General features: G+C 57.2%; 4 protein-coding genes across 5 annotated transcripts in view; 2 read left to right on the top strand and 2 right to left on the bottom strand.

The window, feature by feature from the left end:
- Positions 1–1,192, bottom strand: part of SYT3 (synaptotagmin 3) — a 14,288-nt gene extending 13,096 nt beyond the window's left edge. For both annotated transcript variants that reach the window (XR_005835501.1, XM_040632935.1), the window contains exon 1: positions 959–1,192. Coding sequence is in view for 1 of the 2 variants with exons in the window: in XM_040632935.1 (XP_040488869.1) it covers positions 959–1,109 (151 nt within the window). In the remaining variant the exon portion in view is untranslated. The remainder of the gene's footprint in view (positions 1–958) is intronic.
- Positions 1,193–10,087: 8,895 nt separating this feature from the next.
- CUNH19orf81 (chromosome unknown C19orf81 homolog) lies at positions 10,088–18,511 on the top strand. The gene is made up of 5 exons (XM_040634409.1): positions 10,088–10,430; positions 15,668–15,740; positions 15,843–16,062; positions 17,193–17,332; positions 18,150–18,511. The coding sequence occupies exons 1-5, from the start codon at positions 10,211–10,213 to the stop codon at positions 18,343–18,345; spliced, it is 849 nt and encodes a 282-aa protein (XP_040490343.1). The 5' UTR covers positions 10,088–10,210; the 3' UTR covers positions 18,346–18,511.
- A 706-nt stretch (positions 18,512–19,217) lies between these two features.
- SHANK1 (SH3 and multiple ankyrin repeat domains 1) lies at positions 19,218–62,289 on the bottom strand. Its single transcript, XM_040632912.1, has 23 exons — positions 62,035–62,289; positions 61,630–61,833; positions 61,103–61,174; positions 59,897–60,005; positions 59,654–59,805; positions 57,703–57,870; positions 57,128–57,244; positions 52,901–52,978; positions 52,596–52,662; positions 52,031–52,361; positions 50,917–51,110; positions 47,589–47,702; positions 47,356–47,431; positions 46,864–46,890; positions 39,307–39,389; positions 38,972–39,096; positions 38,246–38,381; positions 37,896–37,976; positions 37,065–37,133; positions 36,515–36,633; positions 28,680–28,776; positions 23,917–27,037; positions 19,218–21,866 (listed from the first exon to the last, which is right to left on the bottom strand). Exons 1-23 carry the CDS (start codon positions 62,287–62,289, stop codon positions 21,152–21,154), a joined length of 6,510 nt encoding a protein of 2,169 aa, XP_040488846.1. The 3' UTR covers positions 19,218–21,151.
- A 6,387-nt stretch (positions 62,290–68,676) lies between these two features.
- Positions 68,677–68,795, top strand: part of CLEC11A (C-type lectin domain containing 11A) — a 2,395-nt gene continuing 2,276 nt past the window's right edge. Inside the window, exon 1 of the mRNA XM_040632977.1 lies at positions 68,677–68,795. This exon is cut by the window's right edge and continues 270 nt beyond it. The gene's annotated coding sequence lies outside the window, so the exon portion shown is untranslated.

Here is a 68,795-nt window from a genome sequence, read left to right as displayed (position 1 = left end):
TTGACGTGTGTTATGTCATTTGAGTCTCTCAGCTGCCCCAAGAGGTAGCCACTTTTATTATCCCCATTTTCAGGAGGAAACTGAGGCACAGAAGGTGTTACTTGCCTAAAGTCATCTATTAGTAAGTAGAGGTGGTGGGATTTGAACCCAGACAAGTCAGACAGCCTGACTCAAGAGCCTGAGCTTTGGGGCACCTGGGTGGCTCAGCCGGTTAAGCGTCCGACTCTTTTTTTTTTTTTTTAAGATTTTATTTATTTATTTGACAGAGAGAAACAGTGAGAGAGGGAACACAAGCAAGGGGAGTGTGAGAGGGAAAAGCAGGCTTCCCACCAAGCAGGGAGCCCGGTGCGGGGCTTGATCCCATGACCCTGGGATCATGACCTGAGCCGAAGGCAGACGCCCAATGGCTGAGCCACCCAGGCGCCCCTAAGCGTCTGACTCTTGATTTCAGCTCAGGTCATGATCTCAAGGTCGTGGGATCGAGCCCTGTGTCAGGCTCCATGCTCAGCACGGAGTCTGCTTGAGAGTCTCTCTCTCCCCCTCCCTCTGCCCCTCCCCCTGCTCATGCTCACTTTCTCTCTCTCTCTCTCTCTCAAATAAGTAAAATCTTAAAAAAAAAAAAAAAGAGCCTGAGCTTTTAAGCACTATTCAAGATGCACAAAAGATATGTGAAGGGGCTTCGTATGTGGCTGGGGGGAGGGGCAGTGGGCAGGAGGCTCACAGGACCAAACCCAAAAGGTCAGCGGTCAAATGGCCCACCCAGCTCTTTCTCCTTAGATCAAAGGTTTGGGGGACCAGCAGCAGGCAGGATGGAGGCGAGACTCTAAGAGGGACTGGCCGTGGCCACCTAAGGAACAGAAAGCTGAGCAGGTCTGCTCTGAATCTCTGAATCTCTGCAAATACTGAGTGTAGGGGACACAGGGTGCTGGCTGAAACAGCTGGGGGGGGGGGTGCTGACCTGCATCTGGGCCCCGGGGATAGCCTCGAATTCGCAGGTCGTTGAACTCCTGGCACCTGTCACTGGTATCGGCATCTCGGACCCGCGCACAGAGGTCCGAGACCAGAATGAGTGCCCGCCGGCAGAGGTCATCCTCGTAGTCTCCTGACATGGTAGCCGGTGGGTTCTGTGCTTGGAAGGGGCCAGACAAGGGTGTAGATGGGGAATGGGATTGAGAGAGGGGTGGATAAGGGATAAAAAGAGAAAAAGAGAAAAGGAAAGATAGGCAAGGGGACAGAGATCGGGAGTAGATGGGCAAGGGGATGTAGATTAGGGAGGGGTAGACAAGGAGAAAGAAATTAGGGGCAGATGGACAGGAGGACTGAAATTCGGGGTGCAGGCAAGAAGACAGTAACGGGTTGGACAAACAAGGGGACAGAGATCAGCATGAATGGATGAGAGAACAGAGAATAGGGACAAATGGACAAGGAGAAAGAGATGAGGAAGGCCAGACAAGGGGCAGAGATCAAGGATGCACAATGAAGGGGTAGCTGATAAGGAGACAGAGATTAGGGGTGCACAGACAAAGGACGGGATTTAGGCATGGGCAGATGAGGGGACAGCCGTTCATCATTCATGCATTCGACAAATATTCATTGAGCACCAACTACATGCCAGGCACCGTGCCAGCGGCTGCAGATCCAGCAGAGAACCAACCCCACACATTTCCTGACTTGCTGGTGTTACAATCCAGTGAGAAGAGACATGGAATAAACAAGTCAACAAACACACATACACAAACAAGACATGCTCGCACTGTGAGAAGTGCTCTGAAAGAAATAGTTGGAGGCTCTGTCACAAAGGGACAAGGAGGTGGGGGGGCTCTCTGAGACCTGAAGGACGAAGGACGAGATGGAGCTGGCCACAGCCAGTGGGCGGTGGGGCTGGAGTGGGGAAAAGCAACCAAAGTAGCGGGAACAGCATGAACAAGGGCTTGGTGGGTTCGAGGAACGGGAAGGAGGCCAGATCCAGGTACAGTGAGGACCAAGAGAGAGGGAGGAATGGGGTTAGAGAGGTAAGAGTGTGGTGGTGGCTGGGGTGGGATGGAAGATGCAGGGTGCAGAGATAGGGACCCAGTTGAGAAAAGAGATAAGGGGAGAGGAGACAGAGATACTGGGAAGGGCAAACTGGGGCCCAGAACAGAGGGACAGATGAGCAGACAGACAGAGGGAAAGTCAATGATTGAGATTTGGGATGGACTAAGCTATGAAGAATGGACTAGTGTGTAATTTATGAGAGTGTGAGAGATGGGCGGACAGAGGGACTGTGTAAGTGCCAGGACAGAAATATCTTTGAAAGGGAAACAGTGGTCAGAAGAATGGATGGGGTGCAGAAATAAAGGACAGATGGACAGACAATGGCCAGAGACCACAGATGGGCAAAAGGATACAAAGGAGGGCTGGGCAGACAGACATGGGTGCAGTAGGGAGGCTGGATGGGGGTGGGGGCATAAAAGAGAGAGGACCGGGAGAGGGAGGTGGATGTGAGGAGAAGGGGAATGAGCCACATATGGTTTGGAGCCAGATATCAGAGATGGACTGGAAGGAGAGTGCAGGGAGAAATTAGGGACGGACAGACCAGAGCCCAACAGATGGACAGGTGTCGTGGGGGTACTGCAGAAGGCCAGGACTCCGAGACAGGCATGGTCAGACTCACCTGCGCTTATCCCTGCCGTGTCCTGGGTGGCGGCGGCTGGCGGCAGCCCATGGGGGTTGTAGGGCGGACAAGGGGCTGCGGACCCGTCCCCACGCGCCAGGTGGTGGGAGGAGGAGCCGGATCTGGAGGCCCCGGCCAGGAGAAAAAGCCCAGTCCGAGCCTCACGTCTTGTCCTACTCGGACTGGCAGCTCGACCCCAGGCGACCCCCGGGAGGTCCAGCCACCCCCTCCCACCTCCGGGGCCCCAGCTCCCGCTGAGCTTAGACACTACAATTCCCAGCAGGCCTTGCGCTAGCGCGGCTAAGACTTCACAGACCCGGCGCTGCATGGGCTGCTGGGAGTTGAAGTCCTTAATGCCTCTCCGGGCTGCAGAGAGGGTGGGAATTTTTTTGGAGGTGGGGGGGTTATGAGATACCGGGGTCCCAAGGCGCTGCAGGGGGGAGGAATGATGCCCTGGACCTCGAGAGGTCGCGGAGTCTTAAATCCTCAGGAGCCATGGGGTAGGTAAACGATCCCCATGCCCGGGGGATCGGTGGGCGAGGTTGGGGTACACCTAGGTGTTTCGGGACCCCCCTTTCTAGGGCCACGTGCCCTTCCCCCGGGGCGGCAAGCGAGCGCTACCGCGCCCGCACTCTCGGGCAGGAGATCCGCGTGCCTCTGCACCTACCCCCGCCCCCACGCGCTGGGGCCGCCCCCCAGGATCTGCCTGGGGCGGGGGCTGGGGCAGGGGGAGGGGGGAGGAGCGGACTCACCCGGAGCCGCCGCCGCCGCCGCCGCCGCCGCCGCAGCCCCGCGCGCCCGCAGCGGTGCCCGCTCGGCTCCTCCCCCCGCCCCTGGCGCAGGTCCGCGGCTCCTCCCCTTGCACCCCCTCCTTCCTCCCCTCTGAACCTGCGGCCTGAAAGCCGAAATAGCGCGGCCGCAGCCAGGAAGGAGGGAGATTTCCCGGGACCGAGGCGTCCGAGACCCAGCTCTCTTACACAGTGGAAGATCCAGCTGTCTAGGATCATGACCCTCCGCTCCCCCAGGATCCAGGGGTCCCGGCCCCCAGCCCCTCTTCTCTCAGATGGAAAAGTCTGGGACCCCTGTCACTTCTCCTCCCGGAACCCAGGGTACTGAGCTCCCACCCCCTCAATTCTCACATCTGGGAATCCACACCTCCCGGCCGACTCCTCCCGGGGCCCTTCCTTCACAGGACCCAGGACTTGGAGTCCTCCCATCTGGGGAGCTCTGAGGGCTGGCGGTGGGAGGGGAGGCGGAGCCTCAGAATTAGCGGGTATAGAGAATCTCAGCCCGGTGTGAGGTACGAGCAGGGACCTGGGTTTGGATCCTGCCTGGGCCAGCTTCTCCCTGTGTGACCTCTCGCTCTCTGCTCTTGAGGTCCAATTTCCTCATCCAAAAAATATAGACAATAAACCAGTTTCTGAAGGGATCCAGACTTTTGAAAAAGCAGACAATATAGGTAAAGCATTGGCACCAAGTAGGTGCTTAATGAATCTTTCTCAAAAGCAGCAAGTAAGATTTACTGCCATATTAATAGCGGTTAATGATAATTGCCGCTGACTGTGATCTGGGCACTGAGCTGAGTGCTTTGAAAGCATTTTCTCATTTAATCTCCACTTTGGCCCAATTATGTGATTCCCATTTCACAGAGAAGGAAACCGAGGTCCATAGAGGCTAAATCTCTTGGAGAAGATCCAGAACCACGCAGTCACAGCAGCAACTGGCAGGGGTGGTGGGAGGCCCTCAGTCTTCTTTAGTGCTGCCCCCCCCCAGTGACACGCATATAAATATACTCCCCAAGTAAAAAATTACTTTCTTCTGCCAAGGCAGCTTTAAGACAAGTTCCCTCACTTTAACTAGATTCCACCTCCCTCCCCACATATTGCTACTTATGTATATATACATTTGCAGTCATTGTCACACTGTAGAAACCCCCAGAAATGCCTCCCAGGTTCACCTTGAATCCTATCCTCAGTACTTCTTCATTCTCCTCGATGGATCCTCATTTGCACCCAGAGAAGCCTGCATGGGGGGAGGGGGACACATGCCCAGATGTATGCACATAAGTCCATGCAGCTCAGAGCCCACTCACAAGACCTTCTCACCCAGCTGGCCTGCCCAGAGTCCACAGGCAGCCCCGTTCCCCAAGAGAAATACACAGAAGCAAGTATGCAGCAATGCATACTTTCAGAGACGTATACACTGGTGGGCTTGCCAGAGTTCCATGACACATCCCCAAAGAGACATCTCCGCATTGGCTGGCAGCTGTAGGGTCCTGGTTGCACCTGTGGTTTGGGAAATGGCAGAGCCAGGTTCCAATCCCAGGTCTCTTCTCAGTATTGTGTGTGAATGGTTTATATTCTCAAAGCCTCAGTTTCCCTGTCTGTAAATGAGGATACTTTTTTATTTTTTTAATTAATTTTTTTAAAAGATTTTATTTATTTATTTGACACAGAGAGAGAGAGAGCACAAGCAGGGGAAACAGAAGGCAGAGTGAGAGAGAGAGAAGCGGGCTCCCAGCCGAGCAGAGAGCCCAACGCAGGTCTCCATCCCAGGGCCCCGGGATCATGACCAGAGCCGAAGGCAGATGCTTAACAGACTGAGCCACCCAGGCGCCCTGAGGATAGTTTTTTAAAAATCCAGATTCCGGGCGCCTGGGTGGCTCAGTCGGTTAAGCCTCTACCTTCGACTCAGGTCATGATCCCAGGGTCCTGGGATCAAGCTAAAAAAAAATAAAAACCCAGATTCCACTTCATTAAGTTATTTTGAGGATTAAATTCATATGAGGTGCTTAGAAAAAACGTTTAGTGTTTAGTATTGTCATAATTAATAACTATATGCATTTGCTCATGTGCTTTTTCTTTCTTTCAAAGTAAACTCTGCACCCAGCATGGGGCTTGAACTCATGCCCTGGAGATCAAGAGGCGTATGCTCTACTGACTGAGCCAGCCAAACGCCTGCTCACATACTTTTTTTTTTTTAAGATTTTATTATTTATTTGAGAGAGAGAGAATGAGAGCGCGAGAGCATGAGAGGGGGGAGAGTCAGAGGGAGAAGTAGACTCCCTGCTGAGTAGGGACCCCGATGTGGGACTCGATCCTGGGACTCCAGGACCATGACCCGAGCTGAAGGCAGTCGTTTAACCAACTGAACCACCCAGGCACCCTGCTCATATACTTTTTAACTGCATTTGACAATGAGGAAATTGAGGCTCAGAGAAAGGAAATGCCCTGCCTGGGGTCAGACGGCTGGGAAGTGTCAGAGTTGAGGTTCAAAACCATCTGGGTCTGAATCTACACCCTTGCTTTCAGCCACTACATTATTTTCATCCAGGAAGGTTGAGGACCTTGCCTGTTAAAGCTTCTGGTAGTGTAGAACAGGGTAGAGTACTGGACAGGGAGGGAACCAGGAGACAGAGTCCTCGATATTCATTTAATTCCATCCGTGCCGTCATTTGTTACATACTTACTGGGCATAGGGACGCCTGGGTGGCACATTCGGTTAAGCGTCAGACTCTTGGTTTTGACCTCGGTCTGTGATCTCAGGGTCGTGAGATCGTGCTGGCTCAGTCATAAGAGCATGCGACTCTTGATCTTGGGGTCATGAGTTCGAGCCCCGCATTGGTTAAGTAGCAATTACTTGAATAAATACAACTTAAAAAAAAAAAAACTGTAGGGGCGCCTGGGTGGCACAGTGGTTAAGCATCTGCCTTCGGCTCAGGGCGTGATCCCGGTGTTATGGGATCGAGCCCCACATCAGGCTCCTCCGCTATGAGCCTGCTTCTTCCTCTCCCACTCCCCCTGCTTGTGTTCCCTCTCTCGCTGGCTATCTCTATCTCTGTCGAATAAATAAATAAAATCTTTAAAAAAAAACCTGTATGTATTAGAATCAATGCTGTGTGTGCCTGAGGAGGTCATGGAAGGCTTCCCTAAGGAAGCGACCAAATGATGTTTGAACTGAACTCAGAAGGGTGAATAGGCATAAACCAGGTGAAGATGGGGGAGGGGAAGGGAAGTGTTCCAGCAAGAAGTAATAGCCTGTGAGAGGCCTGGGGCAGCAGGGAGTTTGGCTCATTGAGGACTGCCACACACATAAGTTCCATGGGGGTAGCACCTTGTTTTGTGTATTGCTGCATCCCTGCTGCCTGACACATTGCCTGCACACAGTAGGCACCCAATAAATGTGGATTGATTGAATGAAGGAGTGAACAAATGCATGAATAAATAGAGGAATATATGGATGGATGGATGGATGGATGGATGGATGGATGGATGGATGGATGAGTGGATGGATGGATGGATGGATGGATGGATGGATGGATGGATGAGTGAATGGATGAGTGGACAGCTGGAGGATTGGATGCAGGTATGGGTGGGTGGATGAAGTGATAGTTGGGTGGGTGAATAGTTGAGTGAATGGATGGGTAGGTGGATGGATGAGTGAATGGATAAATTTGCATAAATAGCTACAGATTCACACACCAGTGTCGCTGGAAATAGATGCAGCTACACACCCAGAGACATGCACACATACGTGTAAATGAAGATTCACCTCTTCTCCTGGTGCTGCTCCTGGAGAGGACAAACACTAAGAAGTTGGCCAAGCTGGCTAGGGCCTGTGTGAATGAGGATGCAGGGAGGCAAGCCCTCTGACCGGGGCTAGAACCAGCCCCGCCCCCACTGCGGCACTGACATAATTTCTGGAATAGGAGGAAAATGCTGATTCAGGGATTTGTGTCCCAGGCTGTGAGCCAGGCCAGGGAGTGGGACAGGAATGGCCCAAGAGAGATGAGGTGAATGGTGGAGGGAGGCATGCGGGGCTAAGACAGACAGAGAAAGAGACAGACAGATAGAGAGACACAGAGAAACAGAGATGGAGAAATAGAGCAGTGGAGACAGAGACACGCAGAAAGCTATACAGACAGACAATAAGAGATGAACAAAGAAAGGCAGAGACACACGACATAGAAATTCAAATTTAGACACAGAGCGAGATGAGGCTGGATTCTAGAGATGAGAGAGGAAGAAAAATAAAGACACAGAGAGAAATGGACACACAGGGAGATGGAAACATAGAGACCCAGACTCTAGAGGGAAGAAGAGAGAGACAGAGATGGAAAGAGAGAGAGAGAAGGACACCCAAAGAGGGAAGAAAGAGAGCTCCAGAAGAGGTGGCTAAAACTAGGCTCAGAGAGGGGAAGACATTTGTCCATGTTTGCACAGTCTGGACATAGCATTTGATGCTGGTCTGTTTGAGTCCAGAGTCCATTCCATGTTCTCTTTGTCACCCTATGTTGCGTCCTGAGACCCAAGAGGGACAGGGAAAATGGGGTTGGGGCTGCTGAGCATGGGCCACAGCGATAGAGAGAAACAGTCATTCATTGTTCCGAGTGGGGTGATACTGGAGAGCCAGAGACAAGTTAGGAGCTGCTGATCTACCAGGGCAAGCAGACACAGGCCCAAATCCCTGAGCAAGACAGAGTGGACCATGTTCAGTGGTCTGGGAAAGGAGGAGACAAAAAACACTGCTAGTAGGAGAAGAAGTCAAAGAAGTGTTCTGGAGGAGGGGGCATTTGAGCTTCTTATTAAAGGATGAGGGCATTTGGGTTTGGAGAGATGGGGAAGAACATTCCAGGCAGAAGGCATAGGATGTGAAGAGTGAAAACGGGAGTGGGGTGGGAGGGACTGGAGAATGTTTGAAGGGTGAGATGGGAGAGGACGGTGGGACCAGACTGCAGATCTCAAATGCCTGGAAGAGAAACTGCAAGTCCAGGAGCGCTGGGAAGCCATGGGAAGGCTGCAAGCTGGGGAGGGTCAGGGTCAGCTCTGGGTGCAGAAAGATGCCTCTGGAACCCTGCAGGAAAAGGAACGAGGAGGGGAGGGCAGGAGGAAGGCTGGGGTGAGGGTTCAGGCAGGAGAAGATGAAGTCTGAGTGTCACGACTGTGGGAATGAAGAGGAGAGGAGGCAGTAGTGACAGGCAGGAGGGATGGAGCTTGGGGACTGAGGGACCGTGGGGGCTAGGTGTGCCTGTGGTCATGGGAAGGAAAGATGTCCCCTGTCCTATAGGGATGGAGTTGGCCACTGGAAATGGAGGAGAGCCTGATGGGAAAGAAAGACATGAGGGTGCCGAAAGGGAGTCAGGGCCACAGAGGAACTGAGGATGAAACTGAGTCTATTTAAGTGAGGACTGTTTTAATACCAATGACAGAGACTCAAATGACCTAAGCATAAGAGGAAATTAATTGGGTAGATAAGGCTTCAGGCATGGCTGGATCCAGGTATCTCAATCATCATCAGGAATCTGTCTGCATCTTTGGTGTCTGCTTTCCTCATGTTGTCTTTGCTTTCAGGCACGTTCTCTTCCCATATGGTGATCTGAGAACCCCCAGCAGCTCCAACCTAGACTTCAACCAGCCCAGCAAACTTAGCAGAAAAAGAAAGATCCTCTTTTGTAACAGATCCAGCAAAAGTCCAAGGGTGGACTCCATATCCTCGATTGATTTTTAAGCTCGCCCCTGAAGAAATCACTCAGAAAATCAAGGTGCTACTACCTAGAAAGCAGAGAGCCTGTGCTTATCAAGTCAAGTCAGAGACCATTTGGAAGAGGAGAGGAGAGTACTAGAGATATAGGTAACAGGGACAGAGAGGGGAGGGCAGACAGAATAACTAAGAAAGTCCAGCCTCTTCTCCCACACTTCCTGCTGAGAGCTCTGCAGACACAAAGAAAGACACGCCTAAGGAAAACCTGTGTGACACAACCCCTTCACTCCTGCACTTGGGCCCAGGAGCCCCCAGATCGTCCACATCCACCTCTGGACCCAGGAATCCAGTCTCCCACTCCCTCCTCCCTTAGACCCCGAGGTCCAGAATCCCAGCTCCTTCTTCCCTCAGGCCCAGGAGTTGGATTCCTCCAGCCCCTTCCCCCCCGGTACCATGGCAACCAGGCCCCCTGCCCACCTTTCCCTCCCCCATACAGAATTCAGTTTCTGTTTAAATCTGGCCTGTGTCTAACCAGTTCCTGCGTTAGACAGGGATGAGCGGAGGGCAAGTGGGACCAGAAAGGGGATGACAGAGGGCAGGGGAGCCAGTTATGAGAGAAGAGAGGAGGAGAGAGATGGAAAAAGGAGACTGGGGAAAGATGGGGAGAGAAGTAGGGAGACAGAGAGAGGGTGGTAGGCTTGGAGAGAGGCAGAACGCTATGAAGAGAGAGAGGGACAGAGGGCTGGGGAAATGTTGGGGAAACTAGGGGAGAAGGAGACTGTGGGGATGGAGGGAGGGAGGGGGAGAGCAATGGGGAGGAAGAGGGCAGAGAAATCAAGGGAAAGAGTGGAGGAGAGATGGGGAGAGGTCAGGGGGAAAAGATCAGGAGAGAGGGGGAGGAGGGCTGAGAGATGGGGAGAGAAGGGGGATGAGAGAGGGACAGAGGCAGGGAGAGTCAGAGAGTTGAGGAGACAGGGAGAGACGGAGGTAGAAGCAGGAAAGTGGCAAAGAAGGAATTGGGGCACACAGGAATCGGAACTCATTGGGTTCCCAGAGGTTAGGGGAACCCGGATTCCTATGTGGTCTCAGCCTTCCAGTTCTTCCTTTTTTTACCCCCGGGGCTTCAAAGAGGAGGAGGAGATAGCAGCAGGGAGAAGGAGCTGGGGTGGGTGGCCCAGTCACGGCTCTTCTCCCCATCCTCCTGAGACATCCCCCACCCACCTTCCCAGGGTGCAGCAAGAGGTGGAGACCCTGTGCTCCTCCACCGTGGGCAACTCCAGCATGCACAGGGAGGCAGGTACTGAGCAGCGTCTGTGTGCGTGTGTGTACTAGGGGGAGGGGAGGGCCCTTCATCCATATCCCCTGTGGTAACCCTGACTCGCAGTGTGGCCTTAAGCGAGTCACTGGCCTACCAGAAAGCCACCCCAAACTCTGACGTTCACCAGATTCCTGGGCAGCATCCTTTGGACCTCAAACTACATTTCTCATGAGCCTTTGCAGTTCCCTGGCCAGTGGTCTGGACCCAGAACTACATTTCCCATGAGCCTCTGGGGCCTTCGCAACTCTTCCGAGGCTATTGTCTCCCTAGGTGCTCTGCCCTGGTCCCTCACACTCTCCTTTTCTCCCACACCGAGCTCAGCAGCTTCCCCCCAAGCCACTCCTCCTCCCTACTTCCCATCTTCAGCGGTCCCACTACCAACCTGGTCACTGGGCTGGACCCCAGGTACTGGCCCTCCCCTCCCACTTCCTCCCACAGCCATCAGTCCACAGCCCCACCTTCCTGCCCACTCCCTTTGTCCTCTGCCTATCTCTCCCTCCCACAGCCCCAGCTCAGGTCTTGTCCTCTGCCACAAGGATGCTTTCTCTACCTCACCTCCGGTCGTTTTTCCCCTCAAGCCCATTCCCCACTTGGCTCCTGAGGGGTCTTCTGACCACCATCACTGACCCTGTCTCTCCTCTGCTCACACCTCCCCTTCCTTCTCCATCACCTCCAGGATAGAGTCCCAAACCCTCAGCCTCAGACCCCGTGTGGTCTGCCAGCCGACTACTCCAGCCTCATGATCCGGGGCTCCCTACCTGCACTCTACTTTAGTAGGGTCCTTCCTTCCTTCATTCATTCGCTCAGTCAACATTTGTCAAGTAACATCTTGGTAAGGATGCATTTGGCTAGCATGTGATAGAAATTGGACTTAGTGTAGTATAAAGAATAGGGGAACCATTATCACCCAAAAAGAAGCCCGGAAGTGGGGCGTGGTTTGTGTTTGGTTGAGTCAGTGGCTCAATGATGTCATTGAGGACCCAGCTTTTATTTCGCTGCCTTTAGGCCTGGGATGTGTCTCCTTTGCATACCAGCTTGCTTACCAGAGAATGGCTGCCACAGTCCCAGGCATCATTTGCAGAGGTCTTCATCTCAAGAACCCCCAAATGATCTCTCCTCACATCTTACTGGCCAGCACTCAGTCACCCACTCACTCTTGTCTCAACCCCTGGCAAAAAGATTATCATAATTATTTTAGTCAGCGGTCCTCAATCCTGGCTACACACCAAGTGAAAGGATTAAAAAAAAATCTATACCAAACCTCACTTCAGATTCAATTTAACCAGCATCTCTAGGATTTGGGTCCTTGCATCTATATTTTGTGAATGCTTGCCAGGTGACTGCAAGGAATAGTAAGGGTTGGAAGTCACTGGTTTAAACTGGATGGGATACCTCCGAGGAAACCAGATTGGTGAGCCTCCCCTGAGTTGCATGGGCGAGGAATGGACCCTTCTCAAATGGGGGAAGAAGAATGGGAATGCCTGAGTGGGTATCCTTTCTTGGTGTCTGCTACAAACACCTACTCTGTTCCAGGAGCTATGCCAGGCATAGCAAATGACCTCGTGGCAAAACAGACACTGTTTCTGTCCTCAGATCTCTTTTATTTTTTTATTTATTTTTTAAAGATTTTATTTTTATTTATTTATTTGAGGGAGAGAGACAGAGATAGCCACAGAGATAGCGAGAGGGAGCAGGAGCAGGGAGAGGGAGAAACAGGGAGGAGAGGGAGAAGCAGGCTCCCCACGGAGCAGGGAGGGTCAGTCCCAGGACCCCAGGATCACAACCCTAGCCAAAGGCAGATGCTTAACCAACTGAGCCACCCAGGCGCTCCTATCCTCAGGTCTCTTTTAGAGTCTTTGAAGACCTCTTCCTTTTGCAGATCTCTGCCCCACATCATCTCTAAGCTAGACTGAGGCACCCATGTGATACATATAATTTATGTAGAGATCCAGAAAAGTTGAATGGGACTGAGTTGGCCAGTTTCGTAGACCCACTGATCTACAGTTTTGTGGCTGGCTTTGTGGTACTTTGGAACCAGTAACATTTTTAACTTACCAGGGTGCAGACTTTGGCGCCAGCCATCAGAAAGCCCATGGATCCCCAGTGTTTTGCCTGTGCTGCCCAATGAGTGAAATGACCCAGTCTGTTCCCATGCAGGGAGGGCGGACATGAAACACACTATCTCACAAATCATTAATAACCTACAGATGCAGTAACCGTGCCTTAGCCTTGGGGCTGAAGGGAATTCTGAGAAGTTGCTGCAGATGACCGTATTCTCTTTTGCTTAAAACCATAGTCCCCGGTGGTCCCTCTGCCAAAGGACTCTAAACATCCTTTTCCCTGCCATTTCTTTTCCTTCCTTTCTTTTTTCTTTCTTTTTTTTTTTAAGTAGGTTCCATGCCCAGTGTGGAGCCCAATGCAGGGCTAGAACTCACGACCCTGAGATCAAGACCTGAGCTGAGATCAAGAGTTGGATGCTCAACCGACTGAGCCACCCAGGCGCCCCCCTGCCATTTATCTGGCAAGCTCCTTCTTATTCCCTGGGTCTCACTGTAGATATTACCTCCTCCAAGGAGCCTTCCCTGATTGCTCCTAGACTAGGCTTCACCTTCACCTCATGACACCTCCACTGTAGCTTCTATTGCCCTTTACAGTGACTGCTTCCCCCACTGGACTGGGGGCTCTTGGAGGGCATGGCACTTGGTCTAGACAAGAGTGGGATGAGAGGCAGCAGACTAGGGAGACTGAGAACACAGAATCTGGATCCAGATGCCTCAATTTTCATCCTGATTCTATCCCTTAAGGCTGCGTGACCTTGAGCAAGTCCCATCATCTCTCTCTCCTTCCATTTCATCATTTGTTAAACTGCACTATTTCAGAAAGCTTTGAAAAGTGATCGGCTTTTTATTTTATTTTATTTTATTTTTAAAGTAAGCTCTATGCCCACTGTGAGGCTTGAACTCAAAACCCCGAGATCAAGAATTGCATGCTCTACCAACTGAGCCAGCCAGGTGCCCCAGGGCTGGGCTTTTTAAAAGGGATTGTAAACATATAGTTATTATTATTGTTATGTGGACAGATTTGAGGAGGTTATTGCGTTGGAGGGATGTAGGGGAAGCCAGTATAGCTGGAAGAAAGTGATCAGAGAAGTCAACAGGGGCGACCACACGCAGGGCAGGTGCTTCTCAAAGGAGATCTTGTTAAAATGCAGATTCTGATCCCGTGGGTCTGGGGTGGACCCCGAAATGCTGTGTTTCTTTCTTTCTTTCTTTCTTTTTTTTTTTTGTTCCAATTTATTTTCCAAGTTGCATGCATACAACGAAGAGATCTTAAATATATTTCAATCGGTTTTGACAAATGCCTAGGTTCATCTCACCCAAACCACTGTGAAGCATAGGCTATTCCTACCACACCAGTTCCCTCACACTGAAATGCTGTATTGCAAATAGGGTACTGCTCCCCAGATCACACACTGAGGAGCGAGTCCCCACCTCAGGGAGGACTGTATCCTGACAGCAAGAGGAAGCCACTGGTGGTTTGCAAACATGGGTCACTATGACAGAATGATCACCCCACCTGCCCTGTGGAAACAGATGGGAGGTGGGATGACGGGGACCAGAGCAGGAGACTTACGATGGTATAAGCCGAGTCAGAGACTGCCGGGAGCATAGCTGTGACATGGCTGTGTGCTGGAGACAGCCTGTATCTGCTCACAAGAGCCAATTGTTAAATTTTGCAAGCTGGTTGTTAAAACTGTGGGGAGCATTGAATTGGTCATGGTGGGAGTACTGACAGTATGAACACTGGCAAATGCTACGATCCGTGTGCGTGCGTGTGTGCATGTGTAAGAGAGACACAGAGACAGAATATTAATTAAACATTTACCAGCACACCCCTGAGTTTAGGGACTTGTACTGAGGGAGTCCGTAACACATGGAATGTCTTAGTAGGAGGGTGTTAGGGAGGACTTATTATTATGGGAGCTGCTGGGTTGGGTGACTTTGGGAGGATTCAGGGAAGCAGGCTTTCCTCTGGATCAGATCTTGGCAGGAAGTGGAGGCAAGTCTATGACGCAGGAGGGATGAATGGAACGAACATTGTGGGTGGGGAAGAAGCAGCATCAGCTCTGAACCAAGAGGAGGATGTTTGGTCACTTTGTGGTTTGGACAGTGTTCATGTTGTGTGGTGATGAGACGTGACTCCGCTCTTATTTTTATCTTGGTCCGTCATGGTCACAGAGTGGCCTTGGCTGATGTGGGTGTTCTGTGAGATTGTTTATGTCCGACATAAACAGCCCTGGCTGTCAAGGGCTGCTTTCCTCTTTGTTCATCTGCTGAAACAAAGAGACACCCCCAAACACAATGGCATGAAGAAGAGAGTGTATTTCTCTCATGTGACACAAGGCAGGTGGCCTGGATTGGTGGGACATCTCAGCCCCATGAGATGACTCAGGGACCCAGATTCCCTCCATATTGTTGCTCGAGCCTGGCTGAAGCTGGCTTATTGCTACATCTACATTCCAGTACAGGGGAAGGGGCAACAAGTCAGAGACAAGCAACCTTCTTTTAAATGACTCCAAAACTGCCCGCCTCACTCCGCTAACACTGTTGGTGAGAACTCGTTCACATGGCCACACAGAGCTGCAAGGGATGCTGGGAACTGTTCTCTCTAGCCCGGTGGCCGTGTGCCAAGTCAAACTCTAAGACCATAGAGGAGGGGGAACATGGATTATGTGGGACAACTAGCAGTTGGCCATAAGAGAGACCCGTCAGTGGATGGAGGAGTTGCATACAATGGCTCAGGTTTGGCAGCTGTTATCAGCCTAGTTGGAGCCAGGAGGCCGGTTCTGAGAGTGTTGGGAAAACCACATACTGGATTCAAAGGCTGCTGCCGGGCTGGGGTGACTGGAATAGGAAGCAAAACGCGGCAAGTCCGGTCCACTTCCTCCTGCCTTGCAATCTCTCTGTAGCGCCCCCCTTTCAGGCAGAGCCTACCAGGAACCTAGCTGTTGGAGCAGAACCCGGGTTGGTAGTGTCCCCGCCCTGGGATCACAGAGTGGGTGCAGAAGGGAGTTGTTGGAGCTGAGAGGCAACAGCTTAGTAACTGGCATCAGAGCTATTTGGGAGTGGCATGGACAATGCTTCGTGATGCCCATTTAGGCCGAATAATGTCTGAGGAGTGCTCAGGGCAGCTGACACTGAGTTCTTCATCCCCAGGAGCCCTCCTTGTGGACCTAGAGACCCCAGAGGAAACACAAGCCCGGAGCCTGGGCAGGCCTGTCAAATCCTCGTGAGTGGTCCCTGGCCCCATGACTTCTGATCTCAGCTCCCCCGAGGGTGATGACGGTGACCCCTGACCTCAGAGGTCCCTGCCCACTTGCTCTCTCCCCAGGAAGCAGTACTTGCGCCACGTCATTGCAGAATACGAGGCGCTGGACCGAGAGCTCCCGTGCATCCGGAAGTTCCCTCCCCCCCGTGCCTGTCCCTGGGACCCAGGCCCTGAGCTTCTGCACAGCTTGGGTGGGAGGATAAAAAGGGAACCGGCTCAGAAAGGAGGTGGACAGGGCTTAAATCTAGGCTCTGCTGCTTACCAGCTGTGGGCTTGGCTCCAGGTTTTAGGTTGCTAAAGATTATGAATTTGTCAAAAGATCAATAGTCACATTTATCACTGCTGATCCCAGAAAGGCAGAAAGAGGGGGAGAAGGAGGGGCAGAGAAGGACAGAGATTGAAAGGCAGAGAGCAGGGAGACTGGGGACACAGGGAGTCCTGTGAATCCGTCTACCATGAAATTCTGTAAAGTTTGCAAATATTGCAGACTCAAGATAAAGCCCCTGTTTTTGGCGGATTGCGAGAACTGGTCATTCAGTGTACAAATCTGTTGGCAATCCCTGCCATCCGTCAGAAGAGGTATCTACTAGGTTCTCGCTGGTAAATTAAAAGCACCTTAATGGGATGCTTCCATGTGCCGGCCACAGGACCCAGGGCAGTCTCGCAGCTGATGTGTGTGACTTTAGCCCAACACAGAGATTATTGTCTTTGTTAGGGGACCCAATTCCCAGCCCATCCCTCCTCTTCTTTGTGGCTCTGAACAGGGGACCCCGCCTCCTCCACACATACACCCACAGCTTGCCTTCCAGGAGGTGACCAATTTCATGATTTCATCCTAGTTCATCAGCAGTTTTACATGTTATGACTGCGGCATATCACCTTGAACATGGTAATCTCATGTGGAAAATGTGGTTAGTGGTCAATGTTTCTGAATAACAAGAAGTCACAACCCCTATGATCCTTATTATTATTTTTTTTACAACTGAACGTTCCTTAAAATGCTAATATCATAAAAGGAAAAGTGTGCAACTTTAATCCTTGTGGGATCTTCAAGAGCTAATAAAAGCCTGCCATCCAGTGCAGGTTTCCAGAAAAGTTTCTGGTAGCTTGGTAAAGTTGGCCAAATTGGTGAATCATGTAAGCCAACTGTTCCCTGGCAGATCGGCTCGGTGAGAAGTGATTTTTTGGAGAATGACCTCTTAGAATGACAGGTAGATGCTTTTGTACCTCAGAGATACCTGCGCTCCCTGCTTTGACTAGAGGGATAGGATCCAGAGATCGAGTGTGAACCTTGCCTCTCAAATGCTACCTGAGATTCTGGCAGGTTCTGCAAGTGGGTCTAAGGTGGGGACTTCGTAACCTGGACTGAACCTGAGTGTCACATGGCGAGGCTCTCTCTCTTGACTCCTCCAGCCGGAGGAGGACCTTACCCACCTGGAGGTGCTGGAGGCTCTGGAGGCCGAGTTACCCGGCGCCATGGAGAGCGGGCGCGTGAGCAGCATCCGCTTTGAAAATATGAATGTCATCTGTGGGACTGCGGGGCGCCGGGACAGGTGAGACTGCCCCTGGGTCGAGGCCAGGGCCCGGAGGGCACGAGAGAGGCGGGGCCAAGAGTGGGGGAGGTGAAGGGTGTGGCCTAGTGAGCGCGGTGGGGAGGGGCGGGGCCAGAGCCGAGGCGCTGAGTGGGCGGGGCCGGGAAAGGAAGGCAGTGTGGTCTGGAGAGGGGCCTTGTTGGTGCGCGGGAGGGACGACGCGGCTGAGTGAGAAGCGGGAAGCGGCTCGANCCGAGAGTGAGCGCAGTGAGGGGGCACGGCCAGGTGAGATCAGAGAGGAGGAGGAATCTGGAGTGAGGAAATGGACTTTGAGTGACCTGGAGAGATAAAACTGAAGTGTGGGGTCGGAACCTGGGAAGGCAGCTCTGAGGGGGCGGATCCTGGACCCAGCACATTGAGGGGGTGGGACCAGGAGAGATCTGGAGGGCCCGCGGCCTGGAGTGTCAAGTTGGGGGTGAGGTCGGGAGAAACCTCGTCTCAGGGAACATGCCTGAGAGACACACTGAAGGGCCCGGCCCTGGAGCGGCGGTTTGAAGAGATGGAGCCTCGACAGACCACAATTAGGGGACAGGACCAGGCTGAGAGAAGATGGGACCTAGAATGACCCGCGTTAAGGATCGAAGTACGGGTTGACTTCGGCGACAGGGCAGGGCTGCAGAGGGGTTTAGGGACAGAGCGACGAGATGAGCAACCGGAGTGTGTAAACGAACAGCGACCAGGCAGGGACCCTCCGACAATCAAAGGCGGGGCTGGGACCACCAGCGATTCCTTTCGGTCTCCGCCCCGTCCCTGTCCTCTTGGCCCCGCCCCCTTGCAGGTGGCTCATCACGGTCACGGACTTCCAGACTCGCTCTCGGCTGCTGCGCTCCGGCATCCGCCTCCGCGGGAACGCACACCCGCTGGTGCGCCACGACGAACTGCTGCTGGCCGATTACCGCCTGCACCTGCGGCGCTCCCTTGTCCGGCGGCGCATGCTCGAGGCCCTGGGGGCGGAGCCGACCGAGGAAGACTAAAGCTTACGGGGCGGCCCCAGCTGCGCTTGCACACCGCCCAGCTGGCTCGGGCTACCCACCCGGAACCCCCGAGGGAAAGGGGCGTTGCCTCCCCAGGAAGGAGGCGGGGCCGGCTCGAGGGGGTGGATACTGTGAGTTTAATTATAAAGAATGACCTGGTACAAAAGCCATTTCTCTCTGCAAAATCTTGGTGGGGAGTCAGGGGGAGGGAGGTGATAGGGGGTAGGGACGAACCCCCATAATATAATCCCGCCTCCCTCATCTTCCCCAAGTCCCTGCAAATGGACACCTGGGTCCCAATCCCTTGAAGGATGAACTGAGGCTCGCGAGAGGGCAGACCCGGGCGCCGGGGCTTTCAACCCATGCCGATCCCTGTCTTAGAGAGAACCAGACGTCCTCATCCGCCCCCCTCCTCTTTTCTCCTCCCACCCCCCTTGGAAGACAATTCTCGGGCTTTTATTTCAGGTTTTTTTTTTTTTCTGGATTTTTTTTGTTTGTGTTCTAGGGTTTTTTTTTTTTTTTGTATTTTCTTTAGTTATTGTTCCTCTTTTTGCTTTATCCTCTCCGCCCCGCGCTGCCCCCATCCAGTCCCTTCCCCCTCCCACCCCGACCTCTCCTCCCCCCCCTCCCCACCCCCTACACCCTCCCCAACCCCGCGGCACCCATCCAGAATGAACAAGCCCTTGATAGACGGGCGCCGCGCAGGCCCCCTGCGGACGGGGGGCATCCGACAAGGGAGAGGGGGCGGGTAGGGGCCCAGCGCGACCTCTGCCCTCCTCCTTGACCCCTCCCCCCTCCCACGACCCTCCCACAAGGTTCCCCGCAGATCCCTGACGTGGTGAGGGGAGAGGGCTGCAAGCGCCCTCCCCCCCCATGGACGGAGCGCCCCCCCCTCGGGGGTAGGGGGCAGCAGAGGGGGAATGGGCTTGGGGAAAGGAGGGGGAGCTCCCTTCTTTGGCAGCTGAACATGGGGGGGACCTGAGGGCAATGCCCTCCCCCCTTTACCCACAGTAGGAGAGGGGGCTTCCCAGGGGAAGGGGTGGCTTAAAATTCCCAAGCCCCAGGAATAAAGGGAGCGGGGAAGCGTGCAGGAAGGAACAGCCATGCTGGAGGGAGAAGGAGTTTCTTGGAGAGAAGGAAAGGTGTGTGTGGGGGATCTTCGTGCAAAATGGATGAGAGATGGTCCAGGAAGAACTAGGAAGAATGAGAGGAGTGGGGATGTGCAAGAGGTCACAGATTGGAGCAGGGAGAAGAGGAAGCATGGAAGCATGGTGAGCAAGAGGGGAGAGTGCATAGGGTCTTCTCTCACCAGGAGAAAGGAGCGTCCAAGAGGTGAGAAAATAGGCAGGGTAAGAGCTGTTCCTCCACAGGCACAAAAAATAAGGATGCTAGGAAAAGAAACGACAGTACAGCCCAAGAGTGTGCAGAAGAAGACAAGTGTGCAAAAGGAGAGAGATGGTTGAGTTCCCCCCGGGCAGATGGAAAAAGTCACCGAGGAGCCAACAAGAGCAAGGAGAAATTCAAGAATGAGTGTGCAGCAAAGCCACAGTCTGCAGGAATGTTGTTAGAGAAGGAACATGGCTTCAAGAGAGCAGCGGAGGTGCTGGGGAGGGCATGTGTGCAAGAGTTGAGTGTGTGAGAAAGTTCACAGAAGAGTGGAGAATGAAGCAGGACACAGATTTGGAAAAGAAGGGTGCACGGGAGTGGGAGCCTGGCAAAGAGGAAGGGAATGAGCATTTGAGAGAGAAGCAGTTCCTGGGAGGCAGGTGTACCAGATGCTGGATAAGTGATGGTGTGAGGAGGGGAGGAGCAGGGAAGGGCGTGGGAGTGTCACTGTGAGAGGGAGAGGTGGGGAGAGTCAGAAAACGTGGGGGTTCGAGAACAAGAAGGAGAAATGCTTAAAGACGATGGGTCGGGAGCGGTGCATGGGATAGCAAGTGTGCAAGAGCTGAATAAAGGCAGGTGTGTTCACAGAATAAATGTGTGCGCACAGAGTTTGTGAGTGGGTAGGGAAAAGGGTGTCCCAAGTGTGTCTGCAGCAAGGGTTTAGAGATTTTCAGAAGTGAGGTGTGTAAGGGAGGGTACCAAGGAAAGAGTACGCAGGCAAGAGTTTGAGACAGTAAGGGTATGGAACGTGGGAGAAGAAATGCAGTGTGTGCCGGGGAACAGGGTGTGTTTGAGCGCTGAGGGCCTCGCGAGCCAGAAGCGAAGGCGGAGTGTGCAAGACAGCGAGAGGGCAAATTTGTGCAAAATTGTAGCCCAGGGAGAGGAGAGGCAAGCAGGCGTGCAAAGGAGCGTGCAAGAGGCCAGGGAGGGGAGGGGGGGCGGCGGCTGCTGTGTGTGCTAGGGAGAGGGGAAGGTGGGCAGAGCCCAGGGGCCTGGAGAGGGGGGAAGGGTTGTTAGAGGGGCGGCAGGTGGTGGAATCTGAGGGCACCCCCTTCCCCTGCGGCCGGGGACAACCCCCATCCAATCAGGCTCAGGGCTGACCCTCTATGGCTCTGTCTGTTCCCCCCTCCCCAGAACCGACCCTTCCCTCCTCCTCCATCCCCCTCCATGATTTCCTCCATCACCCCCCCTCTGCTCCCTGCTTCACACAGTCTTGTGTCAGCTGCCCCCTCCTGTGAGGTGCAAATGTCTGGCCGGGATCAGGCCACCTGGTGACCTCCGGCCTTGGGAGAGGAGGGCAGGGCGCAGTTCTAGCAGAGTCCCTGGCCCAGGGGGAAGAGAATGATGGTCAGGGGTCAGAGGTCAAGAGGCCAGTAGGCTCAAGGGTTCTGTGGACGGGCTGGTCCGTCCAGGCCAGCCATCACCTCTCCAGGAAGAATTTGAGAGCCCGGTCGATGTTCATGCGGTGGCCCACCCTGGTCACGCCCAGATCGACGTAATCCTCCTTGGTCAAGGCGGGCAGATGGGAGCCATCGATCTCGTGGTCCAGGAACTGTGCTCGGTGCTCAGCCAAGCCTAGCCACTCGAGCCAATCAGCCACGTCGAACTTGGTCCAGAACCCCAGAGGTTTAGCGCCGAAGGGCTTGTCCGGGGGCAGCGAAAGCAGGCGGGTTGGTGAGAGGGAACGGGAGGCCCCTGACAAGGCTCCACCAAGCCCCCCGGATATCCCGGGGTGTGGTGGCACGAAGACAGGGGCAAAAGGGTCAGCTGAGCCTCCTGCCCCCCCTGTTGGGGAGCCGCGGATGTCAAAGAGGCCCGGATACAGGGGTCCGGAAGGCAGGATGGGCAGGGACGAGGGCCTGGGCGCAGGGCTGACCTTGTGCTCCGAGGCGGGCAGCAGTGAGGGGCTGGGGGCCCGGCGGAGCAGGGGTGGCCGCATCTCGAACTCCACGCCCTGGAGGTGGCGGGTGGACGTGGAGGAGGAGGCTGAGGGTGAGGTGGCCCCCGGAGCTGCAGCGGCTGAAGGGGGGACCCCACTTCCTGTGGGGAGTGGCGGCAGAGGTGGTTTGGGCCAGTTCTGAAACAGGCTGCTGACGGGTTTGGAGAGGATCGAGGACTGGGAGTCTTCAGAGAGTCTGGAAGGTGACAAAGGGGCAGGGGTGGAGGAAGGGGTTTGGAGGGCAATGGCAGGGTGAGAAAGAGGCAGAGGTCGGGATGTAGGGAGAGAAGAGAGACAGGAGAGGGGGGGTAGAGAGGTGGAGAAGAGATGGGAAGAGATAGAAAGAGCGAGGGGATAAGACAGATGTCAGGACAGAAATGAAGGGAGAGAAGAACGAGAGGACAGGGAGAGGGTGACAGTCAAGAGAGATGAAAGAAAAAGAGACATTAAGTGATAATAATAATAATCGCCACCACTTACTGATGCTCACGTGTGCCAGGCATTGTTCTAAGTGCTTTACATATCGCATCTCAGTGTATTCCCCATGACAGCCCTGATGCAGGTTACTATTATTATCAGCAGCACAGAGAGGTTAAATAACTTGCCTAAGGACACACAGCCAGGAAGTGGCAGAGCCCAGTTACATGGCACCAAAGTCTGAGCTCTTAACCACTACTCTATACTGCCTATCAGGTTATGGCCAGTCACAGCAGAGTGGAAGACAGGGAGACGGTGAGAGAGGAACAAAAAGAGGGTGAGCGTTCAAGGGAGAGAGATGGAAGGGGATAGGGACAGAGAGAGAGAGAGAGGGAGAGAGATGAGGAGAGGGAGATGAAAGAGAGAAGAAACAAGGGGAGAAAAAGGTTCCCCTCATCCCTTTAGCTCCCTTCAGAACAGTCCTGCCTCAGGGCCTTTGAACTGGCTGTTCCCAGCAGCCATGGGATCTGCTCCCTCCCTTCCTCCAGTTTCTGCTTGTCTTGCTGGTTATTTGAGAGGCCTTCTCTAACCATCCCCCATCCCTGCCTCATTAGACTATGAGCTCCTTGAGAGCAGGGCTTTGCCTGTCCTTCCCCCTGTGGGCAACCCGTCACCCAGAAGGGCACCCAGCGTACAGTAGGTCATAAACCAATAGCATCTGTCGCCTACGTTAAGCATTCTCTCCTCCACCCAGAATACTTAAACCTAATCAGCCAGTTGCCTTAAGATCTCAAAGGCCTGAAAATACCACGTTCAAATATCACCATAAGTTCATCAGACCCTCAGAGTTATAGTGAGCTCAGCAGATGGACAAGGGGGTTAAGAAAGCTCTCCTCACTTTCTCCGTGTGCCTGAATCAGGAATGTGACTCTACTTTCCCTAAGATTAAAAGGTCTTGAATGAGCTTGAACTTTGTAGTGATTCTGGCTAAGCTAGCTGCTTGAGGAAACTTCTTCACTATCCCGTATTTTTCCCTCTACACTTGCTGGGCTTTGGCAAGAGGCCCCTCCCCTCCCCCAACTCGTGTCAACATTTAACCCTCTCATAAACCCTTTAGGTGGGTCCAGTGCTGTCCCCCTTCTACAGAGAGGTGGATTCCTTTGCCTAAGGTCACCCAGTTAGAAGTCCAGGGCTGGGGTGCCTGGGTGGCACAGCGGTTAAGCGTCTGCCTTCGGCTCAGGGCGTGATCCCAGCGTTGTGGGATCGAGCCCCACATCAGGCTCCTCCGCTATGAGCCTGCTTCTTCCTCTCCCACTCACCCTGCTTGTGTTCCCTCTCTCGCTGGCTGTCTCTATCTCTGTCAAATAAATAAATAAAATCTTAAAAAAAAAAAAAAAAAGAAGTCCAGGGCTGAGACCAAGGCCCAAGAAGCCCAGCTCCAGACGCACATCCGAAGCCCTGCGCCCTAAAGCATCTGAATCTTGAGACGCACGGGGTTCAAGGGACTCGCAGATTTCAGGGACTGTCAGAAATGACAACCCGCCGAGCAAACAGACTTTGGCAAATTGTGCTCCAATCTCTTGTTAATAACTTTGTTGTTCATCAGGGGATGTGTGTTGTCATGGTGATGGAAGAGACCACAAAAGCTACTGAGGTAAAGTATCTGTGAACGCGTGCTTCTCAGAGGACGGACTTCTGCAAGCCAGCCTCGTTTGTTTTCTTTCTGCTACCTGGGACCCTCAAAGGACGCGGCTATGGCGAAGGTAGACTCTAGTACCCACAGCATTGGCCCCTGTGGCCTCCGTCACCAACCACCAGCCCCGGCTCACCTCTGCCTCTGCAGGGAAGAGGTCCTCTCCGGGACGTAGCCGGCTCCCCCGTGGTGGCTGTCCCCGCTTCCCCCGCTGCCTCCCCGGGCCCAGGGCAGAGCGCCACCAGCTGCCGAGGAGCCCCCAAATTGCTGAAGCTTGGAGCTGAGTTCACTGATGATGCTGGCTTTTACTGTGGCCAAGGCTGAGGCCTGAGGCTGGGCCAGGGGCCCGGGCAGGGGTGGTGGCGGTGGGCCCGGGCCCTCCTCCCAGGGCAGCAGCTTCCGAGGCAGAGAGGAGGCCGATGGCAAGGGCACCGGCGGGCCTTCCGGCTCTATAGGCACCGGACCCCCAGCCATACCCGCCGTTGAAGGTCCTGTGCAACCGCTCAGGGCCAGCAGCCCATCCGTTCCAGCCCCTGTCACGGAGACGGTGGGGCTGGTGGGAGTGACAGGGTCCCGCAGTCCCCCACTAGGGCCGGGCCTCAGGCCTCCACTGGTCCCCAGAGCCCGGCCCCGGAGCTTAGAAGGAGTCATGAGCTGCGGGGGATACGGTGGGCCAGGAGTACCACTCCCCCCGAAGGCCTGGCCGTCCAGGTAGGCCACGTATGTGTCCAGAAGCTCTGGCCCACTGGCCACACTGGCCCCCCCGCCACCACCACCGCCGCCTCCGGCGCTGCCACCGCCTTCGGCAGAAAGGCTGCTCAGTGTGGACGCGCTGCTGATGGTCTCCAGAGGGTGGTCACTGCTGCTCCGACTGTCCACCTCCTCGATACCCGAATCGGTGCCAGGCGGTGGGTCTGGGCCAGGCTGCAGGGCCGGCGGAGCAGGGGCAGCCGGGGCCGGTGGGCCTGGCGGAGGGGGGTCCCCTGGAGCCACGGGGGCCCCCTGGGTCAGTGTGGCCACCTCACTGTCATAGGAAGTCAGGCTGGATGCCGTGGAGTCCAGGGTGGGAGGTGCGGCGGCAACAGGAGGTGGTGGCACAGGGGGCAGTGGGGTGGTTGGGGTGGGTGGGTCCGGCAGCGGATGCGGAGGCCCAGGTGTGAGGGGCGACTCTGGCTTCTCGAAGCTGTTGGAGAACTCCAGAGGCGGGGGCAGCGGTTCCACAAAGAGGAATTCGCCATCTTCCACATCCACCGAGGGAGCAGGGGGCGGCAGGACTAGCAGGGGAAGCCCATTCTCTTCACTGCCCCGCGGGGAGGTCGGCGAAGGCGGGACGGACCGGCGTGGGCTGGGCGGCGGAACCCCCGGCCCGTCTTCCGAAGGGGGTCCCCTTCCCCCCGCCCCACTGGCTCTGGGCTGGCAGTTCTCAAGGAACCGCACGTGTAGGGGCAGCCGTTCTGGCTCCTCGGGGGCTCCCGACCTCCACGCCTTGCTCACCCCGGGGTGTGGGGGCGGGGGCTCCGGCCCCAGCTGGAGGAGGAGGGGCCCGACCCCGGGAGCTGTAGGGGGCAAGCGGTGCAGCAAGGAGCGTCGGGCAGCTGGAGGGCTGGCCGGAAGGGACTTCTCCTGGCTGCCCAGGCCTGCCCGGTACCCCAGCTCCCGGCGGGCGGGGTCCGGTGGTGAGGCCCCCCAGAGACGCAGCACTGGCTCATGGTGGGCGTGGGGCGAGTGGTGGTGTGGGGTGGGCGGCGGGGCCTCGTAGCGGGGCGATGGGGGCCTTGGAGGGGGCTGGGGGGGCCCACCACCCTCCGAGGACTCCTTCAGCGCCCGCTCTCGGGCTGCCAGGGCCAGCCCGAGCGGGGAGGCGGGGTCCAGGGCCTTGCCGGTCAGCGGGTGGACCAGAGGTCGGGGCGGCAGGAAGCTGGTGAAGGCGCTGCTGCCCCCGCTGCCCCCGTAGGCGCGGCTGCCGGCCCCGTAAGCCCCGTAGCCGCCGCCACTCCCCGCGCCTGCAGACTCCAGCCGGAGGTAGGGCTCGGCAGAGAACATGCCTTCATCGATGGATTTCGAGTGGCGCAGCCGGGGACCCGGGGGCGCCCCTGGGCCCAGCCCGCCGTCGCCGCCATCCTCGTCCCCCGCGTCGGTGGAGAGGAAGAGCGTGGATCGCCGGCGGGCTTCGTTCTGCCAGCCCCCTTCCCTCCGGGCCGCCCCCACCAGGGCCGCTCCGAACTGGCTGGTGAAATCCAGGGTGGCGGGGCCGCTGGGCGAGGTAGGGGTGGGCACGGGCGAGGGGGACGGCGGCACCGGCGACATGGCCGGGGCGGGGCTCGGCGCCGAGGAGCCGCCGCCGCCGCCGCCACCGCCGCCACCGCCGCCGCCGGCAGCCTCGGGCTGGGTGGGGGGTTCCGCCTCGGTGCTGCTGCCCTGGCTGCTGCGGCCGCTGCTACTGGTGGACGGAGCCTTGATGATGATGGTAGGGATGGGGATGGAGTTCTTCTCCGAGGGGGCGGCCGCGGTCGGCTGCGGCTGCGGGGACGCCGGAGACGTGGGCGAGGGGGCGGGAGGGAGGCCGCCGCCCTTCTGAGGCTCGCCTTCGACTTTGGTCTGCTTGACCAGGGGCCCCTTGCGCCCGCGGCCCGAGCGGGCCGGCACGTACATGGCCGCGCTGGCCGCCCGGGGGGGCAGCTGGAAGTAGCGCAGGGCCGGGGCCTGGGAGGAGCTGATGCCGCCCCCGCCATGGTGCGACGGGGACGGGGCCCCCGGGGTGGGGCTAGGCCCGCCGCCCCGCCAGCCGCGCAGGCTGGGCTGGGGCCCCAGAGCCAGTCGGGGTGGGGGGTCGTCGGGAGAGCCACCCGTCTCCATCTCCGGGGGATGAGGGGGGTGGGCGTGGTGGTGGTGAGGCTGGGGGGGCGGGGCGTGATGGTGGTGGTGGTGGGGCGGGTGGTGGTGGGCGGGGGGCAGGGGCCCGCTGTGGTACAGGCTCTTCTCACGGCCCCCTACACGTGTGTCGGGAAGGGAGGGTCCATCAAAGGATGCGGGGGAAGAGGAGGGGAGGGGGCCACCCGAGCTGGGGTTAAAGGGCCCGCCTCTGGGGGATGGGGTGAGGCGGCCAGAGGAGGAGGGGGCTGGAGGTGTGCTGTAGGGGGGCTCCGGTGGGGACGTGGTGGGCGGCGGGGGGATGTCCTCCGAGCCAGGCACAGACAGGCTGCGACTGAACTTCATGGCTGGGGGAGCTAGGTAGGGTCTATCATCTTCTGCAGCCCCTGGGGAAGACACAATGGATCCAGGAGTGGGGGGAGGGGGTCTCCCTCCTCCCCTATCCCATAGTACTACAATATTAATGAAATAACAACAACAACAACAGCAACAGCAACAACAACAACACCACGACGCCACTGAGTATATGCTAAGACCCTCACACGAATCAGTCTAGAGCTCCCCAGCTGTGGTAAATCGACTTGGTGACACAGGCTGTGCGTTGCACATCAGCAACCGGCAGAGGGAGCAAGGGGAGATGGGGCGACATTCAGCTGAACTTCCTCCCCGTGCCAGGAGGGGGCGCCGTTTTCTAATGCCCACAAAGACACAGCCTATGCTAGTGGTAGCTTGGGGTGAGCAAAAGTCCCTGGAGCCAGGGAGAGATGCCATGTTTAGGTGTATAGTTATAGATTTCTTTTCATGTATACGCAGAAATAAAATGTAATTAGCACATCAAACCTGTGCTTTCACAGACGGAACTGCTTAGGGTGAGGCTAAAGTTTACGAGAGAGAGCCGATTTATAGGGAAGCAATGTTGGGTGGCTTTACAGGTAGTTGAGATGAAGTAAATGAGGAGATACAGGCAGAGGACACAGATGCAAGACTCACACTGGCAGACTGTGGACGCTGGAAGTGGGAGAAAAGCTAGACCCAATCAGCAAAAGGACTCGGAGTGGATTGGAAAGAGTGAAGTCTCTTGCCTAATTATCACTGTCAGGGCTCAGTCTTTGACCCTCTTCTCCCCTCTGACTACTCTCTCCCCCTTGGCACTCTTAAGCGACATGCTGCTTCATTCACTGGCTCCCTGCTGAAGACGCCCACATCTTTCCTGGGGCTCAGTCCTCTCCCCTGAGCTCCAGACTCCTATATCCAAATGCCATATCCACTTACTCGGATGTCTCACCAGCATCTGAAACTCTGCAGGCCCCTAGCTGTGCTCCTGATCTCCTCCCACCCCACAGTCTCCCCCATCTGAGCACAAGTGGCTCAATCCTACCTCAGGACCTTTGTCTTGGCTGTTCTCACTACCTGGAATACCTTATGGCCATATATCCACATGGCTCTCCCTCTTCATTTTCACGTTTTAGCTCAAATCTGCCTCCCAGCACTCCTGATCTCTCTTATTCTCCTCTGCTTTCCCCCCCACAGAACTTACCACTGTCAACCTTCTATATAATTGTCTTGTTTCTTATCCTTATAATCTGTTGTCTGTCTTCCCCTGCTAGAAGGCAAGCTCCATGAGGACAGGACCCTTCCCTCTGTTTTGCTCACTGACATATCCCCAGCAGTCTAGGACTTATGGTGGGTGCTCAGTAAACATTTGTAGCATGCATGCATGCATCAGTGAAGTCAGGTATAAGAGAGAAGAAACTAGGTGGTGGGGGCTTCGACTCACTCCATCCAGGCAGGAACAATAACATGCCCATTTTCTAGATGCAGAACCCAAGGCCCAGAGAGCCAGAATTCAAAGCCAGTTTTGCCCAACAACAAAGCCTGAGCTCTTTGCCCAGAGCGATGGAACTGCGGTCATATACGAAAGTAGAAAAGAACATTTCAAAGCCCCTCCGTTCCTCCTGTAAACTGTCACCCTCCCAGCCTGCCCCTCCCCTGCTGGTGACATTATACCCACCCTTCCAGGTGACATACCAATAGATTTTTGCCGGAGCATAAGCCCAGGTCCCGGAGGCAGGTAAGAAGGACGTTCATAACTTGGCTGTGAGCGGTGGTGCGGATCGAAGCTTGACTTTGGGGTGGCAGTCAGAGAAAAAAGACAATAGAGAAAGATCAGTCTGGGCGTGAAGATTCATGACTTTACCACACAGCCAGCCCCCAAGCCTTCTCCAAGCCTCTGCAGGAAGGGTGAGAGGCCTGGAGGAGGCAAAAGGGAACTCTGGGGGAGGGAAATGTGTCTGAGTTTGGGCAGTGGGGAGAAAGAAAGAAAAGAAAGCAGATTCTCAGGCAGCCCTGTTTGCTCTGCTTCCCATACCCATTACTAACCTGGGTCTTTTCTCCGTTCTCACTGTCAACCCCCCAGGCCCAAGTCACCAGCATGGCCTGGCCCGCTGGCTGCCCTAGCCTCTTCCCCTGTCTCCCTGCTGCCCCCCTGTCCCACCACCCCTTTCCAGTCTGCTTGCCACATAAGAGTCAGAGGGATCTTTCAGAAAGAAATCCAGGTCGTGCGATTGCCCTGCTTACAATCCTACCAGAGCATCTCACATCACCAGTTAGGAGGGGATCGGAATTCCCAACTCTGGTGTTGAGTTGTGGTCTGTGGTAGACACTGCACACCCAGATCCCCTCAGCTGGGGCGCCGTGACCATCCCCAGCTGCTGAGAGTGTCACCTGCTGGGCTCTCGGCTGCCCCTGGCTCTAAAGAATCCCCCTCCTCCAAAGGAGCTGATGGGCCCCAGTAGTTCCATCCCGTACTTCTGGGAGCAGCCTGAAGCCAAGGACTGACTGACATGGAGATCCAAGACAGGATTCACTCCGTGGTGCAATTCGAACTCTCCCAGGGATCAGGCTGCAAGAGACTCCAGCGGGGACCACGTTTGCTGACCTCCCACAGCCCACCCTGCCCCCCTCACTCCCTTATAATTCTCCCGTTAGGATACTGTTGGTGCAGGAATCCCATCTCAGGCTCTGGCTATAGGAAACCCAGGCGCCCAGTACAATCGAGCCCCGTCTACATCTCCTACCTGCTCACTCTGGTCCCACCGTGTCCACCAGTCCTGCTCCTCCAATGCCCAGGTCCGACCCCGCTCTAGAACACTTGCAAGTCCTGCATTTGCTCTCTGCAACATTTTCACCTCCTCGTCACACATTCCTTTCTGTCTTTCCATCCTCCACTCAAATGTCCCTGCCAGTCACTGTCTACTGTACTTCCCTGTCCTGTTTTCCTTAGGGCACACATCTCCCTCTGAGATGACTTGTTTACTGGCTTACTTCCTGACTCCCTGCCTAGAATGCCGGCTCCCTGAAGGCAATACAGGTAGAGGATTTATGGCCCATGACACCTGCAGGGAAAATATTTTCATTTCCTTTAACATCGGAGGGGGGGGGAATGAATAGAATCCAGCTTGGATGATAATATTCATCTTTGCACCAATACAGCCATTAAAGACAGATTTTTAAACTTCTTTTTTTGAGGGAGGGGCTTATAAAGACGAAAGTGCCAAAAGCCCATGGAATCCTAACAGCCTGTCTGACGGTAGCAATGCTGTTGGTCTCTTGCACTGCTAGGACCCCAGTCCTCAACCAGGACCTGATGTTCCACAAGCTTGTGTCAAATGAAGTGTAACTAAAGGAGAATGAGCCAACATCAGGCACTGACTCCCCTGCTTCTGCCAGGTGACCTTGTATGTCTCTCTTCTCTTTGAGGCCAGAAGTGCAGAGAAAGGAAACCCTATTCGGATGAAGTCCCCACCTTACCGCCCTCACCTCCCATCACGCTCCCTGCTCCCTCCAGCCCCCTTGCTCTAAGTACTCCCCTGCTCTCTAGATTTCCTGTGGTGTTTCTCACCTCAGGGCCTCCGGATTCTCTGTTCCCTCTGCCTGAACATCCTTTCCCCCTGCTCTGCTTGGGAAGACTTGTCATCCTAGCCCCCACTCTGGCCTGGCCTCTCCCTTCCTCTAAACCTACACTGCCCAATACAATAGCCCCTACCCTTTCGGATGTCAATTTCAACGAATTAAAATACGTTAATGAAAAATTCCTCCCGCTGTGTTTGCTGGTCACATTTCAAGGGTTCAGTCACCACACGTCGCTAGTGGCTGCCCTATGGGGCAGCATGGACATAAAGCAGTTCTTTCAACACAGGACCTCTGCTGGACAAGACGGTGCTGCTTTAGACTGTCACAGGATGCGCCTGTCCTAACCGCTCCCTGCACTCACTTCCCTGGATTGAAACTGTCTCATTCGTTCATTCATTCCACAGATATTTACTGAGCACCCGCTCCATGCCAGGGACTGTTCCAGATGCTGCAGATGGAGCCGTCAACAAAACAGACAAAAGCCCCTGCCTACTTGGAGGGTAGACAAAATAAATTAGCAACACAACGGGGTCGGATGGAGGCAAGAGAGGGAGGAGAGGAGGACTATAATTTAAAACAGGGCCGTCAAGGAAGGCCCTTCTGTGAAGATATAATTTGAGCAATCTCCCAAAAAAGGGAGCCATGCATACATCTGGGGGCACAGTATGGGAACAGGAAGCGGAAAAGTCCTGAGGTGGGAGTGAGTCTGGTATGCTTAAGGAACAGTCAGGAGGCTGATGTGTCTTGAGCGGGGGAGCGGGGTGCTGAGGGGTGGGAGATGAGGTCAGACAGGTGGTAGAAAGGTGGTAACGGGTGGAATCTGTTAGTTTCAGATGTCTCCTCCCTGGAGAGGCTTCCATCTGTTACTCTGCATCATAACTCCTTCCACTTAACCCAGTGTAGAGTTATTATAATTATTTGCTTCCTTGTTCATTGTCTGTCTCCCTGGGCATGGAGCCTACCCAGTTCCCATTCTACTCTCCTTCCTTGGTAAGAAAACCCCAATCCCGTTTGGCACCTATTGGGACTACATTTCCCAGGCTCCCTTGCAGCTGCATGTGCCCACGGAACTAAGGTCAGCTGGGATGCATACGTGGCGTGGAAGGGTTGTGTGTTACTCTGGGAAAGTCTCCTCAGAGGTAATCCAAGAAGCAGCAATGTGCCCTCCTTTGCCTTTCTGCCTTTCCACTCTTCCTTGTCCCTGCTACCTGGAATGCTGGAAGCTAGAGCTCCAGCCATCTTGGACTACGAGGTGACCTTATGGTTGGAAAGAAGGCTTAGGATGGTGGAGCAGAAAGTGAGAAGGACCCTGGGTCTTCAGGACCATGGCGGCTGCCATACCTGCCTGGGAATCCCTACTCCAGACTTCATTAACATGACACAGATAGAAGACTCTTCTGGTTCAAGCCACTGTTATTTGGAGGTTTCTCTTACATAGAGCAGAACCCAATTCTGCAAAATCCAACCCCCGCCCCCAAATGTAAATTCTCTAATGGGATTGCCTTTGACTGGTTCACTCCTCCACCCCCAGAGCCAACCAGCAGGTCCAGTGCATAATTAGGTGCTCAGTAAATATGTGCAGAATGAAGGACACCCTGACAAGATGGGGGGAACAACCAGTCCGAACGGATGCGGGGACCCCATTAAGGCAGAAGCAGGCTGGAGAGGACACTGAATGCGGAGTCTAGGAGGGCGAGCAAAAGGGGATAATGGGGCAGTGGGAAGGGGCACCTGGGTGACTCAGTTGGTTAACCGTCTGCCTTTGGCTTGGGTCATGATCCCGGCGTCTTGGGATCTAGCCCCACATCAGGCTCTCTGCTCAGCAGGGAGCCTGCTTCTCCCTCTGCCTGCTTCTGCTCTCTCTCTCTCTTTCTCCGTCAAATAAATAAATAAATAAAATCTTTAAAAAAATTTAAAAAAAAATGGGGCGGTGGGAAGGAAGGTGAGGGAAGCATCTGATAGAGGCATGGGAGTGGGGATGGGTGGGGGGCAGAGTGATGGGGGAGGGGGACAGGGTGATGGGGGAGGGGGACAGGGTGATGGGGGAGGGGGACAGAGTGATGGGGGAGGGTTCGAATGACAGGGGAGGGGTCGAGGGGCAGGGGAGGGGTGCCTCTGACTGAAGAGAGTGCAGAGCGAAGGGAGAGGCATCAAATTGGCACACTGGCAGAAAACACTTCTAAGTGGAAGAGGAGGGATTAAATGTTGGGTTAACTTGACATAAAAGGGGTCAGAGTGGCAGAGGAGACGTCAGACTGATGGAGAAGCCATACAAGCGTCTGAAGAGGCGTTGGACTGCCTGCCTGAGGGGCACACTGACTCAAGGTGGGACAGGCTGACCTCCATCCACGAGCGGGGAGCGTCCTCTCCCGCGCAGAGGGGGCAGCCAATCAGAGTGCCTGGGTGCGCGTGACGTCACTGGCTGTGGGCAGACTCCTCCCCAGCGAGTCAGCCAGAGGTCCAGCCCTCCTCCCGTGCCACCTCGTGGGCCTGTTGTGGGTTTGATGCCTCAAGGGCAGAGTGTGTGCCCTGGTGCTGTGCACAGGCTGGAGGCTGAAAACGGACTAAGAAATGCGCACCAGGGAGACAGTCCCTGAAAGGGGTGAGGGGGGAGAGAGCAGAGGGGGAGACAGACGGAGAGGCAGAGATAAATAAAGACAGAGAGATGAGGAGAAAAAGACAGAGATGGGGGTGCAGAGGGGGGAGACAGGAGGGGAGATGAGACAGCGACGGGAAGAAAGACGGCCCCAACAAAGCAGGAAAAGAGGCAGTCTTGTGAGGCCCTGGAATGAAGCGGGGTGGGGGGGGGGGTGGACACGGACGACAGAGCTGCTCCAGGAGGGTCAGGCATGCAACCAAGAGGGAAAGAGATAGACAATACGATCAAGAAGGTATGGTCAAAATAATCAGAGGGAAAAACTGAGTCCAGAGAAAAGTTGAGACTGGCACCCAGACAAAGATGGGAAGAAGGGAGGACAGTGCAGGAGTGCGGGGGAGGTAGGGTACCCTTGGGGTCAGTGACTAGGCGACAGAGACAGTAGCTGAGGGAGCCAAAGCCACACAGAGGCGAGGACAGATGGATAGACAGCAGAACCCTAGGAGGAGACAGCCCAAGAGGCATCTTGTCCTACAGTGAATCTGTCCGGGGTCTGCACCCCCTCTGTCGGCATGGGCAGGCCCCTCAGTACCGTGCCCCCTCGCTAGGTTTTGTGCAGTGGGGTGTCTTTCAGGGAGGTTGGAATCTCCCAATTCTTAAGTTTCCAAGCAGTGGCATCTTGTACTCTGATTCACTGTTGCTCAGGCCTGACAAAAGAGGCCTCAGGGGCAATACTGGGCCCCCCACACCCCCTCTGGCCTAGTGCACAGGGCTCCAAGCGAGACAGTGAGGAGGGGAGAGAAGCTGAAGCAGATGGGAGATGAGAAACAGAAGAGAACAAGACCACACAGAGAGACCCAGAAGCAGCAGGAAGGGGCCCCTCTGTTGACTTAGTGTGTGAAAAGTCAGGACGGCTGATGGGAAGGTGGGGACAGAGATGGGGGTGAAGAGAGCCCCCAGTACAAGAGGCGGGGCTTTGGGAAGGCCCAGGGCCAGACCCTGGGAGAATAAAAAGGGAGACCCAAAGGGAAAATGACCACTGGCCTCCACAGCCCGGAGGGAAGGGAGATACCATTCGAGAACTCAGGTGAATGCCTACAAGTCCCATTTCTATGAGGGAGGGGCATGTGGGCAGCTGGTGTTATTATTGGCCCGTGTCTGCGCCCGCCTAGGGGTGTCTTTGGACCTCAGATGGTGAATTCTGTGAGGGCTGGGATCCTGTCTGTCCTGTTGCCACGGTTCACACAGGGAGGGGCTGGTATGCTGGCTGCCATTTGCTGAATAAATGAAAACAGGATTTGCCCTATCTACTCATGGGGACTCTGCACGCGATAAGCTGTTGGAGGGTCTCTGGGGCACATGCAAGCCTCACTGGCAAGTCATTGTGGGGTCTCCAGTTTGTTTTGTGGTCTAAGAGGGCTCACCATCTGTTGAGGACCTGCTGTGCTAGGAGCTGGTCTTGTTCAATCCTCATAAGGACCAGCAAGATGGACTTTAGCCCCATTGTACAGAGCAGGAAACTGAGACGCAGAGAAATTAGGTAGTATGGAGCAGATAACTCAGGAAGTCAGAGGAAGTCAGAATTTGGAGGCAGGTCTGCCTGGCTTGACTGCCCATGCACTTCTGAGTCTACACTGACCTTCGGGGGAGGTGGGCACAGAAGATGATCCTGACAGCCTCAGAGATTTCAGATTCCTCGAGAAATTCAGGACAGGTGAGACGTGAGGGGCTGCTGCAAGCAGGGCACTCTGCCAAACCCTGAGAAGTGGCCAAGGACCCTCCACATTGAAACCTGAAAGCAGTTCTCTGAGTCCAAGTACAAAATCTGCCACCTTCCTTTGGTTCTTGTCAAAGTACGGGGCATTCTAAAGTAGGTAGTCAAACCCTTAGCAGGTCTGTGGACAGACTTCGAGGGGGCCGTGCACTTGGACTAGAAAAAAAAAAAAATCTGTATTGTCATTATCTTCCAATGAAAACACACCATTTCCTCAATTGAGGATGTAGGCAGCAAACCAAGCCGGCCTTAGCAAGACCTGTGCCTGTAACGCTAAGAGAAGTCACAGATATTTCTATAGCTCTGCACAGCGGTTGCAGATCTCTTGAATAGTGTTTATGTGCCTCACGACTAGTTAAGAGTAGTTAAGAGCCATCACGAAGTCTTGCTGGCTAATGTGTTGACAAAAAGCACCGATATTACTATAGCACAAATTTTATTTTTACTTTGTGTGTGTTTAACTGAGCTCTAGGCCCAACACGGGGCTCGAACTCATGACCCCAAGATCAAGAGTCACGTGCTCCACCAACTGAGCCAGCCAGGTGCCCCACGAATTTTGCTTTTAAAAACATTTTGATGACTGTATTATCAGTGTAATTGGCTTCTTTTGTTTTCCTAGGTAGTTTATTTTATGCTTATAAGCATTATTCGGAGGGCTATGCCAGCCTGCCAAGGGGGTCCATGGTCCCTCAGAAGCCAAAGAATCCAGTTTTAGAGTAAATAGCCTGTTGGCCACTGGGTGGTGGGTGTGTCCCGTGGGAAGAAGGGTTCAGAGGGCAGGGTCAGAGGGCAGGGCTTGAGCAGAGAAGAAGCAAGGGCTAAGAGAGAAGTAGGGTGCTGTGTGACCTCTGGAGGAGAGACTGGAGGGTGGGAGGAGGCTGGTGGTGGCTGTGTTCCCATGAAGGGGCACAGCCCAATGACAGGCCAGCTAGGGAGGGACCAACAGGCCCACCAGAAGAGCCAGGGCGGTGGATCCGACTGCCTGACTTGCCTGGATTGAAATACTGCCTCCCTCTCTGAGCCTCAGTTTCCCCTCTGTAAATGGGCTAACAACCATGTGGACCTCAGAGGGTGATCCTAGGAATGAATGAGAAAATCCATGTAAAATGTAGTGTCCAAAATAGGACACCACCCATTACAGGTCGGCCTCCGTCCTAGGGAAAAGCAGGCAGAGTGGAGACAGCGATAATAAATAATATTTTAGTAACTCCCACTTGTTGAGCACCTATTATCATGTGCTGGGCCGATGCCAGAGATCACCAGCCATGACATCATTCTGCCTTCCCTGAGACTCTTGAGGTGGGACGGAGATGGACAAGAGGTGGGAGCAGGAGTGAGGAAACAAGGGATAAGACTTAGGAGAAGAATAAGGAAGAGGATGGGCAGAGAGGAAAGGAGGCCCCAGACTGGGAAGAAAGGAGGGGGGACAGGAAGTGTGGTGCCCCTCAGGGCTGACATTCAACACAGCGGGGTCAGGAAGGGTTTGCAAAGAGAAGCACAGAGGTTCCAGGATGGTGTGTGTACCCCCCCAAGCCTCCTCTCCATTATGCTCCCATCCCCCTCCTGGTCCAGGCTGCCTACCTCCGTGGCAAAGAAGCCTTTGGGCCGGTGTTTGCCCAGCGACGCAAGGCCACCAGGTCCGGGACTCTCGCTTGCACTGATGGTCTGCTGGGCTGCCGCCAAAATTTCATCCAGTTTGTCTAAGGGGAGGTGGGAAGAGGCAGTGAAATGAAGCTTGCTTTGGCCTCGGGAAGAAACAGAGCTGCCAGGAGCCCATACAATATGCTGTACGAACCAGGAAAGGGCACCCCTGCCTCCATGCCCGAGGACCGACGGCCCTGATGGAGACAGAATCTCCAGGTCCAGGACCCAGCGGTGGGAAGGGGTGAGGGCAGCAAATCGTCACAGGAGGGAAGGTGGAGGGGAGGCAGAAGGAACAGGGAGGTTGAGGCTGAGGACAGAGGTGGGAGCTCATACTTGATGGCCACGGCAAGGATGGGATATGAGGTGATGAGGTCGGAGGTGGCCAAAGGGCGCGCAGGCAGGAAGAGGGTTGGAGAGGCTGCGGCGCCCCAGGGGGCCTGGGTCAGGGGTCCTGGGCAGCCCGGGGAGCAGGGCTGGGCCATCTTACTGAGAGCCATCTGATACACGGTCCGCTTTTTCTCCATGCTGGGCACCGGCGCAGGCTGCTGCTCGTACTCTGTGGGCAAAGGATGCGGATGAAGTCCAGGGGCGCCCCTGGGGGGCGGGGCGGAGCGGGCTCGGCCAGTGGGCGTGGCCAGCGGGCGTGCGCAAGCGCGAGTGGGGCAGTGAAGGGCCCGGGTCGGGGAGGGGCAAGTCCGCCGGCGGGATGGGGACGGGGGGGCCCCCCCGCCAGTCCTGTGCCCACTCACCACTCTTCTTCTTCCAGGGGGAGACTAGCCCGGGGGAGAGGCAGTAGAGGAGCCAAGAGTTAGGACTTCAGGGGGAGGCGAGGGGCCCCCTCTCTGGAACACCCTCCTCCCTCAGGGTAGGGGCGGTCAGCTGCCCGATCTGCCCCCTGTCAGGGGAAACGGGACCCCCCAGGTCCACTCGGCCCTGTCTGGGGAGGGGCTGGCCTTCCTTTCTGTTAGTGGGGGTGGGGAAGCTGGTGGAGGAAGAGATAGAGAACGGGGGTGGGGTGAGGTGGGGCAGAGGGAGAGAAGCCAGAAAGGAAACAGGGACCCGTAAGAAGGGACGTGCACACCCAGAGAGAGACTCGACAGAGAAACAGATGTAAGAGGACAGAGCAAAGTCGACTCTCAGACGCCCCTTCCCAGAGACACACACGGAGGCCAGACAGAGTCTGACCCATGGACTAGGGGACAGGATGAGGACAGGACCCCTGGTCACTAACAACACTAACAAACTCAAGGTCTGGTTCAGCCCCCTTTTGCCCCTCGCCCTCCCCAGCGCCTGGGCCCCAGCAGCTCCACAGGCTCACCCATCTCCTCCAGCTCTGAAGTCATAGACTTGGAACGCAGAGAGATGGCTGGGGGCGGGAGCCGCTTAGCCTGCTGGGGTGCTGAAAAGGTGATGGTGGGGGTCAGGCATCAGTACCATGGAGAGAACCCACCACCACCACTGCAGTGCTCCCAGATATCAGAGACCAGTGGCCACCACCATGCTGAGCCCTGCCTCCTTCAGTTACTCCCTCAGAAGGGTCATGAACAAGTAGCCTTGGGGAAGGGAAGGCCAGTGGTGGGGACCATGAGGCCATTAGGGCTTCTGAGGATCTTAGTCTTGTGGCAATGGGGTGTCCAGGTCTGGCCACGCAAATGAGTGGAGAAGCACCTTTTTTATGGACAGCCTCATCCATGTCCGGGTGCCTGGTGACCATCACCACCTTGACCATCAGCGTGTTGCCCCCTTGGCGGATCATGTTCACCACCTGCCGGTGGCCAACCTTCACCACGTTCTGCCCGTTCACCTGCAGCACAGATAGCCCCACACCACACAGAGTAAGTGAGGGGAGAGATGCTTTCAGCTTTAGAGTCCCCAACAGAGCGGTCTCCTATCTAGACCTGTGTGTAGCACTGTTGGCTCCTTCCTCCCACTGACCCTCCCCACCACCCCCCTCCTTGCAAGGCCCCACTTCTCCTTCTGGTAACTTTCCTGGCCCCAGGGTTGGGGAAGGGGCTGGGCTCAGCCATTCACCTCTCTCTCCCCTCCTTGTCCCCTGCCCCTGCATTGTGTGTGTGTGTGTGTGTGTGCGTGTGTGTGTGTGTGTGTGTGTGTGTGTGTGTGTACGCGCGCTGGGGAACAGCTCTGTTTTCTTTTGATGCTTCAGAGAAGCCTTCAGAAGGAATCACTGAAGAAAGCATTGGCTAGGGGGTGGGCTGGGGGCTGGGAGGCCTGGTGCTGAAAGAGAATCTGGATTTGGGCAGCCAGATTTCGTGTGGAATAGGAGGAGGCCAGGGATTTTTGTCACCAGGGTCCCAGGGAGAGAATGGTATCTGTGGAAGGTGTGCTGGAGGCTGGCCCTTGGAAAGGCCCCTGGGGCTGGGGGCCAGGACTCACCTCGATGAGGAAGTCTCCCATCCTCAGTCCAGCTCGCCATGCCACGCCACCCTCGTCCACAGACTCCAGATACTGCAGCGCCGGGAAGGCCGGGGTGGGGGTGAACTCCTCGATGGGGGTCTGCGCTGCAGATGGGGAGGAGCCGGCGGGGTCGGAGGGGAGGGGGTGGAGAGGCCGAGCAGGGGATGGGGCTCAGACCCAAGTCACAGAGGCCTCACCGTAGCTGAGGGACCAGCACGCTGGGGTGGGGTGGTGGGTGGGCTGGGGTCCCTTCCCCTGTCCATCCCCCTGGGTCAGAGAGCCCTTCTCCCATCTCCTCCCCGGCTGGCACTCACCCTTGGCCCCCCGAAGCACGAACCCAAACCCCTCACTGTCCTTCTTCTGCAGCAAGACCGTCTTCTCTTTAATGATGTAATCGCTGGCGAGGGGGCGGGGTGGGGGGATGGGGGTGGAGAAGGGATTATGAGACACCGAGTCCCAGCTCCACCAGCAACCCGGTGGGTGACCTGAGCCCCTGCTCCAGAACCATTCATCCCACGTCCTAGGATCTTCCTCGCCCATTCTGTGTGTGTTTGCTCGCAGCAGCCCTTACAGGCCTCCCCCTCAGAGCCCGGAGTGCTTGCTCTCCCACTCAATCTTTCCTCATTCATCCTTCATGCATCCATCCACCCATCCATTCAGCAAGCAGTTTCCAAGCCCACTGTGTGCCGGCAGAGCGCAAGGGGTGGGGAGATAAGCCGCCAGTTCACCAGACAGCCTGGTTTGAGCCCCTGCTAGCCACTTCCTTATCTGTGACCTTGAGCCCAAGGCTTTAACCTTTCGGGCCTCAATTTCCTCGTCTATAATGTGAGACAATAACAGGCCCCACCAGACGGGGTCGCTGTGGGAGTTCAGTACGTACAGTATTCAGCACGGTGCTGGGCACACAGGAGTACGTGCTCAGTAGGACTCCTTCAATGTCTTCGGTCAAGTTACTAAGCTGACAGGACACGCGTACTTCGATGATAGCCCTCCCAGCTCCTTGACTATTTATATACTATAGTCACTCCTCCCCGGGTACCCAAGCAGATTGCAGCATGGCTTACTCAGCACTGTGCAATATGGTGGCCACTAGATGCATGTGACTATTTATATGCAAATTAATTACAAATTAAATTGAAAAATTCAGTTCTTCAGTCTCACTAGTCACGTTTCAAAGTGCCCAGTAGACACACGTGGCTAGTGGTTACCATGGTGGACAGTGCAGATAGAGAACATTTCCATCACTGCAGAAAGTTCTAGTGAGCAGCTGTGACTTATCTGTTCCCTGGTATACCTCAAATGTATCTCCTTCATGCAGTGGCTAGGTTCTAGTAAAATGCAAACTACCCACGAATATGCAGATAGTCGCCCCCATCAGACCACCAAAGCCTGTCAGCACATTTAGGGGATGTTCGCACACCCAGGAAAGTTCAATTAAACTCAAATCTATTCCATGTATCTCAACGCCTGCCTGGGCTCACTCAGATAACAGCCGCAAACCCTTGACATCACCGCTGTGTACCTCGAGATTATATATCCATGCCATTCCAGGAACCCCAGTATACAACAGGAATACCCATACGCCCTGACTCCAACCCCACTCACCTCGGGGGCCCCAAGAATACCCTCCATCCACCAGAATGCACACACTGCTGCACCCCAAGCATCCCGTGGTCACATCTGAGACCCGACCAGCGCACGTGCAGACCCCTTAGCAGATCCCAATAATATGCACCAGCCCCAACACATTCCAATAATAGCCAAGCGTGCTCCCAGCGCGCTTCAATTACCTACCCCCACAGATTCGGCAAAACAGCCCTCCACGAATACTCCAGTAGATTTCAGTAACGCCCCCGCACATCCCAGTATGCTCCAATAATAACTCCCCCTCACTTGGATCTCAGTATATTCCCATAACACGCCCCCTGAACACATCCCAGCACACGCCAATAATACCCACACTGCTCCTACTGTATTTCGGTACCATTCCCCCTACACGCAAGCACCCCTGTGTACTCCCATGACCCCCACGACTTCCACTGTCACTGTCACATCCATACATTTGTACCACAGCGACAGCATTCTGCACATGCGCGTGTATGCCAGCCCTGCCCCCGTCCCACCTTATTGTAACTGGGCGTGCTCAACAGTGCGTGTGCGCACGCAGGCAGACCTGGCAACTGCTCTCGCTCAAGGTTCACCACAGTCCCGTCAACATGCCACACCATACCCACCATGTCTTCTCGATCTTATATTCAAACCAGGGAAAGGCCACCTTTGTAGCTGGGTGGAAGGGGTGTAGGAAGAGAGGAGGAAAGGAGTTTCAAAGGGGTGAGGGAACATAGGGGAAGAGAGGAGGAAAGGGCCAAGGACAAGGCCAACAGAAATTGGTTCAGAGGTCAGAGCTGCCTGCTCCTGACCATGCACTCTGCGATGCCCACCTCTGTCCCCGCCATACAACTTCCACTGAGCCCTTATGCCCTTGCTACCCCCCATACCCTCCCTTCAGATCTCCAGGTCCCCAGCAGGCAGCGTGTCCTTGGGACTTCCTTTATCCTTCATTTGCAACTGTTTCTTTTTCTTCTGTTCATGCCACAAGCCCCTATGTTTCCCATGTCTTTCCCCTACCCCTGGAATCTCTTTTTTACCCCCACATTATCCTCACACTCCAGACACAAGCCTTCTCCAAATACCCCATCCCCCAATATAATTCAATAGAACTCCCATACCCATTGCATGCCAGGAAGAAGCACTTGCTATGGGCGAGGCAGTATTTGAAACCCTTCACAAGTAAGTAACTCAGTTGTCTTTCCTAGCCAGCCTCTGAGGTAGGCATAAGTACTGTTTCCACTTTATAGGTGAGGAAACAGAAGCCCAGAAAGGTTAAGCAACTTGCCTAAGGTCACACAGTGAGTAATCTTCAGAAACACAGAAGAAATACTTGGGTGGCTGCAGTTATAATACCGTCCACTCCACTGCACCCAAATACTCCAAGAGCATATACACCTGCCCCAAATTGGCCATAATCACCCACCCCTTTGGTGCCTGAAATTTATCCCAGGTTATGCCAACAGCACAACGAGTGACGTTTACTGACCCGTCACTGAATGCCAGATGCCGCTCCACACATTTAACATTTATCTATCCACAAATTCTCACAACACCCCTGGGAGGGGTAACTGAGGCACAGAGAAGTAACATGCTCAAGATCCCACCAGCTAGAAAAGTGCCAAAGCCAAGGTTTAAATTCCTCACAGGCAACCCATACACCCCAATAACGTCCAAACACTCGCAAATCATCACAATACCACCTCTGTCCCTCCCTCTCAAGCATCCCCATCCCATACGGGCTCCTTCCTCTCCCCACTCCCATGACTTTCTTGCCCACTCCCTGGCCATGGGATGCTTCCCTCAACCCACCATGTTCTCCCCCAACTTCCCACCTGCCCTGTTGCCCCAGCAGTTTCCCTAAACTCTGTGCTCCCCATCCTCTGGTCCTGTGTGTGCCCCTTCACCTCTGTGTCCCTTGCTCCCTCCTCCTCCCTGCCATCTGAAAGCTCCACTTTGACCCAACCCACCCTCTTTAGCTTTCACTTCCACTAACCCTCCTCACACACCCATGGGGCCATCCCTCCACCTCCTGCACACCTTGCATCCCCTTCTCCAAAGTGTCCTCCACAGACCTCCGTGACCTCTCATCCCTCTCATGGCCTCTCTCTCCCCTTCCTTAGCTTCACCCCCCCAAATCCTCTCACACCTCTGTAAGCAACCTCACTGTGTCCCCTAGAGCACCCTAGGTTCCTTTCATACTCCCCAGTCCCCCGCATTCTCATCCGCGGAAGCCTCTTTCTACTTCTGCATCCTCAACTCACTTCCTCACACACGCTTCCGCCTCCTGGTACTTGCAGCTGCATTTCATTTCTATTCCCTGCATCCTCTCTGTGCTCTCCCTGTGTTGCCCGAATCCCCACCCCCAAATCCTCCTCACAGTTCCTGCATTCCCTCCTCACCCCATTTCGCCAGACACCCCACGCACCCTCTATGCTCCAGCACCCCCGTTTCCCCCACTTCAGTGTTCTCCACTCTCCTCTGTTCCATTCTCATCAGCCACCCTCCTCCTGAGACCCTCTAACCCCACCCCGCCCCAGCATTCGCTACCCACGCGATACCCCATTCACGCTGGTATTGCTGACTACCTGCCCTGAAGAAGCACACACAATGCTCTCCCCCAGGCCATCCCTCGGCGACCCCAGAGTGGCCTCCGGAGCTCAGCGGCCAGCTCTTGTTCACTGGATCCCACACACGGAGACTGCAGCAGCGTCCACTCCCCCCACCCCCACCCCAAAGGTGCCTCTCACACACCCAGGATCTCACAGCCCAGAGCTTGCTGCTGTACAAGGCACCCTCTTTGGTACTCAGCCCCTCCTCATGTACCCATCTCCATGGGTCTCTCCATGGTCTGCACAGAGGCCCCCTCGCAGGGAAGCCAGCCCCCTCCCATGCCGAGAAGTGGCACACACAGGCAGAGGCAGCTCCCCGTGCAGAAGCTCAGCCGTGGCTCAGCACACATGCCCCACATCGGCACAGACCCCCTGGAGGCAGGGAGAGGGGCACATGGGGACAGAGACACATGGGGGGACTAGAAAAGGAGGGGTTGTGGGGGAGGGGACGGGCCTGGCATGAGAGGATAGGTAATGGGAAACACAGCCGCAGTCCCTGGGACAGACCCACTCCATCACACACACATACACACAGTCCTCAGACAGCCTCTCTATCGCTCCAAGTCACACACAGAGATAGACACCGTCAAACAGGGACACACAGATGGACACAGCTGGGGGAGGGGGGCTGGGAGCCCACCATCTCTCCATCTCTGTCTCTCTCTCTGTCTCTCTCTCACATACACATGCACACACACGCGCGTGCGCACACGGCTGCAGGCAGTCACACACGCACGCACATCGACACAGCCACACTGACACATGCACAGTCGCACAGTGACACGCAGCGGAAAAAGAGGAGGGGAGGGGAGGCCGGGGGTGGGATGTGTGTGTGATGGGGGGATGACTGTGAATGGGAGAGAGGGGTATGAATGAGGGGACTTGCCAACTCTGTAAAGGGGTGTGGGGAGATGGGGATCAGAGGAACAGGGGCCTGGAATGTCGGTGCCTGAGGGGGAGCCACTGTGGCTCCCCACGGGGAGGGCTCCACAGAGTGGGGGCGGTGAGGGGGGCAGAAAGGGGTAATGGGTTCCAAACCCCGGAGTGGGGTCCGTTTGGAGGGTCTGACTGGGGGCAAGATTTCGGAGGAAGAGATGAGGGGAGTCTGAAAGGGCCTGGAAGGGAACTGAGGAGTGTATGTGGTGGTGGGGGGGGGGTCGGGGAGAGAGGCCCAGGGACGGGGATGAGAGAAGGATTGAGAAGAGGGGTCCAAAAGGGTTTATCACTGAGGGAAGGTAAGGGGGGGGGCGGCTTGAGGGGGGAGGAGTCCCAAGGCTGGGGGATTAGCGGCGAGGGGAGGGTCGTCACAGCGGGCCGGGGCCTCCCAGCCTGCCGCGGAGAAAAGGGGCGGCGCGCTCCGTTACCTGTAGATGTACCAGACGCTGCGCCGCCGGGGCCCCAGGGCCGGCCAGCTGGAGGAGAGCGCGGGGGGCGGCTGCGGCAGGGAGCCCCCACCGGGGCCGCCTCCGAGACCCCCGCCGCCGCCGACCGCAGACAAAGCCATCGCCGCCGCGGCCCCGGCCCCGGTCCCGGTGCCGGCCGCCCCCGCCGCCGCCGCCGCCGCCGCGTCCCCGTCCCCGCTCGGCCGAACCCCCGTGTCCGGGCCCCCAGGCCCCGCCTCATGCTGACCCGCGCCGGGAGGGGGGAGGGGGAGGGGGCGCGCACCCTCCCGCGGGAGGGAGGGCAGGGCCGGGGGCTCACATGCCGGGGGGCGCGGGGGCGCGGGGCGCGGGGTCGGGCCGCGGCGGGAGCGCAAGGACCGCGGACGGCGCCGGCTTCAGCACCGCGGACAGCTCCGGAGGCGGGCGGCGGGCGCGAGGCTTTAACCCCTTGGCGTCCTGCGCCGGGTGGCGGAGGGGGCCGGGCAGGGGGGAGGGGGCCGGGAGGGGAACGCGGGGCCCCCTTGGCGGGAGAAGGGGGAGGGGCGAGGCGCGGGCGGGGGGAGAAGAAGGGGGAGGCACTTCCGGTCTGGGGCCCCCCCTTAACCCCCTCCCCCCTCCAGAGCCCTCCCGCGCAGGTGCAGAGCGAGGGAGAGCGGAGAGAGACGCACAACACCGTACAAGATGCCTGGCGACCGCGTGCGGGGACGCGCGAACCGAGCCCCACTTCCCAGGCAGGGATACCACGGTGAGAGAGGCCCCAGGAGGGGACGCACAGCCCCCCATCGCAGACCGACACATAATGCACCCCAACACAGTCTGGAAGGGCCAGGAAGGGAAGGCTAGAAACATTGAGACTGGGCCCCAGAGCAGTGAGAGACACCCCTCCCCACGCCCCAAAGAAGCCCAGAAGAGGGACAGACACACACTGCAGTTCACTCGAGAGAGGAGAGAGCACAGACCCCCAGGGAGAGGAGAGAGGGTGGCAACAGGCCAGGCCCTCACAGCTCCAGCAGGGATGCAGGGCACACAACACAGGCCAGGCCACCTCAGACAGGGGCAGGGAGAGCCGGGGGGGGGGGGGGGGGGGAGGCAAGAGGGGAAAAGGCTCAGACACCACACAGAGCAGCACATGCCAGCAGGCACAAGGAGGAAGGGAGAAGGGGAGGGAATGAAGTTGACAGAGCTAGGGGAGGAGAAGGAAGAAGCTGAGGGCAAGAGGGACCGCCCCTATCCAGCTGGTGGAGCAAGTGATTCCCAGACCAAGGCCAAGGAGAGACCCAGAGAGACACTGTCAGAGACAAGAGGCAGAGGCTGATAGGGAGATTTGGGGTGGGGGGACCTTGATACTCACCCAGTGCCCAGAGCCAGAGACGTGCCAGGTGAACACGCACAATGGTCAAGCGCCTCAGACACTCCGGGCGCAGGGTGGCACCCCAGCCCCACCCTCTCTCCCCATCTTGTTATTTTTCTCTCCCCGCAACCCTCCCACCCATCCCCACTGGCCAGAACACAGACACATAGGTTTGGACACATTTAATGGAAGGATGCTACAAACAAGGAGACCCTTCCCTGGAGGGGGGGGGGGGAGCGGTGGGGGAGGGTGTCATCTTTCAGATACCCAGTTATGACCATCCCTCCCCCACAGTCTTGCCCTTCTGGAAGCCCAAGCCCTGGAATCCTCCCCTCTTCTGCCCTCCCCTCCCCCAGTGCCCCAGGTCCTGAATTCCAGATCAATGGGACAGATGCAAATGCATGCACACGATTTTCTGGGCTAACACGCACTCACCGTGACATGCATAGAAAGAGACAGACGTGTGCAGAAACCCACCTGTCCGTACAAGGTAAGCAGACACACTGACATCCCTGGAAACACTTGCCCTCATTCTCAGACACACAGATTCAGGGAAACACAAATGTGCAGTGCCAGCTGCACGATTAGCCTCAGTCGTGCACCCATAAATGACAGCCACAAATGCACCCATCTATACAGAGGAGGACAGACCCTCTCGCTGTCATGGGCATATATAGGCACAGGACTATACGTCTAGGGGCGTCTAGCCACTCATGCACACAGACACATGTCATGCGCATCTACAGAGACACAGGGGCAAGGACACACTCAGAGAATCCGTACAAGGACGCTCGCCTGTGTAAGATGTTCACGCACAGGGAAACCAGCTCTGGTCGTGCACACACAAGTCCATACATCCCCAGGCACCCCTTTCTTCCCATTCCTGACCCCGTACCCTCCCTTCCCCTCCCCTCTCACCTCCCTGGGCCAATCCCATCCATCAAGCTTCTGAAGCAAGTCAGCCAGCAGCCAGGGAGGGGAAAGGTGTCAGTGTGCCCGTCTCTCCAGCCCCACCCCTCCTGGCCCAGCTATGCCTGCCCCTCTCCCCACGTCCCTGCGAGGCATGGGATGCATACACTTCTGCTGCACATGACCCCGCACAGAGATGGGGCACATGAAGGAGACAAAGGCCTCCAGCCAGCCACACACACGAGCTCCCTGGGCCCCCAGACATCCCCATCCTTATTTGTCCACCCCACTATTCTCAAGCTACCCCAAAACTGGGCAGTCTCAGGCTGCCAAGGATGGTTTGGGACTAGGCTTGTGGTCTGAAGCTAACTCTGCCTTCCCCCACCTCTGAATCAAACTTTAGAGGGAGCAGAAAGGAGGCTTGGAGGTGGTGGAAATATTTAAAGGTGGAATATGAAGGGAGGTTGGGTGAGGGGCACCCGAGGGTGTAAGGACATTTACCTTGGGGCATCAAAGCTGTCGTAGGAGCCCACGGTATAATGCCGGAAGAGTCTCTTTGCCTTGTCACTGCGGCTTTCTGCAGGGGGACAAGCGACGACCTTGGACCCTCACTCTGAAAACCATGGGCCAACCCCTGGGGGTCCCGGCCCAGCTCGTCCCATCTACCTCCCAGCACCCCATCCCCGTCAGGAGAACCCTAGGATGATCGGGGACAACTGGGGAGTCCTCATTACCTTGCTTGCCCTCCTGGGAGCGGTTCGCCACCTCTTCTAGGCAGTCAGAGGGGAACCAGCCAACGCGACCTTTGACCTGGCCTTCCCAGAAGCCTCCTTCCCCGATGCTAAGCACTGGGTGGGGAGCAGGGACATAAAAACATTTCTAGGTTTCTGTGTCGCCTCCCGCCCCCAACATACTCGATGCACAGCCTTGCCACAATTCCCCAGTACCTTGCACAGGGCCTGGCCCCAAGGGCATCCTTAATAAGCGTCCAGGGAAGGGATGAGGGGGAGGGGGTAGAACCAAATCGTATCACTACTGCATTCTCGCTTTCCAAATCCAATGGGGACATCCAGAGGCACTGGGAGAAAGGGCTGTGTCTGGTGACATGGTCCTCACAGGTTAGGGACATATTCAGGACTGGCCCTCACCTCCCCTGGTAACCAACCAGTCACAGCTCGGGGCGGGGCGGGGGGGGGGGGTCTGTAATTTCCCTAACCTGTCGCTGGGGGCCCCACACGACACACATTTGCTGACTGCGTACTGTCCGCGCGTGTGGCAACCGCCCAAACACAAAGACGGACATCAGGGAACTGCTAACGTCTATCCAGTTCTCACTGGTGACCAGAACCCTATGAAGGGACACTTTCATTAAACCCTTTACTGATAGGTAAACTGAGGCTCAGAGAGCCGGAGTCATGTGCTCTGGAATATACGGCTTGTAATCCAAAGAGCCTCGATTTGAACCCCACTCTGTCTCCAGAGTGAAGGCTTTGAGTCATAATGTTTTGCTACCTCTCTGTTCAAGCAGGGTTGCTGCTGCTTCTGACGTTGGCGATCATGGCAAGAGTAACAAACGCGCACCGTCCTCCCTCTTTTCAGCGTTTCTCCTGGCTCTGGTGCTCGGCCCTTCGCACACTTCCCTTGGGCCTACCTGGGTAGGCAACACCTGATTTCCCATTTTCTAGATGAAGAAGCTGAAGCTAGAGCAGGAAAGTCCCTTGCCCAGAGATGGCTCAAGCCACACTGGGATTTGAGTTGGGGTCCCCTTGTGCTTTTCTCTGCTTCAACTGCCACCCTTGGGAGGATCTGGGGAGACCAAATCGAGGAGACGCTCAAGGGCATGGAAGGGAACAGGCGAGGGGGTCACAAGCGGTCTGGGTTCTTGGCTAGCCCTCCAGTGACCAGCTGGGTGGTCATGGAATCAATCGTCCGTTCACTGAACGAAGATTTATTTAGTGCTGGTCACGAATCAAGCACCAGGCTAGACACTGGGTTGAGGGCCATTGGACACAACCAATGTGGTTCTTGTCCTCGTGGCGCTTCCCCGCCGGCACCCACTGGAGGCGTAACTCTGTAAGTGACCGTACAACTGAAAATGATGGTCAGTGCTCCAGGAGAAAGGGACAGGGTGTCCGAAGAAAGGCCAGATGGGGGTGTATAAATCGGACAGCAAAGAGGTGCCAGGACAGTGTCCCAGAGGACATGACATCTAGACTGAGACTGGAAGGATCCTAGGAGTTGAAGAGGCAAAGAGAGGGAGGAAAGGCTGTCCTGGCAGAAAAACAGCGCGTGCAAAGAGCCTAGTGTGGAAAAGGGCTTGGGCCATGTGAGGAATGGGGAGAAGGAGGTCCCTGGCACCCTGTGGGGGAAGGGAAGAATGCCATGAGTTGAGGTTGGTGGGTGGGTGGGGAGGGGAGGGGCGAGCAGGCCAGGCTCAGGCACCGGGCTTTGGCCTGAGAGCAGAAGGAGCCTGCTGCCTCAACGGGGTGCGGTGAACCTCGGTGGCATCGTGGATGGAGGCACGCTTTGAAGCGATTAAATGTCTTAATGAAAGGGAAGGATACAAAGACCGAGCAATGTACAAAAGTATTGGGCTTGAATTTCAGAAAGAAACTTGGAAGATACTGCACACGGAAGGTCCCTCCCCTCGGACCTTAGCTTCCCTTTCTTCTTTCAAACTCTTGTCTCAGAGCACAGACCTGACCCTCCACATGTGGGTGCCTGTGTGTTCACCCACACATAGGCACGCACACACACTTCCCAGGCACCCTGCCTCGGGAGGCACTGCCACTGGCCCCCACAGTTTGCTCCTGCCTCTGGCCATTCATTCATTCACTCATTCAGCAGATGGGCACTGAGGCTTCCTGGGTCCTGGGTCATTACACTGGGCCCCAGCAACCCAGAGATCAATGACACGTGACCTTGCCTTCAGGAACTCAGGCTACGGGAAGAGATAGAACAAAACAGATGCCGATCCACGACCCACCTGATGCTCCAATCCCTGCACATCCTTCAAGGCCCCACACAACCTCTGTCTCCTATGGGAAGAACCCCCAGCTTTCCCGGGCAGCCGGGGTCTCTCTCCTCTCTAAGCTCCTGTCGTGGGGACCCCCTGAGGATCACAATCGTTGGCGCTTGCTATGTGCTCAGCATTATCCTGGCTGCTTTAAGGGAACTGACTTTTTAAAACCTCACCAGGGTCCCATTGTACAGATGGAAACTGAGGCCCAGAGAAAAGTCCCTTGTGTGAGGGCGCCCAGCCAGGAGCGGTCGAACCGGGATTTGAACCCTGGCAGCCCGGCCCTCCAGCGCGACACTACTCAGCTCCTCCGCAGCCTAGAGTCGGCAAAGAATTGCTCCCCCGCCTCGCATTAACTGCCACGTCTGCTTGCTTCCCGTTTCCAAGCTTCATTCTATCCAAGAACACACGTCAACAGCCCTGCGAAGTCTGCACGTGAGGGCTACTGGCACCATTTTCCAGAAGAAGACAGAAAAACCAAAGAGAGGAAAACTCCAGGAACAGCAGCCGCCGCAGCTCAGGGAGCCCTTGGCATGGCCCTGGCTTCCAACACCTGTCTCATCAGATCCCTGGGAAGCGGGCCCCACCCTGTTTCTCAGAGGAAGACACCTGGCAGGGGCAGGAGGTGAAGTCAAAGTGGCTTGGCCTCACGCTCCACACCAGGGGGCAGGAAAGACCGTGGGCTCAGACGGAGGACCGGGGGAAGTCACTTGACCTGTGGGACTGTTCCTTCAACTGTCTGATGGGCTCCTGACACCCTCCTGAAAGGCTGATCCTGCGGGGGTACCACTCCCACGGGGCCCAGCATGGTGTCGGGCCCCCCCAAATGCTCATTTCCCTTCTTTGGCCTCAACACCTCCTCCCAATGGGCGTTTCATGCTCCTCCGGGGCCAAAGGGCATCCAGGGGCTCTCTGGGGTCCCCAGAGTCCACTGGAAAGTCTGGGCCCCAGAGCACTGTTTGTCCTTGACTGCCTCGTCCTAGAGCGGTGCGCTCCCCTGCCCGACCCTCGCCCCCCAGCCTGGCCCGGCCCTGCCCTGTTACCTTTGATCTTCTCCCCCTTGCTTAGGGAGATCTCCCCCTCCGCTTGGGCCTGGTAGGACTTCACGGCCATGAAGGAGCGTCCGGGTACCGCTGAGTAGAGCTTCCTGCGCCTCCCGCGGCTGCCCAGGGAGCCCCCAGGGCCCCCCGAGCCCCCCGTGCCCCCTGCCGGCCCTTCCCTGGGCGTCCCGCTGGAGCTGCATACACAGAGGGTGTGAGAGGCAGGGGAGAGTGGAGGGAAGGGGCACCTCTGGGAGAACAGGGGTCCGTGGGGTGGGGGGGGATGGAGCATCAGAGGGGGGGAGGGGGTTTGAGTGGGTTTCCCAGCTCTGGTGTCCTTGGGGGAAGAGGGCATTTGGGGGCTCCCTCTGCCTGCCCACTGCTGCCCCCCCCCCGGCCCCCTCCTCTGCCTCTTGGCTTCCGGCTCTGCCCCTCCCACGGCCCTGCATGCTGTGCCTGATTCAGCTTCCTGAAGCAGAGCTCTGACTGTGTCATCTCTTAGCTCCCTCACGAGCCTTCAGCGACTCCCAGCTTCCTCCTGAGGCAGGTCCAACTCCTCTGTCTGCCATGCCCAGCCCGGCGTGATTTTTCACTCTCCCGTGTCCTCAGGACATACTGGCCAGCCACAGTCCCCCTTCTCACCCTCCTCTAGCCAGCCTGGCCTCTTTACCCCCAGAATGCCCCCTGCTCGTCCTCCCCCCTACGCTGAGTGGCTCCTCCGCTCCCGCACCCCTCCTCTGGCCTCATCTCCAAGCTCAGACACCCTTCCCCAAGTCCCTCGCCCGTTCCCACCCCATTTGGCTTTTTCTCACCTTGCCCTGTCTGTCTGTCTGTCTGGCTTCAGGGGCTGGAACCAACATTTCTTTTGGGCACCCCACCCCTGGCCCCTGGCATTGAGCAGGTGCTCAGCTAAACTGGCACATTTGGGGATGGGTGCAAGACTGGGGCTTACAATGCCCTCCCTTCCTCAGAGGGCAGGAGAGAGATCTGGAGGCCTGAGGGTGGGACCAGGGTCTGGGGTGGATGGGGCGCCAGCCTGGGTGGGGGGACTTGTGGCTCCAAGGATAGGATCTGGTTGGGTTGGGGTCTGTGGGACCAGGGCTGAGCTTTCCCCTACCTGGGCCGTCCACGGGGCTGCCTCTTGGCCTCTTCGGGGTGCCTCCCACGGGATGGGGAGCGGGCCCGGGCGCCCCGGGGGCTGCTGGCACTTCGGAGGGTCCCACTGCTGAGCTTGGTGCTGGGAGCCGAGGGCTGCGACTGGCCCTGGGGCCCTGAGGTAGGGCCGGGGGCCCCAGAGGACGAGGTCCCCGGGGCGGCAAACACCATCCAGTCAGGCAGGGCCATGCTGGTATCACTGTTGGCCCGAAGCAGTGCCGGGGGCACCGTCAGCCCTGCGCCTGGGGGTCCCCGTCGCCGGGCTGCATACTTGGGGGACTCCTGGAAGGGCACTGAGAGGGCACAGTGGCAGGGGGCAGCAGGGGCGGGGGAGACAGGCAGGTGGAGGGGGCATGCAGGCAAGGGAGGACGGGGGAGAGGCATGAGGGGAGAAAGATAGACATGAGAGAGAGTGGGGGCCTAGAATCGTACCCCCTACTACTACTCAGTCCACTGACTTCCCAGTCCCACCATGCATCTCCAAGTACCCTAGGGTCTCCCCTTAGCCCCACCTCCCACTTGCTCACCCACATCCTGTTCTCGATGGTTTCGGATCAGCTCCCCCAATTCAAAATTCCCAGCGATCACTGCCACCTGGAAGGAGGGGGCACAGGGAGGTGGGGTGGCCCAGGCAGCAGAGGGAGAGGGTGGGAAGCACGGTGAGGTCCCTGGCCCGCTGCTCCCCGCCCCTGCCCCCCAAACCTTCACCCCAGCAACTGCTCCCCTCCCTCCTCTCCCAGACCACCAGCTTCTCCGCCAGCACCCCTATCTGTCCCACCTTCCTCACCCCCTGCCTTCTTTGTGCCCCCCACCAGCCCTCAGAGCCCCAGACCTGGAATGGGGTCTGTCCGTTGTTATTCTTCACATCCTTGTTGGCCCCTCGATAGAGGAGGATCCGAGCGCAGGTCTCCTGTGGGTGATGGCGACGATGGCCGGTGGCAGAGGGCGAAACAAAGGACAACCGTGAAGGTCATGAGCAGACAGAGGCACTGGGCTAAGAACTTCGGAAACAACCTGCTCTAAACCTGCCTCGCCCAGGACAGCAGCCACTTACCACATGCGGCTCAAGAGCCCTTTACATGGGTCCGGTCCAAACTGAGGAGAGCCGTACATGTAAAATACACACCAGATTTCAACAACTTAGCTGGAGAAAAAATTAAATATTTCTAATAACTGTTATATCGCTTGCATGTTGACATGATAATATTTTTGGAAACCATGGGTTCATAAGATACGCTACAAAAATTAACATCACCTGTTTATTCTTTTTTTTAATGCGGCTCCTGGGACACTTAAAATGACCCGTGTGACCCGTGTTGTAGTCTATTGGGTGGCGCTAATCAGAAGCAGGGTTTCTTGACCTCAGCGCAGCTGACATTTGGGGCCACATAAATCTTTGCAGGGGCGGCTGTCCCGTCTTAGCAGCATCCCTGGGCTCTACCACTAGATGGCAGTAGCACTCCCCTGCCCAGCTGTGAAAACCAAGACCCGCTGCACACAGCGCTCCATGTCCCTGGGGGCCGGGCTGTGGCAATTGAGAGCCACCAACCCAAGCGGCAAGGAGGGCTTCCTATGTTGCACGTCAGGTGCTCAGCGCTTTAGAGGCAGAAGCTCACTGTATTGCCCAACAATTCCATGAGATGGAAATTACTATCCCCATTCTACAGACGAGGAAGCTAAGGCATCACAAGGAGCCCCAGGTCGTGCCGCTGGTGACTATCAACAGTTGGATTTGAACCAGGGACTGTCTGATGCCAGAGTCTTTGCCCTTATCATGCACTCCGCTAGACCCAGAAGGAACTGGGCCAGAGGGGGCCAGGGTTGGGCAGTGGGAGGTGAACGCTGTCCGCGTCCAGATCGATGCCTTCCTAATGCCAACCACGTCACTCCCTCTCGCTGTTTGGATCAAACCCCGGGCTCTTGCCACGGCCTAGAGGCTCTACCTGCACCTGACCTGCCTGCCCTGCTCCCCCCCAGCCTCACCAACTTCATCTTCTGCCACCTTTCTTCACTCCCCGTACTCCAGCCACACTGGAGCCTCCTTCTTCCTCTGACAGGCATGCTCCTGCCCCAGGGCCTTTGCACCTGCTGCTCTGTCTGCTTGGAATTATCTGCCCCTAGATTTCCACATGGCTCACTCACTCACTTCATTTAAGTTTTTGCTCAAATGCCTCCTCTTCGGAGAGGGCTTCTCTGGCTACCTCTAGCTCCCTATCCTGTCCCCTGTTTTAATTTATATGATGCCCATTATATGCCAGGCATTCTTCTAGGCCAGCATTAACTCATTTTCTTCATGACACGGTCTCCCTCAAATGACATTTCTCTTTGACTTGTCTCTTTAGCAGCTCTCCCCCACTACATTGAGTTTTATACAGGGCCATGATTTTGTCTGTGGCAGGACCCACACCTGGAGTAGTGCCTGGCCCACAGGAACTGGCTGTTTCATAAACAGTTGCTGAAGGCTTCCACCCTTTACCTTGGCCTGGCCAAACCCAGCCTGGCCCCCAGCTCAACCCCGAGGCAATTCAACCAGCATTTACAAAGCACCTTCTTGGTCTCTCCCTCTCCGTGTGACAAGCACACCAAGGATGCTTGTATGGGACCATCCTACAAGACAGGCTCAGAGAGGGCAAATCTGGGCCCAGAGTCACACAGCCAATGAGTGGAGCAGCTAGGACTCAAATGTGGCCTCTGAAGCCTAGGGCTCATCTATGTCTCGTGGGCGCACAACTCCACTTGCCCAAGCCGGTCACTGGACAGCAAAGCTCAGTTAGTTTTCTGGGTGTGTTCGTGAGTTGTGAGTGTGTGTGTGTCTAAGTGTGTACATGCTGACCCCAATTAGACAGTTAACTGCCACGTGTGTGTTTTCGCATGTCTGCCCGCCTCCACCGCCACCTCGCCTAGCCCAGCGCCAGAGCACTCCGCCAGCCCAACCAGCAATTCACCCGATGCCTCGAGAACCTCGATTTACTGCTGTCCTAGCACTGATCTCATAGCATGGCAATTCCTCGTCTACACACCTGCCTTGGGCCAGAGGTGAACTCCCCGCCAGTTCCCCAGGACAGGCACCATGCGGAGTCTGACTCATCTCACATCCGGGCACACGGTGGATGCCCACGAAGCATGCACAGGGATGCATGAGGATGAAGGACGTGGAGCCGAGTCACTCAAAATTCATTTGTTCAAGTCATTCATTCATTCACTCAGTCATTCAGTCTTTCGCAGAGCAAACACTTGTTGAATATTCTGAGGGGTGCTCGTAGTCTTGGGGCAAACGCAAGGTAGCTGATTCCTAATTCATCCGTCCACCCCCTCGTTCAGCAAAGACGCACCGAGACCTACTACGTCCTACGGCCTTGGGACACAGTGATTGATCAGACTGAGCCCGCACCCTTGAGGAGCTCACAGCCCATAAACATGGACCTGACCTTCACCAGCAGGGGAGAGACGGGCATGTCAGGAGGCCAGGGGAGGAGAGAGCGAGGACATCTGTCAGACCCAGCTCTGGCCCTTGGGAAGCTTAAGGTCTGAGAGGGAAGACAAGGGAGGGAGAAGTACAAAACGAACTCTATCTGTCAAGCATCTACTTGCGAAGCACCATGTCAAGAGCAAGTAAAACATCCAGCCCCTGATCCTTCACGCCGAAGGTGTTACTGACCCATTGCACGGATGAGAAAGGAGAAGCTCAAGAGGGGAAATGACTCGCTTATCTGACTAAGAGTAATAGCTCCCACACTAATCTTTATACTAAGTTTTCCCTGTTGAATTAACGATACACTTTCCACGTCCTAACAATGCTGCCTTCTGGGGATGAGGGCTTAACATACGTGGTCTTTTGTCCCCTACAATCAGCTGACATTATCCCCTTTGCAGGGAGAGGACAGAGCCTGGGAGAGGGCACAGGGTTTGCCTGGGGGGGGGGTGGTCTGCCCACAGGCCATGCGCAGAGGCCGTGGAGCTGGGGAATCTGGGCACGAGGCCTGTGTCAGGGAGCAGGAGAGACAGAAACACCGGGGAGGGGAAGTGACAGCACCGCGTTGGTTGGGTTTGACAAACACTGAGTTCTCCCGCAGCAGAGCAGACTGCTTGTTGCCACAAGGCAGCACGTGGCTACCTGCCACGTCCCCGGCACTGCAAGTTCTGATGAGGCAGAAGGGGCTGGGGCTGTCTTGGAAGACTTCCTGGAGGAGGGGGAGAAGAGGTTGGCAGACCAGCACCAGCGTGCCAAGCCCTGCTCTGCGGAGTCCCTGAGGCACCCCTCCAAGGGCAGGAAGCCCTGGAAAACAGGGAAGGAGACTGAGGGGCTGACTTGCGTGGGATCGCCTAGGGCTGGGGTCAGCAGGCTGAAAGCCACAACCGGCTGCCACCGCCCCAACAGGGGCCGGCTCGTGAGGCCCCCTGCCAGCTCTTTACTGCTCACCTCCACTCACAGCTCCCAAGGTGGGGGCTGTCCACCCAGCCTCGAATTGCTACAACTTGCAATATACTCTTGTTCCCTTCCAGGCTGTGGTTTGGCCTTTCCTCTGTCCCCTGAAGCGCCCCCCAGACGCACCGCACACAGCAGGTGCTCCAAGGGCAGCTGAATGGAGACACACAGGAAAGGGGACCCGGGAAGCAACTTTCCCTTCTGGGAACGATCCTGATGTGCTCTCTCCCCTCTGGTTTGTTGCCCAGGCTGTGCCCACTCCCTGGAACACCCTTTCTCCCCCTCCTACTCAGCGACTCCCGCTCGTCTTAGCACGGGTAGCACATTTTCCAGAGAGCCCCCTTCACCCCAGCCCTAAGGCCAAGCCCAGATTCAGGCTCTCAGGGGGACCTGGATTCCCTGGGACCTCCCTCCGACTGCCCTGGACTGTAACGGGAAGGCGTGCCTGACAGAGGGGCTGTCTGTCTGGCTCACTACCTGGTCCTCAGCACAGGGAAGGTGCTCAGTAAATACCTGTTGAATGAATGAAGGCGTGAACGAACGAATGAATGAAACAGTGACGGAACAGAGGGCACAGGGAGGCTGGGGGGCTGGGGGCAGGAGGAGGGCCCGGGCCGCCCGGCCAGAGCAGACCTTATTGTAGAGGGCGCAGATGTGCAAGGCCGTGTTCCCCGAGGCGTTCTGGGCTCCGGGCTCAGCCCCGTAGAAGAGCAGGTGTTCCAGGTGCTGAGAGTGACCCCGCTGGCAGGCCTGGGGGGGGGGCAGGGAACCCAGGAGACCGCATCAGACTCTCCCAACCATCGCATATCCTACAGCCTGAGTCCAGGAAAGCCTGCATCTCCCTCTCCCTCTCCTTCCAGCCCCCATTCCTGCCCAGGGGCCCAGACTGTCGACTTCCCGGGTCATTCCAAGACCCAGGTGCCTGGCCTGGCCCCTTAAGTCTCAAGAGACCTCCCCCCCCCCCCCCGCCATCTCAGGGATCAAGATGTCCAGTCCCCAGTCCGTGCCCCCTTAAGGTCCTGGTGTTGACTCCTCCCATCTTTTTCTCTTTGGAGACTATGCTACTCCCACCTTCACACTCTATGAGGACCCCAGCATCTGGATCCCCAGCTCTTTGCACCAGGGTCTCTGATCCTTGCTCTGATCAAGGCCCAGGCTCCCCTCTCCGCACACCCCTCCCCAACCCCTCCTGGCCACGTCTGGAGCACCTGGTGAATCTCCTGCCAGCCGTTCTCATCAGCGACGCCCAGCTGGGCTCTGTTGTACAGCAGCAGCTCGCAGCAGCGGGGGTCGCCCCCCACCATAGCCGTGTGGAACAGAGGGGTCAGGCCTCGGCGGTCCTTGTAGTTGGGGGAGCCCCCGAGGTCCAGGAGTGCCTGAGGAGGGAGACAAGACAGAAGACAGTCCCACTAGTACTGGCTCAACCTGAGGGGCCAGCGGGGCAGGGAGACTTGGGTGACCCACACTGGCCAAGGCTGCTTTGGGTTCTGCCACAATGCCCTTGTGCGACCTTGAGCCTGGCCCTTCCCCCCATGGCTGACGTTGGATGAGCCCTTGAAGGAGCCTGGCGTGTCAGTGCCGCATCCTAGCAGCAGGACTGTGTGGGGACCACATAAGAGAACAGAGTCTGGATGCGGGAGGACCCCCGGCCAAGCAGGAGCTGTGGTTGGGACCAGGACCCCAAGGATGGGACGCAGAGGGAGACCTGGGGAAAGGGCAAGCTCGGACCAAGGTGAGTCGGACCAGCCTCACTGAGGCCAGGGGCTGGAGGGCGGGGGCGTCCCTCTCCAGGAACAGCTCCGGCCACAGAGGCCGGGGGAGCTCAGCTCAGATCATTAGAGGAGTGACGGCAGCAACCGCATGAGGACAGCCTGTAGCAGCGCGGGCCACCAGAACGTTTGCAGTGACAAAAAAACCCCGCAACCTCACCATTCAACACGGCAGCCACATGTGGGCTCCTGAGCGCCCGAGGAACAGAAACGTTCATCTTAGTTCACTTTAATTAATCTAAATCTGAACAGCCCCATGTGACTAATGGCTACTGCACTGGCCAGAGTAGGTCTGGAGGCCTGGGGTGGGGGTGAGAGCAGGATCCGTCTGGGGGAAGGGAGCAGACTGGGGGTACATCTAGAGGGTTTGTCAATCCCAAGGGCCTAAGCAGATCTTTGTGGCTGGCGTCTGACTGCATTTAGGGTCTTCAGGGCAGCTGGAGAAGGGAAGAGAGGCCCCATTAAGCTGGAGCATCTGTGAGCTGGGGTGTTTATCAACAGCCCCATATCTCTGGGGGCAGCCTATCCTGACCTGTGGCTGAAGAGGGATTGAGTGCCATTGCGGAGGGGGGAGAGGAAGAGGATTTTAAAATAAGACCACGTAAGCGACTCCAGGTGTGTGTTTTGCAGGGATAGGGGTTCATCTACGTGGGAAAGTGCATTTTAGTTACGGAGCAGGGGAGGGGCTGCGTCTGCTGGTGAGAGAAGGGGAATGAGCCCCAGGCTGGAAGGGTAGGAAATATGGGGGCCAGAGCTTGGGGGAGGCAGGGGGAGGCGCTGCGTTTGCAGGGTGTGTGTGAGCAGAGGAGGGTCTGTATCTGGGGGCATGGCAGCTTGCTCCCTGTGCACTTTAAGGAACAGAGGAGGGAGGGTCTACGCTTCAGGGAGACAGAGGCAGGGTTGGTGGTGAGCTGGGTCCAAGGGAACCAGAATGTCTGGGTAGCAGGAGAGTACAGGTATTAGGATCTCCCTGGGCCCTTCCAGGACAAAGCTCCGTGTGACAATCCCCTGTAGGGTGGGTGCGCCTGGGGGTCAGCCGAGGGTCTCAGATTCCCTTGGAGGAGTGACCATGGGGGCTGTGTGTCTGTCAGGCTATGGAAAGGGGCTTTGTGTTTGGGACACGAAGAGAGACTATTTTTAACAAATCTAAAGAACTGAGGCTTGAGAGAGAACAAACGGGAAAGGGAGAGGAGTCCAAGGGAAGAGCAGAAGTGGCATCCCCACGGGGACGTGGGAGGGGACATCCAGGAGGCGAGATGAGAGGCAAAGGGGAGACCAGGGAGATGAAGGGGGGGAGGAGGGTGGGTCCGGGGCAACTGGCTGCAGTTCGGCCTGCTGTCAGGGGACCACTGCACTCTGGGGGAGGGTCCCGGGGGGTCTGGCACCTCACCGTGAGAGCGAGGCAGTGACGGGCACACGCAGCTTTGTGTAGCGCTGTCATGCCATCCCGGGCCCGGAAGTCGATGTGGGCCCCTCCCAGGCACAGGGTTCGAATCACCTCTACGGAGCCTTCAGTCTGGGCAGCCAGAGTCAGGGGGGTCTCTAAGGGGCAGGAAAGGCCAGTCACATGCAGCCCTTACGCCTCATTCTTGGCTCCCCCCATCTCTTCCAAAGCCCCCGCTTCCCTCCCTACCTCCTGAATCCGAGTCATGATAATTGGGGTCCAGCCCCTTGTCCAGCAGCCTCGCCACCTTGTCGGACGTCCCGAGCTGCACGTACTCCAGGAACTTCTTCAACCCCGTCTGAGCCATGGACAAGAGAGAGAAGACAGGCCAGTCAGGGAGCAAGGGAGAAAAGCTGGGGTCCCGAGTAGCGCTGTCCGGTGGAAACACACAGCGAGCCACGTGTGGCACTGAAAAGTCTCTAGTAGCCACCTTTAAGGAACAAGGAAGGGGCACTGTTGATTGTGCCGAAATTCATCTCAATGACCTATCTTTTTAACCTAATATATGCGCAGTATTACCGTATCAACAGGTAATCCACAGGAAATTTATTAATGAGATAGTTTACTCTTTTGGGATACTGGGTCTTCAAAATCCGGTGTGCATTTCACACTCACAGCGAGGCTCAGTTTGGACCTGCCACACCGGAAATGCTTGGGAGCCGTATGTGGCTGGTGGTCCCGGAGCGCATGGCGCAAGTCTGGAGGGATGGAATATTTGGGGGAGGACAGAGACGAATGCATGGTGGGGTCAGGCTGGGGGATGAGGAGGGGCCAGGGGCTTTTTTCCCAAGTGTCAAGAATTGTTCTCTTCACCTCTGGCTAAAGGAGCCCCCTGGCTTCCTCCCAGGTGTTAGGGAACCAGGGTAGACACAGGGGACATATGGTCGGAGGCCTGGAGGTTAACGTGGATCGATGTGGCTGGGGCTGGGAGACATCCCTGGATCTGGGAAAGGTGTAGGCTATGGGTTTGGGGGAACTACGGGGTCTCTATGAAACAGCCCTGAGGCAGAGGCACACTGTGTCAGAGTCCAGGCCAAGTCGGGGGAGGCAGGGGCCCTGCGTGGATATGGGGGACCCAGAGATGAGATGGGGGAGTCCAAGGAAGAAGAAAGTGGGAGCCAAGGGGAAATGGTGTGGGCCGGGCAGAGCAATGAGGGGCACAGAGGGGAGTGAAGAAGGGCTTATAATGGAGAGAACGGGGTGGCATTTGGGGCTGTCCCAAAGGCAACGCAGCATCTCAAGTTGGTGGGGGTCCCTGGCAGAGGAACAGAAGGGGCTGGGGAATGTGGAGGGCTGCGGGGAAGAGGTGGGAGAGGAAGTGGGAAAGTGGCGGTGGGGGGTTCCGGGTCTCTGTGGGGGGATGCTGGGGGGTAAGCGCCAGCAGGGTTCTCTCACCTTCGTGTGCAATTTGGCCAGCTGCTTCTCATCCAGGTTGGTCTGTTTGTAAACCCGGGTCTTGTATCGGAACTGTGGTCAGGGGCGTATGAGGGGAGAGACATAGAGACTTGGAATCAGGGGCCTGGGGAGGAGGCTGGACTCCTTTTGAGCCGGGGGAGGGGGGGTCATCTCAGGGTCAAAGTGGAAACAGCCCTAGAGCCTTGGCTGGGTAGGCAGAGGAGTGCAGGGCTCCTCCCTGACGTGGAGGAGTAGGAGTCTGGACCTTGCACAGAATGTTCTAGAACACCTACTGTAATTGTGAATCCTTTCCCACTTTGAAAGGTGAAGAGAAGCTTAGGGCAGGGAAGTGACTTGCCCAAGGCTGCTCTGTTGGTCAGAGGCAGCACACGCAGGCCTCTCTGACGCTAATGCTGAGGAGATCTGGAAGAGCCCACTGGGTTTTCTCTTGCAAGGGCGTGACTGGGAGAAAAACAGGGCAGCCCTTCTCTCCTCTGTGACCAAGCCGGGCAGGCTGCGGGCCTCACCTCCAGGTAGGGCACCCCCTTCTCAAAAGACTGGGGGTACTCCCGAAGCAGCCGTTCCTCCTCCAGAAAGTTGGCATCGCGGCCTGAGGTGGCCGGCTGGAACAGACCGTAGTTGAGCACATCCTGCAGGCTCTCGCTCAGGGCGCAGAGCACCTGCTGCTTGGCTGTCCAGATGGTGGCATCGGGGTTGAAGCGCAGACATTTCTGGTTGGGGAGGTGACAGGGAGGAGCCTGAGGTGGTTTGGCAAGGGGGTGGGGGTGATTCTGGGGACAGGAGGGAGACCTGGGGGAAGCATATGGGGGTCTGGAAATGGGGCCCAAGGGGGAGGACGCCCAGCAGCAGAAGCCACCTCCTGTGGGCTCGGGGCCCTGTCCCCCGCTGGCCAGCGGGCGCTCATCACTCACTGTCTGGTGCAGGTCCGGGATGCCAATCCGGAAGACCATCATGCTGAAGTGGGCGTCGTCCGGGACAGACATGGAGCGGCCCTGGAGGCCTCGGGTGGAGGCCAGACTACCAGGTGCTCCGCTGCCCTGGCCCCGGGTCCCCCGGGGGCCTCTGCTGGGCCCGTCTGGGGAGCTGTCGGACTCTGAGCCCCCTTCGGGACACTCGCTGGCACTGTGGCGTTCCTCGTCCTCGCTTGACGCGGGGCTGTGGGTCATCGTGGGGCCACGGGGCGACAGGGGACAGCAGCATCACAGGCGGCTGCCGGGGGGCCGAGGACAGCTGTCAGATGGGGAGCCCGGGACTCTTTGGAGGCCGCAGGCACGCACGTGGACAAGCGTTCTAGGGGCCGCCACCCCCCCCACATGCCCCAAGTAGGCAGGAAGGAGGCTGGACACACCCCCCAGACACTCCTGCCGCCGCTGCTCACACACGCCCATCCCTGTCATGCTTCCAGAGCGTCTCCTTCCCTGCCCTTGGCCCTGCTCACAGCCCCCCACCCCTCCTGCGCCCCACTTTGCCGCTGACCCAGCATGGCAGTGTCCCAGAAACCGCAGAATCACCGCGGGAGCTACTGGCCCACTTTGGCAGGCCACGGAAAATGCAGCTAAAATTAGCTGAGGACAGACAGGTGGATGACCCACCGGCATCCTGCCCTCCTGGCCCCAGCCTGGCCCCTCACCCGAGGCCCTCCCGTCCTCCTCCTGGATAGCTGGTGGGGGGAGGCTGGGACGTAGTAATGGGGAGACAGAGGTGCCGTGAGCCTGGGACGGCAGAAGTGGGAGGCCGCGTGGTGCCCGGGAGTGGTGCCCAGGAGCGGGTGGAACCGGTGACTTCACTGAAGTGTGGCTGACAACGTGTGCAGGACTGCTGGGAATCAGTGTCCCAGGGGAGCAGGGACACTCAGATGCCGCTGTCGTGGGGCAGACTATCATGCATGGGGAGTCCCCAAGGGAACCACAAGCCTGCAGCCTCTGAAGGCTGTTGAGGGCATCCTGAGAGGGGTGTGGGTGGGTGGGGACACTGTCCTGGGAGGGCCGCCTGGTGACAGTAGTGCAGTGGCCTGGGTCAGTGTGGGGTGACTGTGGAAAACCTGTGGGCGCATCTGAGGACTGGCACTACAAGACAGGGGGATTGGCATTGCCTGGTCCTGTGGATCCACTCTAAGAGAGACTGGGGGGCTGGGAGGGTGGCTAAGAGGTGGGGTGATGGTCTGGGGGACTGGGGTAGGAGGTCATCTCCAGATCCCCACTATTCTCTCCTGAGGTGGCCTTATAAGCCTGGGACCCAAATGGGGTCCGCCTCCCTCTTCTTCTCCCAGTCTCCCACCCCAGCACCGGAAACCAGAATGTCTGGTCTGGTCCCTCCCCCCCCACACCAGGCCCAGCTCCTGCACCGTTGCCATGGAGATGGGAAGCAGTGGAGGGTACTGCTGACTTTGGGGGAGTGGGGATGGGCTGGGGGGGTTGGGGGAGGGAAGACAAAATGAGTGTGCGGGGAGGACAGTTCCAAGAGCTGTGGGTGAGCGAGCAGCTTAACCACGAGCTGGCCAACCCCCCCTCCACCATGCGTGGCTAGGCTGCGAAGCCCCCTCCCCCCCTCCAGGTACCAGGCAGAACTGCCCCACCTTGCCCTTGCGGAGCACACCCCCCCCACCACCCCCCGGGCCTCCTACCCTCTGGACTTCACATCCCACCTCCGGACCCGGAGCCCGCTGCCACTCCCCCTCGGCTGACCCTGGCTGACCCCAGCCTCAACCGGGCAATAATGGGGTGGCCTGGGGGATGAAAGCAAAGCTGGCCTGGGCTCCCCAGCGCGTGCGGTTGCCCCCAACCCCCCAGACCAGCTCCGGCCCCTCCCCCTCAGGCCCGAGGGAGGGAGCGGGCACACTCCGCCGGGGCGGCATGAATCAAACGCTCCGCGGCTAAGAATAGCTGGCACGCAGCTGGTACTGAGACGGGCTGAGGAATCGGCGGGGGTGGAGAAGGGGAGAGAGGGGGTGCCCTGGGAGGCTGCGGGGGGACAGGGGGGTGGCTGGTGTGGCCGAGAGCGGGGCCCGGGAGAATGAATGGAGGCGGAGAGAGGCGGGGAAAGGCGGGGAGAGGAGCCGGGGCTGGGGCCGAGAAACTGGTGGGGGAGAGCCCCGGGCCGGGGAGAGGGGGCGGGGGCACCCGGGAGCAGGACTCGGAGGCGGGAGCCGAGGGGGCGCGCCGGCCGGTGGAGAAGGGAGATGAGACGGGTGGGGATGAGGGGAGCTGGTGAAGGGGGTGGGAGGATTGGAGAAGCCTAGAAGGAGAAGCAGGAGCTAGAGGGGTCGAAGGGGGCGGAGGAGGCTAAGGCCCAGACCCCCGACGGAGGGGCAGGGAGCCAGGGTGACCTGGGGGAGGGGCCTCGCGCGGTGGGTCTGCAGAAGGGGTCTACGGGCCCTGGTAGGCCGGGGTGGGCGAGGCGGGGGAGTGGCCGGGCAGGGCCAGGAGGTGGGTACAGCGACCGAGCCCTTGGCCTGGGAGCGCGGGGAAGCGGGTTCGGGCTGGGGGGCCTTACTGGCAGGGGATGGGGGCCGCATCCTCCCCTCAAGTCTGCTATCTGGGACGGGGCACGGGGGACCGGGGCGTAACCCAATTTGGCGTCGCCCGGGGCAACGCTCCCCTCCTCACCCCCACCCCCCACCGCACACCCGGGCCCGGAGCCCGGCGCGCGGCCAAGGACGTCCGGGGCGCCCCCGCCCCCTCCCGCGGCCCGGGCCCCGCAGCTCCCCCAAATCCCCGGGTTTTCGGCCCCCTTACCTGCCTGGCGGGGCTGCTGAGTCCCGGTCGGCTGCGCCCGCGGCCCCTCCCCCCTCCCCCCACCCCCCACCCCCCCGGAGACGGGGGACCCTCAGGCCATGCCCCACCGCCCCGGAGGGCGAGCGGGCCGGGGAGGGGGCGGGCGGGGGCCGGGGGGGAGGGCGGGGGGGCCGAGGACCTCACCCCCCCCGCGGGCCGGGCCTGGCCATCCGCAGAGCGCCCCCCCTTCTGCCGCGGCCGCCGCGCCCCTCCGGGCTAGCCCGCCCCCGGCTCGGTCCGGCCGGCTCCGGGCGCGGCGTCTCCGCCTGCTCTTCCTCCTCCTCTTCCTCAGGCCGCCGCCGCCGCCGCCGCCCGCTCCGCGCCTCCTCTGCCTCCCTTCTCGCTCTCTCGCTCTCACTGTCTCTCCCTCACCCTGTCTCTCTCTCTCTCCCTCCCTCCCCTCCCTCCGCCCTCTCCCCTCCCTCCGGAGCCGGCGGAGGAGACATCGCCCCTCCCCGCGCCCCCAAACCTCGCCCATCCCCCCCGCCGGCTCCGCCCCCTCCCCCTGCCCTCCCCCACCACTCCTCATCGCCACCAGATAACCCAACCGGGCACTACCCCTGCTTGCCCCCCTACCCGGACCATGGGGCTCCGCCCCCCTAAGGGCTACACACACACACACACACACACACACACACACACACACATCCCAGGACCGCCACTTCCCACAGCGCTTACCAGCCCGTCTACACACAGTAGGGCACAATAAATATTTGTCACTAGACTGTAGACCTCCAAATTGGATTGTGAGAACTACAGATTCCTGTCCCCCCAAACACACACACACATACCACACACACACACACATACACACACACACACACACCTTCCCCCAAGGCACAGGTGCTTAGAATCACTAGCTGGCCCTGCAGGGGCGCACATTCCCCCATATAGATACTCTCCAGAGCATGCATGACCTAACATACCTGAGTGTTCATCGCCACAAACACACAACCAGGTACAACGCGTACTTCTCGCACCCGCGTGCCAGAGCATACACACAGCACAGCATTTACCCCCCCATACACACACACACACAGGGGCACGCACCCAGGTGTGCATGCTCAGATCTCCAGCTCACACACAACCCAGAAACAGAGACACACAACTGTAAGGAGACGTTTGCATGCGGCCCCTTCACACCCACCCACCTCACCATGCATCACGCAGGTGTGCACACAGCCATTTAGATGCACAAGGCTAAGCCACAGCTCCCTCCCATAGCTGACATTTCTTGAGCACTTCGTGTGTGCCAGGCTCTGCTCTGGATTTACTCATCAACTTCCCACACCAATTCTATGGGCTATGGACTTTCACCATTCCCATTATCCAGAGGGGGAAACTGGGGCATAGGGAAGCTAAGTAACTTGGTGCCCAAGGTCACCTAGCTCTAAAGAGGTGGCACCAAGGATCAGGGACAGGCAGGCTGGCTCAGTCTTCACAGCCCTGTTGTTCACTACTAGGCACACCATCGCTGCATGTCCTCCTTCCTGATACACAGACACACCCCAAGTCTCCTCACAGCTCAGATCTCCGGTGCCTGGGACATCCTAGAGAGACAGGGCAATGGTGGGAGTGTCCCCAGAGTCCAGGCTCCTACCCTTCTTCCAGCTTCACCAGCGCCTCCAGGGCTGCCAGCCGGAGCACAGGCACCTGCAGAGGGCAGTTCTGAGAAGCCTCTGGCCGCACCTCCAGCTGTGGGCTCCAGGGTACCAGGGGATGAGCCAGCCTGGCCCCAGGAGGCCTCGCTCCGGATGCATACCCACCAGCCCAGGGGGTGAGCGTCTGCGCCCCGGGAGAAGCAGCTGCCCACACTGGCACCAGCAGCAAGAGAGGCTCTGCACCCCACTATAGTTTACAAGGCCTTTCCTAGACTGTGCATCATCTCTCGAGGCCTCTAGCTGCTAGTGAGGGGTCCCCGGGCCCCTAACAGGCACCCGAAGGGCCCCCGGGGGTGAGCAGCCTGCCCTCATGTCACACTGCCTTTTGCTTTCTTGGAAAAGGGAAGGCTGGGCGAGTGGATTTCTGAGACCCCTCCTGGGGCTCCCAGCAGCAAAGGCGGACACCCTGCCCTTGCTTAGATAAGCCAGAAGCCTTGGCTGGCTGCTGCCACGCTGGTGACCTCCAGCAGGTCACGCTGTCCCTTCTCTGAGCCTCAGTTTCTTCCCTTGAAGAGTGGGCCCTGCATCCCTGGCTGCTGAGCTCCATGATCGCTGGCACAACCAGCCAGGCCCCGGCTGGGAAAGCCCTGCATGACTCACGGGTCTGGCATAGAGTGGGCCTGGCCTGGCCTCTTGCTTCCCTTGCCTCTGCAGCTTCTCTCCCACTGCCCTCACCACCTCCACCCTGGCGACCCCCCCACACCCCCACTGTGCCCCTGTGCCCCTGCCCCAGGGAACGCGGGGTGCCACTTAACACAGCAGTCGAGCGCTCAGTCTTTTGGCTAAGCTGTTACCCCACCAGGAATGGCTATTTCCTTCCTCACTGAGCAGACCCATTGAGCACCTACTCTGTGCTAGATTGGCCCTGTTCTAGCTCCGGGGATACAGCAACGAACAAGAACAGCTGCCTTCGCTGGCAGGAGACGGGCAACAAACAAGAAAACGAACAGACAAGACAATCCCGTCTTGATTATACCAACAAGATAAAATGGGGAGTTAACTTGTAGCAGTGCAGCTTCTGTGGATATGATGGAGGCCTCACTGAGCTGAGACCTTAATAATGAGAAGGAGCTGGGGGAAGAGCATCTAGAAGGAGGAAAAGGCTAGTGCGAAAGCTCCGAGGTAGGAAGGAGCTTGGCATTCAGGAAACAGTGAAGAGGCTAGTGTGGATGGCTTGCAGAGATGCCAAGGGTCCATCCTTCCCAGCCCCCCCACTGGGCAGGCCAGGCCCCTGCTGAGGACAGGGTTTGGCTTCCCTCCTGCATATGATGGGAAGCTGGGGGAGCAGGGGAGTGGGGAGTGACGTGATCTGATTTACGGTTTGGAAGCATTGCTCTGGCTGCGGCAAGCAGCGTGGATTGGAGGGGCTCAGGAGAAAGGAGGGGGAGAGCCAGAAGGAGGTGACTGCAGTGGTCCAGGCGGGAGCCGAGGCACTTGGATGAATGCTTCGAGCTCCAGGCGCCCAGCCCTGCGTCTGTCTACTCCGCCTCCCAGAGGAAGAAGCTTCCTTGACCACCACCCACCCAGCCTTCCCCCTCCCTCTGCCCTTCTGTCTGCCTGTCTGTGGGCAGCTGGAGTCCCCAGCATTGCCCCACCCAGAGCCTGGCCTGCAGGAGGCTTCCAGGAAAGTACAGCAAATGAAGCCCAGAGCCCCGCCTGGGAGTCGCATACACAGTGACACGCATGCTCTTCCTATGTGTCCCCATAGACAGGCACACACACTCATTTTCATCTTGGGGCAAGGGCTTGAGGCCAGCATGGGAGATCTGGGGGCAGGAGGCGCCCTAGAGCCTGCGAATTGAATCGTGGGAAAGCCTCCCCCAGCAGGGTGCGTGGGCGATGGTGGCCACAGGGTAATAAAAACCTTATGGAGACCCTGCAGTCTCCCTGGTCCTGAGGAGTGGCCAGGAGGAGGAGTAGGGAGCAGGGCCAAGCCCCAAGAACCCCCTGGTTCCCGGACAGAGGTTGTATCCCCAGGATCCCTTGAAGAGTCGGCTCCATCCTCTTCTGGCCATCTGAGCTTTTGGCCATGGTGGAAGGAAAGGGCAGGGCGGAAGTGAGCTCTGGAAAGTGGGAAGAGGGGGGTATGCGGGGAGACCCAAGGCGGGATCCAGGCTTTGGAACGTTGGAGGTTTCCGGCCACAGAGGCAGGGCCTCAGGGGAGCCAAGAGAGGCGGAGAGAGACACACACAGAGGAGCAGAGACCAACGGACGAACAGACCGGTGGACAGAGACAAA

The sequence above is a fragment of the Ursus maritimus genome, unplaced genomic scaffold (assembly GCF_017311325.1).
Source record: "Ursus maritimus isolate PB19 unplaced genomic scaffold, ASM1731132v1 scaffold_19, whole genome shotgun sequence".
Classification (NCBI taxonomy): domain Eukaryota; kingdom Metazoa; phylum Chordata; class Mammalia; order Carnivora; family Ursidae; genus Ursus; species Ursus maritimus.
The sequence above is the reverse complement of the archived record's forward strand: the minus strand, read 5'-3'. Positions and strand labels throughout refer to the sequence as shown.

Bases quoted from the DNA above. Each gene is read 5' to 3' on its own strand.
- CUNH19orf81 (XM_040634409.1), top strand. From the start codon at position 10,211: ATGTGGTCTCAGCCTTCCAGTTCTTCCTTTTTTTACCCCCGGGGCTTC. The intron at 15,741-15,842 runs GTGAGTGGTCCC...CTCTCTCCCCAG, and splicing joins GGCAGGCCTGTCAAATCCTC to GAAGCAGTACTTGCGCCACG. The intron at 16,063-17,192 runs GTTTTAGGTTGC...TGACTCCTCCAG, and splicing joins AGCTGTGGGCTTGGCTCCAG to CCGGAGGAGGACCTTACCCA.
- SHANK1 (XM_040632912.1), bottom strand. From the start codon at position 62,289: ATGACCCACAGCCCCGCGTCAAGCGAGGACGAGGAACGCCACAGTGCC. The intron at 59,806-59,896 runs GTAGGGAGGGAA...CCTGCCCCTTAG, and splicing joins TCATGACTCGGATTCAGGAG to AGACCCCCCTGACTCTGGCT. The intron at 47,703-50,916 runs GTAACAGGGCAG...CTCCCCACCCAG, and splicing joins CAAGGGGGAGAAGATCAAAG to TGCTTAGCATCGGGGAAGGA.